The sequence below is a fragment of the Triturus cristatus genome, chromosome 2_2 (assembly GCF_964204655.1).
Source record: "Triturus cristatus chromosome 2_2, aTriCri1.1, whole genome shotgun sequence".
NCBI classification, from domain to species: Eukaryota; Metazoa; Chordata; class Amphibia; order Caudata; family Salamandridae; genus Triturus; species Triturus cristatus.
The window spans coordinates 1,083,737,180-1,083,809,268 of record NC_140582.1 but is presented as its reverse complement, the minus strand read 5'-3'; positions in this window follow the sequence as shown (position 1 = coordinate 1,083,809,268).

Below are 72,089 nucleotides of genomic sequence, written 5' to 3'. Positions count from 1 at the left end.
GAAGAGACTTCCGCTTACCGTTTTGTTTTTTAGCCCTGTCCGTGTGGAGGACTTGCATACTCACTAGAAGTGGCGAGGTGAGTGGCCTTTCGCCTACTCTGGCTCTGTCTCCCGTGAAGTGACGAGCCGGAAGCAGACTGATATGGCATGTTCTTGGCGTCGCATCTGGAAAAAGCTAAACCGCTGATCTCGGTGGCCATCTTGGGAGGGGAACAGACGCGTGATACTAGGTGTATCGATTATTCAGCCTATTACTAGTGTTCTTTTACTAAGTCACAGAGGGGGGAGAAATGCCTGTGCTTTTATTCTATACTTGGTTTACTACAAGTGGAGGGGTCCATGCTGTTTATGCATAAATGGGACCCAAGTGCCATGGGTGGTTGTTTTGTGGATGTGTACCCAATGGGGGGACAATCAGTTCACTAGGGCATGTTAGGGGGCCCACTGGGATGCTGTGCAGGGCTAGTTAGATGAATATTCACTCTGGTGAACCCTTTCCTTGAGTAGTTAGCGGTATGGTAACTATAGTGGATGCAGCTAAGGGGTCTATGTTATCCCTCATGGTGACAACCTCATGGGTTCAGTGCGTCGTCATCCATTTAGTTCACTTCATGGGATATCATCATTTAACCCTATAGTCAGCCTTACTCAATTTAAAGTTAAAAAAGCTTAATTACTAATTTAAGGAGTATTGGGGCATATGTATCAAGCCCTTTTCCCGTTCGCAAATGGGCCGATTCTCAGAATCGGCCCGTTTGCGAACGGGAAAAGGCCTTTTGGGATGTATCATCCCAAAACGGCATCGCAAATTAGAGAATCGCAAAAATTGCGATTCTCTACTTTGCGATTGCATGTAAAGAATCGCAAATTGCGATTCCTTAAATGCGATGTAGAAAGCACCTAAGTTGTGCGAATTTGGCATAAGAAATCGCAAATTACCACCAACTGACAGTTGGTGGTAATTTGCGAATTCTTTGAAAAAAGCACTTTTTTCAAAGTGCCATGTGGCACACATACATGCCCTTACGGCATGCATGTGCTCCACATGTGCACACATGCTCATTTCAGGGGTGCATCAGGGTGTCTTTATGACACCCTTGCCACCTTGAAATCGCATTCTCAATTTGCGATTCTCTAATTGGTAATCGCAAAATGAGAATGTCTTCCCATTCATTCCTATGGGCCTCTACGCCCATAGGAATGAATGGGAAGGTATTCCTTAATTGCGAATTGTGATTTGCGATTCGCAATTAAGGAATACGAAGGAATCGCAATTATTATTGCGATTCCTACATACATAGCATTTTGCGATTCCTTAATAGCAATTTGCTAAAAATCTCTATTAAGGAATCGCAAAAGGGCTTGTTCATACATATGCCCCATTGACCTTTGTGTTCTGGTCTAATGCCTCTAAACATAAAAGACCTCTTAACGTGTTCAAGTGTTCTAATTAATGTGCAGTAGCCAATATTCCCACTGTAAAACTAAAGCCCACCCCTGTACAAATGTACTTGAAAGGCCCATTTCAAAACGTAGCGCTTCAATCGGGGCCAGTGTATTGATTGAAACACATCTGCTCCTTTTGCAGACTCCACACTCTGAGCTTAGAATTTTTAAGAAATGAAAAGTGGAGTAGAAATATATGAGGTGATAAAGCAGGCTTCCAGAAAGGGCTGTCACCTGACAATGCACAGAAGGGCCCTGTAGGATCCTACCTTGTTTACTACAGAACACCTTTGACTCATTGTAAACCATTTCACATTTTTCACTAGTTTTCTAACTACCATACTGGTGCATCCTCGTGTATGTAGTCTTTTCCTTTCTCAAGTTATGCAAGATCACAGTCTGAATGTGGAATTGCATTGTGTCTCCTGTTTCCTTATCCTTCCTGTATAAATGGACTTAAATGTCTATACACAGAGACTTCTGTGCCTTTTCTAAGAAACTAATTCCATCTGTACCAATTTCCTTTCATATGCCTTCTGAGTTCTGTATTCGTTTCCTCTTCCAGTCCTAACTCTGACTTTACTCTCCAGTCAGGCATGTTCTCCAAGTGCCTGTTTCATTGCTCACACCTAGTTCTCTACCAGCACATGTGTTGCTCCTCTGAGATGCCAGATAAATAATCTGAATTATAGCACTACTCCTTGTCCTTGCAAGCACCTCCCTACCACGGCCCTCATTATGAGTGGGTCAATAATAGGTGCAATATTTATCACATAAGATTAAATCTAGCTCCAGTAAGTAAGAATTTATCATGTATGATAAATACCTCCCAATTACATGTTTTTCCTGGACGCTGGGGAATGAATCTGTCAATGAGAGTATCAGAAAAAGTTCCATAGCAATCAAAAGATTCTTGTTACATTGGGATTTATGATCAGCAGTCTGACATTGGGCACTCTATAAGTTTGTTGAACGTAACCAGATCATCATTGATTGCCCAGGTGGCATAATACCAAAGAGATATAGCAATTAATCTTCAGTATCGAACTGATGTATAACCACCACCACCCATTTGAGTCTCAGGCCAGGACAGAGGCATCAGGCTCAGTTGGATTTATGAATAACCATGTTGGGACACACCAGGACAAAGATAAAAGCAGCTCTTTACCATATTGGTTGGAAATATAAGGGCTGCAGATCTTGCAGTAGAATGAATAATGATCACATTGCTGACAGTGGAATTTGTGTCCAAGTACATATTTTCTACTCTTCAGGTTTTGTGTGATCACTGCTGCTGAGTAAGCCCTGCATCCATATGAGTGCTTGACTTTTTTTTACCTGATTAGGACTCGCCTATGACAGAGCATGTGCTCTTTCTTGCTAGGAGTATTGTTTACAGTAAAGGCATTGGAGCCTGTCCATTGCTTACCATTCACTGGCTTCATTGTCACTCACCATTGCTGTCCCCTAATTGGCCAGTGTTGCGAGGCATCACTTCTTTTTCTTTCTGTGGAGCATGGAACAAATTCAGACTGATTTAAATTAAGTAGCGTCCATCTACTGAATGGGCTGTGATTGAGGTACGCATTGCAGGACATTTTCTCTGTTTCCAGTTATCAAGCTGCTTTCTCCTTTCGCTCTATTTTTAAACACATGATATGACATTGTTTATCTATGCCTTCATGTATTGGCTTACTCATACAACTTAAATAAAATTAAATGTTACGTGGGTTGGATTACGCCGTTATTATGTATAAATACTACACTAACGACACATTGACACCTTCATGATGCTTGCTGCCCTACGCCTTTCAGCCGTTCATCCCCTTTATGTCTCAGACCTTTGCGTTGATTTTAACTTTGGTTCCTTGTTGAAGTTACTTACACCCAAGACTGTACTACTCTATGCCACTTCACTCTACCCAAGTACACTCTACACCACACCACTCCTCTCTACACCACTGTATGCCACTCCACTTCACGCCACTCTACTCTACACCACTTCACTCTACTCTATGCCACTCTACACCACTCTGCACCACTCTCTACATCACTCTATGCAATGCCAATCCACTCTATGCCACACTGCTCTACTCTACGCCACTTTATGCCACTCAATGCCACTTCATGCCACTCTACTGTATGCCACTGCATGTTTCTCTAGGCTCCTCTACTCTACACCACTTCACTCTATTCAACACTACTCCACTCTGCTCTATTGCACGTCTGTCAGGGTTCACCTTCAGCTTCTCGCTGGTTTCTGTAGTCTGGCACAGGAACAGAAGTCGCAAACTTCCCGACTCCCACTACCAACCACTCAGCCCCAAGAGAAATTACTTTGCGCTAACTGATCAATGAGGGGGAAGGGGGAAAAGTGGATAAAATAATAAACAATAAGAAGAGACTGGTCCTGGACCTTCTAGTTTTCTGTCTGGGATCTTCTTCAGCTTTTGATCTGCCTACCGAAGCCTCCTAAGGAAAACTAAACACACAACAATTATATGTTTTCCCTTCTCTACTCTATCCTACTTCTTATTCCTATAATTTCTTGTGATTAGCTACCTACCCAAGGTCCTAAAACACCTTGCCTCTCTTCTTGGCCCAATGTTCCCTTTTCCTCTTCTTTGTTAGAGTGGGTCTTTATCATCTGTAAAACATTTTTCATTGATTAATCACCTAACTTATTCTTTTGCTCTTATTATGTTACTCCTCTACTCTTTACCTACCGGGTATGTTTTATTCGGGCTTTTTCTTTAAACCTCGTCGTTTATTCTTTTCTTTTTACATTAGCTATTGTCAGTTTGGGTTGTTTCTTCGCCTTCTCTCCACAGGATAACTCAGCGCGGATTCGACTCTGGCAAGTTTTTCTCCACAGATGTTTTTTTTTTTTTTCTCTATCCTTTTAACTGTCTTTAATGCCTTGTGATTTACACCTCTTTTATCTTGTTCTCAAAATTAATTTATCTTCTCTTATTTTCCTTACAGGGTCCAGAGTCTTTAAATAACCGCTGTCAACGGTAAGTTTAATTGCTCTCTCAAATTGGTATTCTTTTACATTTACGAGACAACATTTACTACTCCTTTAAACACTCTCTCATTAATCACTTAGCTTTTCTTTTGTTTTCTTTTCCGGTATAACAGAATCACTGCTCGGCTCCGACGTGAAGAAAAAACGAAACTCCGTGTTCCGCTCCGGAATTTACTTCAACACGGAAACTCCGTGTGCATCTTCTTTCTTCAAGGTAAATATTATTTTCAGTTCTATGACTAGAGATGGGTCACTAAGGTTCAGACTATACTTCGAAAAATCTAGGATTTTAAACTTCAAAACTACGGTCGCTAGAATATCTACCTTCTCTGAGGAAACGCATTAGTGAAGTGTGCAATCCTGCAGGTGTGCGCGCGTCACATCAGCCCTCTCTGGATTTGCTAATCAACTAGACCGCACACCCCAGCACCTTAGCGGCCATCTTGGAATTGCAGACATGCCACCAACTCGACCACTGATGTCTGGTTTTCGACCCTGTGGTACCACTAGAGTTTAACCGATTGCGAATCTCTTTGGGACTTAAACTAGGGATCCTGACAACGTCACTCTGCTCCACTCTTCACCGTTCCACTCCACTCTGCGCCTCTCTACTCTATGCTAATCCTCTCTATGACACTCTACATCACTCCACTCTACTCTATAATGCCACTCTATGGTACTTTACTCTATGCCACTCTATGCCACTCCATGCCACTGTACTTTACGCCACTCTACTCCATGCCACTCCATATAATCTACTACATGCCACACCACTCCAATGCATGCCACTCAACCCCAAGCCACCCCACTCTTTGCCACTCCATGATGCTTTACAATACTGCACTCCACTCTATGTCACTGTACTCTACACCACTTTACACTATATCACTCCATTCTACCCTATACAACTCCACTCTAGTCCATGCTACTACCTTCTTTATGCCACTCCACTTTAGGCAACTTCACTCTATGTCACTCTACTCAATGCCACTCTATTCTACTCTACACCACTCCACATCACTCTTCACCACTCTACTCTATGCCTCATTACTCTACGCCACTCCATGCCACTCCACTCTACGCCACTCAGTGCCACTCTATGTCACGCCACTCCATGCAACTCTATGCCACTCCCCACTCAAATCTAGGCCGTTCTACGTCACTCCACTCTACACTATCCCACACAGTCTAAGCCACTGCACACCACTCTACACCACACCCCTCAATGCCACTCCATTCCACTGTATACCACTCCACTCTATGCCACTCCACACCACCCTATGCCACTCGCTCCATGTCACTTCCCTTTAAGCCAATCTACTGCATGCTGCTCTACACCACTCCACGTTATGTCAGTCTGTTGTACGCCACTCTACACCACTCCACTCTGCTCTAAATGACTCAACTTTATGCTGCTCTCTTCTACTCTACACCAATCAACTCTAGGCAATGTCACTCTACTCTATTCAGCACTATTCCACTCTGCACCACTCCACACCTCTCTACACAAATCTACTCTATGTCAATCTACTCTATGTCACTCCAGACCACTCTACTCTACCCTATACCTCTCTATGCCTCTCTACTCCACCCAACTCTACTCTACACGACACTACGCTATGCCACTCCATGACACTCTGTGCCTCTCAATACCACTCCGTGCCACTCCATGCCTGTCCACAGCTCTTTACTCTATGCCTCTCCACTCTACTCTACTCTACTGTATGCCACTCTACTCTACACCACTCCACTTTATGCCACTCCACGCCACTCCACTCTACTCTACACCAGTCCACACCACACCCCTCAATGCCACTCCATTCCACTGTATACCACTCCACTCTATGCCACTCCACACCACCCCATGCCACTCGCTCCATGTCACTTCCCTCTAAGCCAATCCACTCCATGCTGCTCTACACCACTTCACTTTATGTCAGTCTGTCATATGCCACTCTACACCACTCCACTCTGCTCTAAACTACTCAACTTTATGCTGCTCTCTTCTACTCTACACCACTAAACTCTAGGCAATGTCACTCTACTCTATGCAACACTCTTCCACACTGCACCACTCCACACCTCTCTACACAAATCTACTCTATGTCAATCTACTCTATGTCACTCCAGACCACTCTACTCTACCCTATACCACTCTACTCCACCCAACACTACTCTACACAATACTACGCTATGCCACTCCATGGCACTCTGTGCCTCTCAATACCACTCCGTGCCACTCCATGCCTGTCCACAGCTTTTTACTCTATGCCTCTCCACTCTACTCTACTCTACTCTACTGTATGCCACTCTACGCCACTCCACTTTATGCCACTCCACGCCATTCCACTCTACTCTACACCAGTCCACACCACTCTACTCAATGCCATTCTTCTCTACACCACTCTGCTCCACTATGTGTAACTCTATGCCACTATACATAACTCTACGCAACTCCACACCACGTTACGCCACTCTACTTCAGGCCACTCTACTCTATGCCACTCCACACCAATCTACATTCCCCCACTCTACACCACTCCGCTCTATACCACTCCATTCCATTCCACGCTATGTAATGCCACTCCATGCCACATTTTTTTCATGCATTTTGTGATGGTTCTCAGTCATACTACTTTGATTTTAGAAGGTTTGGGTTGATGGGCTGAGTTGATGTCTTAGTTTGTACAGCTACTACCCTGAAGTATGCAATTTTGTATGTATTAATTGTATTTCGGGCAAGTTTGGCACTGTACTCAAGTCAACCTTGGGTACAAAAATTCTTTTGACTGTTAAAGTTGACCGTTGTTATCATTTGCATCCCTTAGCATGAGGTGAATGCCCATGAAAATATTACTAGAACAATATTATCATTTTCCTGACATAACACACAATGAACTCAGGGCTCTTGGTTAAAGTTATGTAAATTATAGAATGATATGCTGCATGCAGTAAACTGTGCTATGTGGCAACATCTTTTATATGTTTAAATAACAGTGTGGCTGACCACAAGTTAGTTGTTAGTTATCTTGATGACTGTTTAGGCTTCTATCTCTGCAGGATACCCTTCAGTGTAGCATGATCACAGAACAGTGGAATTGAAGCAATACATTTTATCTTCCCTGAATCTCAGCTGAATGTTCATAGGATTATTCTATTGAAATCCAGAATTGTTCCTATTGTTTGATTTTAATTGTATTTTATATTGTAACATGTGTTTGTGTGTACAAGGCCAAAGGAATTTGAGAGTGTTACTAGAAAAACAATGATTTCTGATAAAAAGTTAACCATTCATAAGACCTTTTCTGCGCTATCTTATCGTAAAAAGCCTCCGAAGAACCGACACAGCGAAACGCGTTAGGCACTATAAAAGGCTGCCTTAACCAACCTGCTACTTTAAAGCTGTTCATACCCGTGACTGAGGCTGGTAACCTCCGTCGTCTCCTCGAGTGCTGCTCAAGAAGGACTACCACATATCGGCACCTAAAGACGGCGGTCCGGCCGTCGAGAAAGCACCACGCCATGATGAAGGGGGCCGTGAGGTCGGATACACCGGCCTAAATATGGAGGAGCAGTGCCGGATTGAGGACGGTTTTCTGTTGTGGGGGTTCACTAAGGACTTTATCTTTGGCAGTAATTGTGCATACAATAATTTTTGAAGGTGAAATAAATTGCACTACATCCCCCACAATGCCTACAGCAGCATTCTATTGGGTAGCTCCATCCAGGGGCGTGTCATTGTGGGCCAATGAATGGGGGAGCAGGTTCACCACTGCACATTTTCCTTTCGCAAAAAGCCTCCGAAGAAACAACACAGTGAAATGTGTTAGGCACTATGAAAGGCTGCCTTAACCAACCTGCTACTTTAAAGCTGTTCATACCCGTGACTGAGGCTAGTAATCTCCATCGTCTCCTCGAGTGCTGCTCAAGAAGGACTACCACATATCGGCATCTGAAGACGGCGGTCCGGCCGTCGAGAAAGCACCACCCCATGATGAAGGGGTCCGTTAGGTCGGATACACCGGCCTTAATACGGAGGAGCGGCGTGGGATTGAGGACGTTTTTCTGTGGTGGAGGTTCACTAAGGACTTTATCTTTGGCAGTAATTGTGCATACAATAATTTTTTAAGGTGAAATAAATTGCACTACATCCCCCACAATGCCTACAGCAGCATTCTATTGGGTAGCTCCATCCAGGGGTGTGTCATTGTGGGCCAATGACTGGGGGAGCAGGCACACCACTGCACATTTTCCTTTCGTAAAAAGCCTCCGAAGAAGCGACACAGTGAAACGCGTTAGGCACCATGAAAGGCTGCCTTAACCAACCTGCTACTTTAAAGCTGTTCATACCCGTGACTGAGGCTGGTATCCTCAAGAAGGACTACCGCATATCGGCATATATATATATATATATATATATACATATATATGTATATATATATACATATATATTACCTACTGGCGGTCGCCAGTAGGTAGTTATAGTTAGGACCCTGTTTCCATAGGAAATCCGCAACATTCTATTTGGAATAACTTTGGCGCCGGTCGACGAATCCTCGCGAAATTTTCAAAATAGGTGGGGCGCTACGCTCCGCTCCTACCCTGAAAGTCTCGGGGGGATTCGTCAAGCGGGGGCTGAGAAAAAAGGGGGGTCCCAAAACGCGTTTTCCCCATGCATTTTTCCATAGGACCTTTAGACACAGCTACAGCCCGAATGGCTGAACAGAATTACTTGAAATTTGGCAGAGAGGTAGCCATAAGGTCAAGGAAGTGCCTTTTGCAGGTCTGGTGTAAATCTGTTCAGTAGGTCCTGAGAAAATAGCATTTAAATCAATATATATATCTATGGGCGCGCTCCGTGCGCTTACCGTAAGCTTACCGTACGCGCACGGTGCCGTGCGCGAGCGCGATTCTGATTGGTTGTTAGATCTTAGTAAACATTCGAATCGGTGGAAATCAGGAAGTGTCGGCCGCCATTTTGTCTCTCGCAGTCTGAGGGGGTGTAAAACAAAGGTGGATAACGTGAAAAGGGGGCAGGCTGGACAGTTCCTGACCCCCTAGCCTTTGTCAGGGGGTCTTAGAAGGACCCCCAAGGGAAAAAAATGAATTAAATTTTTTTTTTTTTAAAACGCCGAATGCGCGCAGGGTACGCGCACGGCGTAAACGGAGAAATTCCGCGAAATACGCGAAATTACGCGTACCATGCGCGCACGGTAAAAAAAAAATTTCAAAAAGGAAAGCTTAAAAAAAAATAAAAAAAAAATTGTGAGGTAAGGTTGGCTCTTAAAAGAGCCGTTGGGTTCATAGAGGGATGGAGGAAAGAAAGAATGGGAATATTATGAGCGTCTACAAACGTGCTGGTCTATCTTATTGTTAATAAGGGAAACACTGGTCTCCCCAAAAACAATAAGACCACAACACGTTGTACACCTCATTGCAACCCTCCCAAATCGAGGGTTAACATCCAGAGGAGCAGAAGAAGGTGATGCTCCCACCTCAGGGGAAGGGCTCAGCTGAGCTGCCGATGATGTACTCGGCTGAGCTTCTGAGGCTGGGCTCTGGTGACTTACTGAAGAGTTTTCTCCAGTATGTCGAGCAAAAGTCCTGGGATGTCTATCCCTAAGGTGTCTCATCATAGAGTGATTTCCAAAGGAATACTTTTTCCTAGGATTTCCTCTTGATAAAACACGGTCACAAAGTGTGCAAGTGACCAGTGGAGCATTGACCTTTTTCTCCCCCTCTGGAAAAGTAAAATACTCCCATATAAAAGAATTCTTCTGTTTCCTCCTTCTCTGGAAGATGGTGGTGCTGCTAGCCTCACTCTCAGAAGAGGTCTGCTGTTCTGCCATTGTATCCCAAAGACAATTCAGCTCCTGCTCCTAGAGAATCACAAGCAGTAATGAGGGGAATGGGTGTGGTGTGGGAAGTTTCTGGAACTGAAAGTAGTTTCAACCAATGAAAAGTGTTCTTTCAAGCAGTAATGAGGGGAATGGGTGTGTTGTGGGAAGTTTCTGGAACTGAAAGTAATTTCAACCAATGAAAAGTGTTCTTTGTGGATCACATGACCTACCGTGCGCGCTCCGTAAACTTACGGTACGCGCTCGGAAACAAGTGCGCATGCGCGAACGTGACGCTTACGGAGCGCTTACGGAGCGCGTACGTAAGACGCACTCGCGCATGCGCATTACACGCCCCTGCGTAACCGCGACGTTGCTTCCGCGTGTACGCGTACATCGCGCAAATATCACGTAAGCGCGCTGTACTTATGACGTGCGGAGCGCGTAGCGTCAGCTTACCGTACGCGTACCGTACTTATGACGTACGGAGCGCGTACCGTCATCTTACCGTACACGCACGGAAAAAAATGCAAAAAAAAAAAAAAAAACCTTTCCATAATGCAGGATATAGTACATATATTATTTTATACATAGGTTTACAAAAAAACACAAAAAAAAATTGGCATTTAAAAAACCGTACAAATTCACTGAAAAAACCATAGGTTTCACACATGTTATAGTTAGCGGACATTTTACTGATAAAAAACCATTGAAATTCCCCCGTTATAGTTAGTGCAGGCAACTATAACTCACGCGACCGCAATCCTCTGCTGATGACATATGTGTCTTTATGAAAAAAAAATATTTGTAATATATGTATAGCTAAAATTTAATGGAAGAAGACATGGGCAAATAAGTGTCTAAATACAGTATTAGCATCAGCAGAGGATTGCGGTCGCGTGAGTTATAGTTGCCTGCACTAACTATAACGGGGGAATTTCAATGGTTTTTTATCAGTAAAATGTCCGCTAACTATAACATGTGTGAAACCTATGGTTTTTTCAGTGAATATATATATATATATTCACTTAAAAAACCATAGGTTTCACACATGTTATAGTTAGCTGGACATTTCCCTCGTAAAAAACCAATGAAATTCCCCCGTTATAGTTAGTAAAGGGAACTATAACTCACGCGACCGCAATCCACTGCTGATGACGTCAGATATTACATCACTGTATTTATTCACTTATTTACCCATTTTTCTTTCCTTTAACCTTTAGCTATACATATTTAATAAATATTTATTTTACAGAAAGACACATATGTCATCAGTGATGTAATATCTGACGTCATCAGCAGTGGATTGCGGTCGCGTGAGTTATAGTTCCCTTTACTAACTATAACAGGGGAATTTCATTGGTTTTTTACGAGGGAAATGTCCAGCTAACTATAACATGTGTGAAACCTATGGTTTTTTAAGTGAATATATATATATGTATATATATATATATACATATATATATATATATATATGTATATATATATATATATATATATATATATTTATCTCAATCAGGGGAATTGTAGGCATGCTACTCACCCATGAGGTTCTCAAGGCGCTGAGTGGGGGAGGGGTCTGCCAATCTGTTCAGCCGAAGATCCACATCTTGAGAGTCTTCCTGAAGGTGTTAAGGGAGAGGACGCGTCTGCCCGTCCGTGCGTGGACCACGCCCAGCACCAGACCCCCTGGCCCCCGCAAGCACCATGACGCCAGATGCCGCTACGACGCTGCTATGATGCCAACCTCCTCCACGCACTCAACACCGGCCGATCGACCGCCTGCTTCCAGGCCACCCTGAAGCACACCCACGGACCATTCACCTGCCGAAACTGCAGCTTCACCAGCGTACACCAGCACGTCCTGCCCCCCCCACCAAGGCAGGCAACAGCCACCTCAGATGCATACTGCTCAACACCCGCTCTGTCCACAGGCACGCCATCGAACTCTGGGACCTGCTCAACTCATCCTCCCCAGACGTCGCTTTCCTGACAGAGACCTAGATGAACACCTCATCGGCACCAGACGTTGCCATAGCCATCCCGGATGGCTACAAGATCACCCGCAGGGACCGCACCAACAGACCGGGAGGAGGAATCACCATTGTCCACAGAAATACCCTCAGAATCTCAACCAACACCGAAGACACCCCAGCACCGCTGAACACCTACACTTCCAGATCCACATCGATCCCAACACCACCCTCAGAGGAACCCTCGTGTACAGACCCCCTGGACCCCGGCCACGGTTCATCGACTCCATCACAGATGGCGTCAGCTCGCACGCCCTAGTCTCCACAGACTACATCCTCCTCTGAGACCTGAACTTCCACCTCAAGAACACTAACAACAGCAACTTCACCACACTACTGGACAACCTCACCAACCTAGGCCTCAAACAGCTCGTCACAACACCCACCCACTCCGCCGGACACACGCTCGACCCTATTTTCTCTGCCAGCATCCACGTCTCCGTCAGCCACACCACCACTGCATCCACTTCTCCTTCATGAAAACCACTGCACACAACCACCAGCAAAGAATTACCCCACCGCAGCTGGAACAAGGTCAACGAAGACCAGCTAATCACCACCCTCACCCGAGACCGACCATACCGACACCGACACAGCCGCCTGCAACCACAGGTAATGGATCGACGACTGCGCCAACACTCTCGCCTGATCAAGAAACCCTCAAACAGACGCACCGACAGAAGAGCTATCTGGTTCACCACCGACCTCCAGACATCCAAGCAGACTTGCCGAAGACTAGAGAAGAAATGGCGCCATGAGCAAACACCGGACAACCATGCAGCCCTCAAGAACGCCAGCCGCAGACCCCACCAACTCATCTGAATGGCCAAAAGGACCTCCTTCAAGGAACGCATCGACAACAACGCACACAACAGCAAAGAACTCTTCAACATCATGAAGGAACTCGCCAACCCCAGCTCAAGGTCCAACGACATCCCGCCATCACAAGACCTCTGCGACTCTCTAGCAACCTTCTTCCACCACAAGAACGCAGACATCCGCCACAGCTTCAACTCCCAGGCCTCTCCAATAGCCACCGACACCCCAGACTCACCGCCCCCCAGTCACACCGGCCGCCTGATCTCCTGGAACCACGTCAATGATGAAGACTCCATCAAGACCATGAACACCATCCACTCCGGCTCACCATCAGACCCCTGCCCCATCACATCTTCAACAAAGCGAGCCCCATCATTGCACCCCAACTCCGTAACATTTTCAACAGCTCATTCGAGACTGCCACCTTCCCAGAAAGCTGGAAACACACAGAGATCAACGCCCTACTCAAGAAACCCAAGGCAGAACCAAAGGACCTCAAGAACTTTCGGCCCATCTCCCTGCTCCCGTTCCTGGTGAAAGTCATCAAGAAGATCGTCAACAGAAAACTGACCCAGTTCCTCAAAGAGAACAACATCCTGGACTCGTCCCAATCTGGATTCCACAGCAGCCACAGCACCGAAACTGCCCTCATCGCCACCACAGACGACATCAGGGCCCTGCTGGACAATGGCAAAACCGCGGCCTTCCTCCTCCTGGACCTTTCAGCCGCCGTCGACACCGTCTGCCAACACCCTTCGCACATACCTCTACAATGCAGGGATCCATGACAAAGCCCTGGACTGGATCACCTCCTTCCTCACCAACAGAACCCAGAGAGTCCGCCTCCCTCCATTCCGATCCGAAGCCACCAAGATCACCTGCTGCGTACCCCAAGGATCATCTCTCAGCCTGACCCTCTTCAACGTCTACATGACACTGCTCACCAACATCGTCTGATCACACAACCTCAACATAGTCTCATACGCCGACGACACACAGCTGATCCTCTCCCTCACCAAAGACCCCGCCACTGCCAAAACCAACTTCCACGAAGGGATGAAGGCCGTCGCCGAATGGATGAAGAGCAGTCGCCGGAAACTGAACTCGGACAAGACAGAGGTCCTCATCCTCGGCTCCACCCCCTCCGCCTGGGACGACTCCTGGTGGTCGGCCTCACTGGGAATCGCGACGACACCCACCGACCACGCACACAACCTGAGGTTCATCCTGGACTCCGTTCTGTCAATGACCCAACAAGTCAACACTGTCTCTTCCTCCTGCTTTAACACGCTCTGTATGCTTTGCAAAATCTACAGATGGATCCTCACTGGAACCAGAAAAACGGTCACCCAGGCCCTCGTCACCAGCAGGCTGGACTACGGCAACGCCCTCTACGCGGGAACCACGAACTCCAGAAGAGACTCCAACGCATACAGAATGCCTCCGTACGCCTCATCCTCGACATCCCCCACCACAGCCACATCACCGCCCACCTGAGGGACCTGCTCTGGCTCCCCATCAACAAGAGGATCACCTTCAAGCTCTTCACCCACGCTCACAAAGCACTCCACGACTCAGGACCAGCATACCTCAACAAGCGACTCACCTTCTACACACCCAACAGCCAGCTCCGCTCAGCTCACCTCGCCCTTGCCACCGTCCCGCGCATCCACCGAACAACAACCGGCAGCAGATCCTTCTCCCACCTCATCGCCAAGACATGGAACACCCTCCCCATCCACCTACGACAGACCCAGGACGTGCTGACCTTCAGGAGACTCCTCAAAACCTGGCTGTTTGATCAGTTGCTGCTCCCTCCCCTCAGCACCTTGAGACCCTCACAGGTGAGTAGCGCTCTTTACAAATGCTGACATGGTCAGTGACATCACTGATGACATCTCAAATTACATCACTGATGACATCATCCAGTGAGTATGTGTTTCTGTACAGTTTTAATATGTTTAATATATATATAGGGAAAGGCCTGTTGAAGAATGAGTGGGTGTACAAGTGTGTGAATGGATGATTTTCTAGGTGCGTAACTGACTCTATAAGTGAGTCATTAAATGTATCTTACTGCAGACTAGTGACTAAACTGTGTGAATGTCTGTATCTGTCTGTCTGTTGGTGTATAAGTGGCTGCATGGTTTTGTGAATAGCTATATGAGTGTCTATATGGGTTATTGATTGGTTGTCTGAGTATCTGTATGGGTGCCTGAGTGTTTGTGTGGGTAGGGCGTGTGTGACTCTGTGCATAGATGTGTGAGTGGGTGATTCTATGGGTGCATGGTTTTACGAGTGCAACTGTGATGGACTGTATGGTTGGGTGAGTGTATGTATGGGTGTGTTAGTGATTGAATGTATATCTCAGTTGTACATGTGTCAGTAACTACATATGTGAAACGCAGTGTAGATGTGTGTAAGAGTATATAACTATCTATATGTGAGAGTGTGTGATTGCGGGAGTGGCTGTATGGATGAGTGTGTGCTTGTATTAGTAATTGTATAAGAGCGTCAGAATTTGTTAGTATTTTTATGAGTAAGTGAACTTGAGTGTGTTTAACTGTATAGGTGAGTAAATTGGACTGTGTTTAATTATTTGCATGACTGACTAGGTGTGTCAGTACCTCAATGGATGATTGGCGGTGTGTGAGTGTCTATATAGGTGTATAAATGCATATGATAGTCTTGTACGGAGTGACTGTACAGGTGAGTGAGTGGAGATGTATGTAGACCTAAGAGTTAATGAGTGGGTATGTAGTTATTGGTATTGGAGTATCTATGGTTTTCAAAATGGCCGTCTGAAATTTTGAGCCGGTGTATCAAAGGTTATATTAGGGTGTGAGAAGATGCACTAATTTATCACATGGATGACGTCATCAGTGATGTCATCAGTGATGACATTTGAGATGTCAACAGTGATGTCATCAGTGATGTCACTGACCATGTCATGAGTGATGTAATATGTGACGTCATCAGCAGTGCATTGCGGGGACGCGAGTTATAGTTAGCTGAACTAACTATAACAGGGGAATTTCTAGGGTTTTTTACGAGGGATATGTCCAGCTAACAATAACGCCACTGAAACCTATGGTTTTTTCAGTGAATTTCTAAGGTTTTTTAAATGCTAATTCCTAACTATAACGCCCCTGAAACCTTTGGTTTTTTCAGTGAATTTCAAAGGTTTTTTAAATGGCAATTCCTAACTATAACGTGCATGAAACCTATGGTTTTTTCAGTGAATTTCAAAGGTTTTTTAAATGCTAATTCCTATCTATAACTTATCTATGAAGATATCATGTTTAATGATTTTCATTGGATTTCTACATTTTTCAAATTCAGTGTTCATTAATTATGTTTTTTATCACCATTTTTTAAACTTATTTTTTCAATTAATTCTTTTAAAAATTAAAAAATATTATTTGTTTTTATTGGGTTTTTCAAACATATTTTTTTATATTTTAAAAAATATTTTTTAACTATATGTTCAAAACTTTATTTTATATATTTTTTTCCATGTTTTTTGGATCCGCGCACCCTATGCGCACCGTTCTCGATCCCTACGCAGTAGCATCCGCGCATGGTATGCGTTGGGTACGTGTTTAGTGCGCGATATATTTTTACATCTAATCCTATATTTTTTTTTTATTCAATTTCACGGATGCGCGCTGGGTGCGTGATGCGTAAGCGCAGGGTGCGCGGATCCCATGAGACCTGCAAAAAAAGAGATTTGATTGGTTCATTACACCTCCTGTTCTAACTATTGAAAGACTCCATCCAATTCAATCATTCTTCTTTCACCTTCTTTGGAGGAGCATCTCTTTGCAGAGAAGAAGATTTTTGGGACTAAGATTTCACTTAGCGCTAACTTTTTTCAACCAAAAATGGCTTCAGGGCAGCAGGAATCACCTGCATCTCCTCATACATCTGAGGATGAATTTTTGGAGAAGACACACCACGCACACCACGTTTTTCATCTGTGGTGTGGAAATTTTTTACTTTTCCCGAGGGGCAAACGAAGACCACTGCCACCTTGGTCACGTGCAAGATTTGCAAAAGAGTGCTGTCGCGACGGGTTCCTAACAAGAAATACTCGTGCGGCACGGCAAGTATGATGAAGCACCTGAGGACCCTTCATCCGAACAATCTTGCACGAGAAGAATGCCGACAGATGAGAGACACTCCTGCTCCTGCGCCTTCCACCTCATCGCAGCCGAGCACTTCAAGAGTGCATCCATCAGCCCAAAATTTGGACATCCGTCATCAATTTCAATTTTTAAAAGTGCTCTGCACTAAGTGCAATGCGACTTTGTGCTACGGTGAGCAGTCGATCGATCTGATCTGCTGCCGGCAAGAAAGTCACAATTGCTAGTTTTTATTTTTTGTTTTTTTTGTTCCATGAAGTTCATTGTTTGGGACCTATATTTCAGGACTGCACTTTTGTGTCAAAGCCTGACTCATTTAATCAAACCATAAGCAAAAACTGCCTTCTAATGCTACTAAAACTTGACAACAAGACAGGTTTTAAAACAGTTATCTCTTAGCAAATACACGATGTTATCAAATGCTTCTCTCACAGTGGTTCCCAAATGCACACAGACTCACAGTGTGATTCTAGACAAGCAACACTATCCCTAGCAGCTTACCAAAACTCATTCACTACTGTGCAAGGGGTAAGGAGACTACACACAATCTACATATTAAAGTACAGCACATTAGTGTCAAAGCATGACTCATTTTATCAATGCATAAGCAAAGACTGGCTTCTAATGCTACTAAAACTTGACAACATGACAGGTTTTAAAACAGTTATCTGTCAGCAAATTCACGATGTTACCAAATGCTTCTCTCACAGTGGTTCCCAAATGCACACAGACTCACAGTGTGATTCTAGACAACAACCACTATCCCTAGGAGTTTACCAAAACTCATTCACTACTGTGGAAGTGGTAAGGGAACTGCACACAATCTACATATTTCAGGACTGCACTTTCGTGTCAAAGCCTAACTCATTTAATCAACGCATAAGCAAAGACTGGCTTCTAATGCTACTAAAACTTGACAACATGACAGGTTTTAAAAAAGTTATCTGTCAGAAAATAAACGATGTTACCAAATACTTCTCTCACAGTGGTTCCCAAATGCACACAGACTCACAGTGTGATTCTAGACAAGCACCACTATCCCTAGGAGTTTACCAAAACTCATTCACTACAGTGGAAGTGGTAAGGGAACTGCACACAATCTACATATTTCAGGACTGCACTTTTGTGTCAAAGCCTGACTCATTTAATCAGAGCATAAGCAAAAACTGCCTTCTAATGCTACTAAAACTTTACAACAAGACAGGTTTTAAAACAGTTATCTGTCAGCAAATACACAATGTTACCAAATACTTCTCTCACAGTGGTTCCCAAATGCGCACAGACTCACTGTGTGAGTCTAGACAAACAACACTATCCCTTGCACTGTACCAAAACACATTTCATAATCTAGGAGTACTGAATTTTAGTGTAGAAACGTAACTCATTTTACAAATACATAAACAATGACTGGTTTCTAATTCTACCAAAACATGAAAACAGCACAGTTATCTGTCTGCAAACACATGAAAAACACAAATGCTTATCACAGAATGGTTTCTAAATGCACACACACTGAAAATAAGATTCTAGACCAAAAAAAGTACTCCCTGCACTTTAGCAGGAGAAGCACATTAGTCTGATTAAAATCAAAATAGACCACATACATCCCCTCACAATTAAAAAACTCACCTTTCAAGTTGTTTTGTAGATTAAGAAGTATGTCAGTCACACACCAGATTTTCTTATACAGAATCTCTGCACTGTGTACCTCTCAGCAGAACCAAAGAATGGCAAAGTTTCGCTCTCATTTCCCACACATATACATGTAAACATCAAATCACATTCCTTCCCACATAAATTCAAAAGCAAACACACATTTCTATTGGTTAAACATTTCAACCCTTTCCAAATGACATAAATTTCAACCCTTCCCCCAATCTGCCTTCTGCCCGTTACCATAGAAACAGGTGGTACTGAGCACACAGGTCACAAGTTCAGCACACAATGTTGCTAATCAAGACAGCAAGTGTGCTTGACTTTTCAACATATCAGCTTATCATATATAATGTTCCTTACAATCAGTATTTGTTAACCAATAAGAATCATACGTTTAAAAAAAAAGAAATATACACCCTACCTTTCAGTGTAGAAGGTTGTCAAACAACCAATGATTTCTTGTCTTTTTTCAAAACTGCATCTTAGCCACCATTTTATTAACATCTTACTTTCCAAACTGCCATTTAATTTACAGAGACCATCTGAGTGCATCCAGACCTCCTTTCAAGATGCTTAGAGTGTGGATTGTGGGACACAGCTATATTTTCTGGAGCCAAAGGTATGCAGAAAACAAAGGCATTCACAAAGACCTAGGTTTGCCAAATGTAGACATTAAATGGATTGGACAGAGAGGGTTAAAGTGGCACCAATTGATGCCATTGGTGAAATCCTTCATGCATATCCAACACCCTGACCTCATAATAGTGCACTGTGGTGGCAATGACCTAGGCACCTTGACTGCGGTAGGTCTGGAAATCCTTATGAAGGCCACCTTTGCAGAACTGATTTCACTTTTCCCCAAAACTGCCTTTGTGTATTCTAACTTATGCCAAAGGCAGAAATGGAACTGGTCCGATCATTTTTGTCCACAAATTTAGAAAGCTAGGAAACATGTGAATAAATCTGTTTCTGCTTTTCTCCGAGACTATAGAATGGGGTCCATTTACAATAACAATCTGCGCTTTCATATGCAAGAGATGTATAGGAGAGAGTACACTTTACTGTTGAAGGAAACAGCGTCTTCCTCAACAACTTTAGACTCTGTATAGGTACTCACTTATAAGTACCAAAAACTCTCAATGAACACAACAGCTCTTTTTAGAGCCACTCAAGAACAAAACACTTAAGCTTGATCTTTATCTCCCAAAAATGTCAATTTTTTTTTTCCTTGGATCCGCGCAGCCAACGTGAGAGAATCCGTGCACCCAACGCGTTAGGATGCGCGCACCCTGCGCGCATTTCGCCGTTAAAAAAAAAAAAAGGGGGCCCCAGGGGGTCCTTCTGGGACCCCCTAAGCACCGCTAGAGGGTCAGAGTATTTCCACTCTGCCCCCTTTACATGTTTTACATACTTATTCCCCTTGCTTCTTCAGCCTCGCTTCTACCGAGGCAGAAAATGGCCGCCAACAGTTCCTGGTTTCGAATGTAGACAGACACTCGACAGCCAATTAGCATTCAGCACGCGATCGGGAGGGTGCGCACTCAGTTCGGGGAGGATGCGCTTACGGTGCGGGTAGGGTGCGCGGATCCTCCCCGGCCATAGATACCACTAACTTTTTTACCCTAATTTTCCCAGGAACTACTGAACAGATTCACACCATTTATGCAAAAGCCACGAGTCTGAACTGAGGACTACCACTTTGCCAAATTTGGTGTCATTCCGTTCAGCGGTTCGGGCTGTAGCTGCGACAACAGATCCTATGGGAAATTGCATGGGGAAAACGTGTTTTGGGACCCCCCTTTATTCTCGGCCCCCGCTTGACGAATCACCACAAAACTTTCAGGGTAGGAGCACAGCGGAGCTGGCCATAAGTTTGAAAAATTTTGCGAAGATTCGTCAACTGGCGCCAGACTTATTGGGAATAGAATGTTGCGGATTTCCTAAGGAAAATAGGTCCTAACTATAACTATCTACTGGCGACCGCCAGTAGATAATATATATTTATATAAATATATATATATATATATATATATATATATATATATATATATATATATATATATATATATATATATTATCTACTGGCGGTCGCCAGTAGATAGTTATAGTTACAACCTAGTTTCCATAGGAAATCTCAAAATTCTATTTTGAATAACTTTGGCGCCGGTTGACGAATCCTCGCGAAATTTTCAAAACTAATGGGGCGCTCCGTTCAGCTCCTACCCTGAAAGTCTCGGGGTGATTCGTCAAGTGGGGGCCGAGAAAAAAGGGGGGTCCCAAAACGCGTTTTCCCCATGCATTTTTCCATAGGACCTTTAGACGCAGCTATAGCCCGAACGGCTGAACAGAATTACTTGAAATTTGGCAGAGAGGTAGCCATAAGGTCAAGGAAGTGCCTTTTGCAGGTCTGGTGTAAATCTATTCAGTATTTCCTGAGAAAATAGCATTTAAAAGCATATCAATATCTATACGCACGCACCGTGCGCGCACTGTGCGCGCACCCTGCCGTGCGCGAGCACAATTCTGATTGGTTGTTAGATGTCGGTAAACATTAGAATCTGTGGAAACCAGGAAGTGTCGGCCGCCATTTTGTCTCTCGCAGTCTGAGGGGGTGAAAAACAAAGGTGGAGAACGTGAAAAGGGGGCAGAGTGGACAGTTCCTGACCCCCTAGCCTTGGTCAGGGGGTCACACAAGGACCCCCAAGGGAGAAAAAAACATTTTTTTTTTAATGAAAATCGCGAGGTGCGCGCACCCTGCGCGCACTTGGAACCGTGGGCGCTCGGTGCGCGTAGCGCACCGAGTGCCCACAGAGCGTGCACGGTGCGCGAAGCGCACGGTGGGCGCAATCCTCTGCTGATGACGTCAGATATTACTGATGACATATGTGTCTTTCTTAAAAATAAATATTTGTAATATATGTATAGCTAAAGATTAATGGAAGAAGACATGGGTAAAAAAGTGTCTAAATACAGTGATGTAATATCTGACGTCATCAGCAGAGGATTGCGGTCGCGTGAGTTATAGTTGCCTGCAGTAACTATAACGGGGGAATTTCATTGGTTTTTTATGAGTGAAATGTCCAGCTAACTATAACATGTGTGAAACCTATGGTTTTTTAAGTGAATTTGCAAGGTTTTTTAAATGCTAATTCGTAACTATAACGTGTGTGAAACCTATGGTTTTTTCAGTCAATATATATATATATATTATATATATCCAGCTCAGAGGTTGCCCATCAGTTAAAAAGCACTCGAGTTGCAGAGTTCGCATACATAATTTATTGAGTACAAACGGAGTCCAAATGCCAATCACAATTAACCAGCTGCACTTAGCAGCTCCCCTTCCCACGGTGTCGGTGTCAGCTAATGGCGACAGTAGCCGTTAAATTTCTTTGACAGTTTCCAAAGCGACATCTTCCAAATTGAAGAAAACAAGGAAGCGGCACACCAGGAGACTGCAAAATACCTTTATTGAGCACAAACATGACGCGTTTTGGCGTTTAGCCTTTATCGAGTGATTTGTGCCAGCAATTTCCATTCAAAATAAGGGGAATACTTTATGAACATAGAAGAAATTCTGCGCATGATAAATATCTGTATGCTTTTGACATAAGGAAATCGTATTTACCGAAATCAGGTTAGGATATAACTGATTAATATAGTCATCTGAAATTTCATTCATTTCAAAATTAAAAACATTGCATTGCATTGCAGACAACATCGCTCACGATCTTCGCAAGAAACCTCAAAACTGGCTCTTCGACCGACCCCCCCCTTGATGGACTGAAGCCTGCTAACCACCCCCCCCCCCCCAGCGCCTTGAGACCCTTACGGGTGAGTAGTCACGCTTAACAAACGGCTGATTGATATATTGTGACTTTGTAGGTTGACCGATTCTCAATAAAGTTAATTCAAAACAGTCGTTCAAAAAATATTCAACATGGAACCACTATAATTTAGGATACCAATACGTGATTGTTTCAATGTAATTCTCATGGAATAAAACCTCAATAGCTGAGTGATCATGCGTCAAACACTTTACAGACCATTCATATCTTGACAACCAAATCAATTCATTATGATACACTAATGATTAAACATAAACAATTTCACAATTGGTCATTCGGCAGTGGGCTGCGGTTGCCTACACACATGATTGCATTGCCAGTCTTGCCAAATACTTTACTCATTACTGTAACCTTTGTCTCACCAAACGGTGAGATTTCACCCAATCCTGAGTCATGTACTCATATGTGAGAGTATTGTAAGATTATACCAGATGCTATATCTAATATTTCGGCAATGATCCCCCCATTGAGGTGAAAATTCCACCCAGTCCTGAGTCGTACTCATGCGGCGACAGCCCCTGCACTAATTACCACGTCCCCTCCAATCTGAAGGAAAAAGCTATTTGTTGGTGCCCTTGCTATGTGAAAGTGAATGGGAAGACCAGTACCTGTGTTTAATCTAAGTGAAAATTATCGTGAGAATTATTGGGAACAGATGGGATCTACCCGATCATATACTGTGAATAACAGGGATGATACTCCTACCAGAAATTGGATTTTAATATGTGCCTTCTCCTGTAACATTACTGTAAATGCTGTTTATGCAGGCCTAAAAGAGGTGGGGTTACGCGGGGTTAGCCATCTGTTCTACTCAAAAACTTGTGATAATAGAGAAAGAAATGTAATTAAAATAATGATAATAATGAGGGAAACGGCTGCTGCTGAGTAGTAAAAGTCTACGGCTGCTGCTGAGTAGTAAAAGTCTGGATTTATTGTCCTATATGGGTTGCCAATTCTTCTCCACTATTAAGCCCATTGGGAGTTTTGGTATCAAGATCGATTATGTATCTGGACTCTAGCACGCAGAGATACTTCTCCCTGTTATCTCCTTGTATTTGTGGTAAGACCCTATCTATTCCATACAATTTTAATAGCTGAAATCGTGGTTGATCACTGCACGAAAATGTTGCAGTAGCTTTTCTTAGGTTATTGGCACCCTTACTGTAAGTTGTAATCATTTTGAGTGCTTTGTTTGAACTGTCATTGGACCTTGGGTCTATATACTATATATACTATATATATGTGTGTGTGTATATATATATAGTGTAATTAAAAACGCTTTAACCAACTGTGATGACCTGATTCCTCTATCCTGAGAGCGCATTTATTTTGGATTTGCAGTATTGTATATTGGACTTGCCGGTTTGCTCTACCAGCGTGTGCGCCACCTCTCGTGGGTCGTAGTGGTACTGGAAGGAGCTGCTTGTGTCTCGGATATATATTATCTATTGGCAGTCGCCAGTAGGTAGTTATAGTTAGGACCTATTTTCCATAGGAACTCTGCAACATTCTATTCTCAATAAGTCTGGCGCCAGTTGACGAATCTTCGCGAAATTTTTCAAACTTTTGGCCAGCTCCGGTCTGCTCCTATCCTGAAAGTTTCGTGGTGATTCATCAATCGGGGGCTGAGAAAAAAGGGGGGCCCCAAAACGCGTTTTCCCCATGCAATTTCCCATAGGACCTGTTGACGCAGCTACAGCCCGAACTGCTGAACGGAATTACACCAAATTTGGCAAAGAGGTAGTGTACAGCTTAGACTCGTGCCTTTTGCATACATTGTGTAAATCAGTTCTGTAGTTCCTGAGAAAATTAGAGTAAAAAGATAGATATATCTATGGCCTCAGAGGATCCGCATACCCCATGCGCACCCTAAGCGCACCCTCTGCGAACCGAGCGCGCACCCTCCCGATCACGCGCTGAATGCTAGTTGGCTGTCAAGTGTCTGTCAACATTCGAAAGCAGGAACTGTTGGCGGCCATTTTGTGCCTTGGTAGAAGCGAGGCTGATTAAGTAAGGGAAATAAGTGTGTGAAAGATGTAAAGGGGGCAGGGTAGAAATACTCTGACTCTCTAGTGTTGCTTAGGGGGTCCCAGAAGGACCCCCCGGGGCCTCCTCTTTTTTTTTGTTTTAAACGACAAAATGCACACAGGGTGCGCTGATCCGGCTGAAAAAAACCCCCCAAAGCACGGGCTTCCGCGCTTCGTTAATAATTATCCCCCAGGGGGGCCAAATCCCGGGGGCAAAATCTTTAAAAATGAATGGGGAAGGGGGCTGCGTGGTCCCCCTCCTGGAGCCCTTGAGGGCCCTGGGGACCGCCTCCCCCCAGGGCCGGCTCCTACAGTGTCCTGGGGTGCCCACCCCCAGGACACTGTTGTTTGCTATGAGAGGGCGGGAGTTTCCCGCCCTCCCATAGCAAACTTCATTTGGATTTTGAAAGAGAGAGCAGGGAAACCTGCTCTCTCTTTCAAAATCCAAACGATATTGCTTTTCCACACGGGGAGCTGCATGTCAGCAGCTCCCCATGTGGAAAAGCAATGCTGGCTCCCGAAGGACGCAGGGAGCGGCTGGGACCGTAGGGGCGTTGCGGCTCTCCCCACGGTCCCCAACGTTTTTTAATAAACCCCGGGGGATGGGGTCCCCGGGGATAATAAAAATTAGTGATGGGGCTATTTTCTTTTTTCGGGAAAATTAGGAGTCGCGCATCCTAAAGCGTTGGGTGCATGATTTCTCTCGCGTTGTGTGCGCGGTTCCTAACGCGTTGGGTGCGCGGATCCAAGGAAAAAAACCAGAATTTTTGGGGGAGATAAACATCAAGCTTGGAGTCGCGTACCGGTCGCATTACAATCGCGCACCAAAATATGTACCCAACGCATACCGTACGCGAATGCTTTCGCACAGGGATCGAGAAAGGTGCCCATAGGGTGCGCGAATCCCCAAAAAATGGAAAAAAATAATAATAAAGTATTGAAAATATAGTTTAAAAAATATTTTAAAATATATTTCAATATTTTTTTTAAATTTACAATTTTTTAAAAAAAACATTAAAAACAAATAATGTTTTTTTATTTTTAAAATAATTAATTGTAAAAATACGTTTAAAAAATGGTGATACATTTTTTGTTTTTAAAACATAATTAAAGGAATTGACAGACTGAAATAGAAAAATTTAGAAATCCAATGAAATTCATTAAACATCATAGCTTTAGAGATAAGTTATAGATAGGAATTAGCATTTAAAAAACCTTTGAAATACACTGAAAAAACCATAGGTTTCATGCACTTTATAGTTAGGAATTGGCATTTAAAAAACCTTAGAAATTCACTGAAAAAAACATAGGTTTCAGGGGCGTTATAGTTAGCTGGACATTTCCCTCGTACAAAACCCTAGAAATTCCCCCATTATAGTTAGTTCAGCTAACTATAACTCGCGCCCCCGCAATGCACTGCTGATGACGTCACATATTACATCACTCATGACATGGTCAGTGACATCACTGATGACATCACTGATGACATCTCAAATGACATCACTGATGACATCAATGATGATGTCATTCATGTAATCATTTGATGCTTCTTGTCACACCCTAATATAACCTTTACTACACCCACTCTAAATTACATACTGCCACTCTCAAAACCATAGACAATCCAACACCAATAAGTAGATACCCCATCACTGACTCTTATGTCTAAACACTCATCCACTCACTCACCCGTACAGTCACTGAAACTTATGGCCCCTCAGTACAGGACTATCATATGCACTCATACACCTATATAGACACTCCCACACCGCAACTCATCCATAGAGTAACTCACACATATACTCAGTCATGCAAGTAATTAATCACACTACCATTTACTTACCTATACAATTATACATGCACAAGCTCAATTACTCATACAAATACTAGCAAATTAGTATGGTCTTATACAATCAATGATACAAGCATACACTTATCCATACAACCAATCACACTATCACACACTCTCACTTATAGTTATTTCTGTACTCCAACAAACATATATACTGCTGTTCACATATGTACTAAATTACACATGTACTAATGAAATATATATTCACTCACTAACACAACCATACATACACTCACCCACCCATACAGTCCATCACAGATGCACTCTTAAAACCATGCACCCACTGAATCACCCAAACACACATCTAAAAAACAGAGTCACACACACTCCACACACACAAACACTCAGGCACCCATACAGATACTTAGACAACCAATCAATAACCCATATAGACACTCATGTAGCTGTTCACAAACCCATGCAGCTGCTTACACACCAACAGACAGACAGATACAGACATTCACACAGTTTAGTCACTAGTCTGCACTTTCATAGATTTAATCACTCACTTATAGAGTCAGTCACACATCTACTAAATCATCCACTCACACACTTATACACCCACTCATTCTTCCATAGGCCTTTCACTGTAAATATATAAAACATATTTAAACTTAACAGAAACACACATTCACTGGATGACATCATCAGTGAGGTCATCAGTGATGTCATTTGAGATGTCATCAGTGATGTCATGAGTGATGTCACTGACCATGTCATGAGTGATGTAATATGTGACGTCATCAGCAGTGCATTGTGGGGGCGCGAGTTATAGTTAGCTGAACTAACTATAACGGGGGAATTTCTAGGGTTTGTATGAGGGAAATGTCCAGCTAACTATAACACCCCTGAAACCTATGGTTTTTTCAGTGAATTTCTAAGGTTTTTTTAAATGCCAATTCCTAACTATAACATGCATGAAACCTATGGTATTTTCAGTGAATATATATATATATATATATATATATATATATATATATATATACATACATACATATACATGTGTTTATATATATAATAAATATATATAGTTTTTTAAAAACTTTACAATTCTCTGAAAAACCAAAGGTTACTGGGATGTTATAGTTAGGAAATTGAATGGAAAAAAAACTTTGAAATTCACTGAAAAAAACAAAGGTTATAAGAGGCTCTAAGGGGATGTGAGTGGTTGTGTGAGTGGTTCTGTGGATGATGTCATCAGTAATGTCATTTGAGATGTCATCAGTGATGTCACTGACCATGGCAGGACTGATGGAAAATGTGAGGTCATAAACAGTGAATTGCGGAGGCATAAGTTATAGTTAGCTCAGGTAACTATGATTGCTGCATATTCATGGTTTTGTACGAGTAAAATCTGAGCCTAACTATAACGTGCCTTTAACCTTTGGCTTTTGCAGTGAATTTTTAAGTTTAAAAAAAATCTATTTCCTAACTTTAACGTCTCTTTAACCTTTTTTTTTTTCATTTGAAAATGTTTTTTGTTTTGCCAATAACTTTCGCGCCACTTGACGAAGCTTCACAAAAGTTTCACAAAACTTCCCCTTTTTGGTTCAGCTGCTGTACTGAAAGTTTCGGGGTGTTGTGTCAAGCAGGGCCTAGAAAAAAGGGGGCCCCAAAGCGCATTTCCCCAATGTTATGTCTATTGGGATTTTTCAATTTTTGAACACTACTACAGCCCGGACCGTAGAACAGAATTCCTCAAAACTTGGCAGAAAGCTAGATGTTGGTCCAGAAAGTGTGCTTTCTGTGATTTGGTGAAAATCGGTTTGGTAGTCTCAGAGATATTTAAGTTTAAAAAATATAGATATCTGGAAACAAAAGAGCCTACTGAAACCCTTCTGAAATTTGATTGGCTGCCCACACTTCAACCCGGGAGGTTGGGCAGCCATCTTGGGACTCGGTTATCTGGGGCCCAAAACGGTTATGGAATGGGAGCCACGCAGCCCCCTTACTTAAAAAATAGAAATAAATAAATAAAAAAGTCAAATACTCGCCAGCGGCCCCGCCTCCTTTCTCGTCCATTCTGCAAATGTACCTACTGGTGCACTGCTGGTTGGGGAATGAATTCCACTATACTCCTTAGGGCCTAAGGACTAAAGTGAACTTCTTCCCCCAATCAGAAGGGCACCAGGAGGCGTGTTTGCAGAGTGTTGGAGAAAGGGAGTGTGGCCTCTGACTACCTCTCAGCAATCCAGCTGTGCCAGTCTTACTGGAGGTAACACGAGGGGTAGTTGGCCTCCAAGCACCCTCAAGAGTCAAAGGTACTTCATTCCTCAACTAGTAGTGCATCAGGATGAGCGTTTGCACAGTTATGGATAAAGGGGGTGTGGCCACCTAAAGCCCCTCAGGAAACCTACTGTGTGGGACTTACTGAAGGTAACAGGAGGGGTAGGTGGCCCTCAAGGACCCTCAATAGCCTAGCGGACTTCATCCCCCTACTAGTAGTGTGCAAGGAGGCGCTTTTGCAGAGTGGTGGAGAAAGGGGGCATGGCCTCCTACAAACTCTCAGCAAAACTGCTGCGTGGGACTTAATAAAAGGTAACCGGAGAGGTAGCTGGCCCCCAAGGAGACCTTGGGGTCAACTACCCTTCCTGTTGCCTCCAGTAAGTCCCACACAGTGGGATTGCTATGAGGTCTTTGGAGGTCACGCCCCCTTTCTCCACCACTCTACAAATGCACCTCCTGGCGCATTACTGGTTGGGGTATGAAGTCCACTTTACTCCTGAGGGACTTTGGTGACCAAGAAGCCCTCCTGGTACCTCCTGTAAGTCATATGTAGCTGGATTCCTGAGAGCTAACTACAACTCGTGCGCTGCAATGCACTGCTTATGACCTCACATATTGCATCACACATGACATTGTCACTAACATCACTGATTACATCACTGATGACATCTCAAATAACATCACTGATGGCATAACTGATGATATCATCCACAAAATCACTAACACACTCACTCACACCCCATGGTGCCTTTCTTATACCCACTCCCACACAACCATTCACAAACCCATTTACAGACCCATCCAATTACTTACACACCCACTCACAGATTCATAGATCTACACACAAATCACTCACTCAACCATTCATGCACTCATACACCCACTCGCTCACTAATACATCCACTCATACACCCATACAGCCACTCACACCCTGAGTCAGTCACCCATAGAGCTACTCACACAACCAAACACTCACCTATACAGTGAATCTCAAAGCTACGTATTCACCCATACAGTTACACACACCCCACTTACGTACTCATACATACACTAACGTGTATTCATTCACCTGTACAGTCACTGACACAAGCACACACTCACCCATATAGCCAATCTCATATCTCACTCACCATACAGTCACTCATATACACCATCACTCACCTATACTGCCTTTCACATCCCCAGTTACTCACCCATATACCACTGATACATCCACTTGCTCACCCACACAGCCATGAACACACTCACTCACCCATGCAGCCACTGACTCACCCATTCACTCATCGAACAGGCAGTTACACGACCCCTCACCCACACACACAGACACAACAAATCAATCACCCATACAGCTATCCGAATACCCATTCACACACCCATACAGCCACTTAGACACTAACTGATACAAACATTCACACAACCAGTCACTCATCCATACATTCACTGAGACACCTAATCACTCACTTATACTGTCAGTCACGCACCCGCTGAATAATCCATACAGGCACTCATACACCCATTGATTCACCAATACATCTTGGTATATATATTTAACACTCATACACTTATTTAAAATACTCACAGTCACTGGATAATGTCATCAGTGATGTCATTTGAGATGTCATCAGTGATTTCAGCAGTAATGTCACTAACCATGTCTTGAGTGATGTAAGTAATATGTGAGGTCATAAGCAGTGCAATGTGGGGGCATGAGTTATAACTGCTAAATTTCACTGGTTTTGTATGCGTGAAACCTGAGCCTAACTATAACGTCCCTGTAACCTTAGTTTTTTGGGTGAATATATATTATATGTATATGTATATGTATATTTTCACTAAAAAAACAAAGGTCAAAGGGTTGTTAGGAAATAGAATTTAAAAACCTTAGAAATTCACTGCAAAAATCAAAGGTGTGTATGTGTATATAAGTAGGTATTCATAGTTAGGACCTAGTTTTCTAGTTTCGATAGGAAGAACATTTTCTCATTTGCCAATAACTTTGCCATCGTTTGAACAATCCTCACCCAATTAATCTAACATCAGTGCCAGTACATGCTCTTGCAGCCTCGATCCTAAAAAGTGGCCCACATTTGCAAATCAGGATTGGTTAGAACTTGTAAAGACACATTGTAACGCTGTTTATGAATATATGGAGGACTGCATGCATTTGTTCTTGCTGTTGGCAATGTTTGTGGTAATATCATGGAAATCAAATTTAAAAACCAGCCACAAGACCATAAAACAGGCCCAAACTGCCAAAAACACAACCCACACAATGACCTCTCAAACCAGGCCTTCTGGCAGTGCCAGTCAGACCCTGAACACTTTGTGGAAATATGCTCAAGATGGTGTGTGCTGGGAACAATTCTACATTCTGTAAGTATGCACAAACCTTACAGCATCCTTGCTTGTAACAGGATCAAACTTCAGGATCAAATTATTGCAATGATTATTTCTTACTCGATTCGCTAACATAGTATGTGGAATGTGGCAGCAATTGCAAACAACATGTAAACCAGGAAGTGTGACAAAAGAGACATGAAAAGAGTGGTTTTAAAGAAGAAAATATCATTAAAATGAACATGCTGTTTTCTGATCACTTCCAATACAATTGGAATCAGGGGCAATTTTCTGGGCATCTGTGTTTAGATGTCTAAATCTGGGCAAATGGGACAAAATGTCAAAACCGAAGCAGAGATATAAAAAAGAGTGTGGGAAAGCCATGGTTACAGATTCATGTATGTGGAACACAACAAGCGGAAAGTAATTGCAAATCTCCCAAATAATGAAAAAGGCTATTATATGTCAGATCTCATCATATCAGCAGGGGGAGATGTATTAGTGTTTGTGACAATTTGAGTCAGTTAATTAACGTCTCTAAAATAAGCAACTGATGAGTCAACATCCATGTGACTGGATCCAAAAGAGTTTTGTTCATTCCTCTACAATCACGGCTTCGGGTCTTCACTGTCTTCTCTCCTAGTGCAGGCCCTCAAGCTGTTTTCTTTTCTATTGATGCTTTTTGAGGAAGTTTACGCACTGAAGGGTGAGCACATTGTAGGCATGCACACAGACTAGACTAGGCAGATGCCAGGAACGACAGACCATTTCTGCTCATCGGAGAGGCTTTTGCTCTCTAGGTTTGTATTGAGAATAGCTGAAACTTCAGAATCTCTTTCTCATGAATACAATATATTTAAATAGTCTGATCCAGCAAGCTGAAAAATTGTTGTGGAACATCTGCTATCTGCTCTAAAGAGATGTCACAAGACTGAGATTAGCAAAACAGGAAAGAGACATATGAAGTTGTCTGTGTGATCTACGTATCAAGATTACAAAAAAAACAACAAAGTCACAACCGTTACAGGTTCATAACACAGCAACATTTGCACAGGTGCTCCAAAGGAGCCTGCTGCCGGTAGTTGTTGTTCAGCAAGTGATTTAGGGCCTTATTATGACAACGGTCGCGGTGCAGGCACTACCGCTCTGGCATTCCGACCGCCCTATTATGACTTGGGCCGCCAGATTGGATTCGCACCACTGCAACCGTCAGGGATCAGAGATACCTGGCGGTGTTATGGTGGTCTTGAGGCTGCAATATGCTTGGTGGGGCCGCTGCGGCCCCACCAAGCATATTATGAGTTTCCCCTCCATCATGGTTTCCAGGGTGGTGAGCCTGCTATGAAAAGGGTTTTGGAGAGGAAACAAAGGAGGCTCTACAGGGGCCCCATGTTTCCTCTCCACCAGCGGATGCCTGCAGGGGCGCAATTCCCCCTGTTTGCATGCACCACCAGTTCCTGCAGGGCATGGACTTAACAATCCATGCCCTGCTGGAACCTGCGATAGCGTTCCTATTGTGGTGCCAGTTACAGCTCTCCTATGAGCCTTTAAAGCGGCACCGCCATGGGACAGCTGCTGCAGGACCGCCTGACCTGGATTCTAGTCGGAATATGAATACATACTCATCGGAGACCTAAACTTCCACCTCAACAACTGCAGCGACCCAGACTCCGCCGCCCTCCTGGATGGCCTCGCCAACCTTGGACTGAAGCAGCTTGTCACCACCCCCACCCACAAGGCCAGACTCATCCTGGACCCCCATCTTTGCAGGAGGAACTAACATCCACTTCAGCCACACCTCGAAGCCCCTCTGGACGGACCACCACTGTGTACACTTCTCTTTCAGCACCTCCATTGCACACAAACCCGCCCCGTGCCTGCCACAAAGGAACTTTAGCAAAATCACAGATGGGGACCTCAACTCTACCCTCATCCATGACCTTCCCCAACCACGACCGACGCCAACTCTGCAGCCACGAAACTACACCGCTGGATCTCTAGCTGCGCAGACTAGCTCGCCCCCTTGGCACCTTGACAGACAACGCCCTCTGAAGGCCGCCTGATTCTCCACCGACCTCCAAGAAGCGAGACGCTCATGCAGAAGGCTCGAGAAATGATGAAGAAACAGCAAAACAACCGAAGACATGTCCACCTACAAGCACGCCCTTACAGAATACCACCAACTCATTAGAACCACCAAGAGGACCTTCATCAGGAACAAAATCCTCACCAATGCCAGCAACTCGAAGGACCTATTCAACATCATCCAGCAGTTCAGCAAACCCCCTAGCAAAGCCACAGACATCACACTGTCCCAGGACCTCTGCAACAAACTTGGCTCCTTCCTCCACCTAAAGATCAAGGCCCTCTACGACAATTTCAGTAAACAGACTCCAGAAACAACAGCAAACCCCAGCAACGACAGCCAGTCCACCATCACCACCTGGACTCCCGTTGCCACCGAAGACACCACAGCGGCCATGAAAAAACACCCACACCGACCCCTGCCCGCCTCACATCCTTCACAGAGCCGCCACTGCCATTGCGCCCGAACTTCGCTGGACCATAAACGCCACCTTCGAGTCCAGCATCTGTCAGAACCAGCTCTTCTCTCGCTGGTGGTTGACACAGGAGCAGGATGACGCAAGCTCCCAATTCCTCCTCTGAACTCCCCGGCCTCCACAATTTCTAAATGCGTAGCCAGAAGAGCCCCAAGGGGGAAAGGGGAATTGGACAGAGAAGAGAATGCACACACTGGTGGTCTTCTTTTCTGCTTCTTCTTATGTAGTCTATCTTTTCTCAGGCTCTTGCTGTTGTTCGTGAGCTGTAATAAACAATTACATGTAAATCACTTTCTACTTCCCTTTTCTTCTTTCCTGTGTCTTTCCTTATTCTCTATTGTACCCACCCTGATTGCTGTGTGCCTTTGCTTCTCTTCTATGCTACTCGTTCTTCTGTTCTTATGTTTTTTCGCTGTAAGATAAAAATCTGGTGTTATTATATTTCCTTCTCCCTTCCTGATCTCTCTCTAGCCCCTTTTTCTCTAGACTCACTTACTGGACAGAGAACGGAAGCCTTGGTTTATTTTCTTATTCTTCTTCACCTCTTATTGGTTGTTCTAACTACTGTTGCTTCTCTGTAGTTTTGTTCTTACTTTTCTGTGTCATTTGTATTCTGCCCTCAAGAGTATCCACTCCCTATGTTTTCTTATTGACAGGAATCGGAACTCACTCGGAACTACTCAGTGTACCTGAAAACCTGTTATATTCTTTGACTTGAGCTAACTCAACTCGAACCCAAAAAACTATGCTACGTCAGAACTTGTGTTGTCTTTTGAACGCTGTAATTTCATTCACATGAACCGGTGCTTCAGTTAAACTTCCGCTGCTGCGAAGTTCGGAACGTTTTCTGTGGTAGAAAATATGGAACAGTCTTACTTGGGGTTGTTGGCTGCTTCCAATCTCTAATTCTCCTCAGAATTCTCGCGACGCGTATCTTCTTTTCCCTGACTAAACGCGACGCGTTGAAGGTACCTCCTACTCCTCTCACGGTTCAGGTGAAGTGCGCAGCTCTCCGCGCGCCTCACCGGTATCACGCAATTCTGCCCGATCAACTAGAGCGCTAACCCGTTTCGGATTATGGAACGCTCTGCCGCCATGTTGCATTCGACCTCGCACCAAATGCTGTTTGCACAGTCTTGACAACACAGCCACCATCATTCCTTTCTTGACATGTGACCTCTTGGTTGGGGACCTGACAGTACCCTCCCTCAAAGATCTTCCTTCCTTCCGGACCTTGCTTGGAAATCTTCTGTGGAATTCTGCTACTAGTCGTGGAGCATTCACTTCAGACTCTGGCTCCCAGGATCTTTCCTCCGGACCGTAACCCTTCCAATCTAATAAGTAATACAACTTTCCATTCTGTAGTTTGGAATCTAAAATTTGTTGAACTTCAAACTCGCTTCCTTTCTCAGTCTGAATTGGCTTTGGGGTCTTACTCAATCTAACTTCTGGTTCTGCCTTCTTTAATAAAGAAACATGAAAAACTGGGTGTATCCGCAACCTCTTAGGTAATTTTAGCTGATAATTTAAGGTGCTAAGCTTTTTTGCAATTGGATAAGGTCCAATGTATCGTGGTTGGAACTTCCTAACCCCTTTTAATCTAATATTTTTTGTACTTAACCAAACCTTGTCTCCTACCAACAATTCTGGTTCTTTTCTTCTCTTTTTGTCTGCGTAGTGTTTATATTTTGCCTTCGCTACTGTCAGATTCTTGATAGCTCTACTATGGGCTTGTGTCAGTTGTTCTACCCAATTGGATACTGCTGGAACACCCACTTCTTGGAAGTTTAAGGAATGTTGTGGATGTCTACCTGTATTCAGAAAGAATGGAGTGTATCCAGTTGATGCATTTGTAGTGTTATTATGTGCAAATTCTGCTGCCCATAAATAATCAGGCCAATCTCCCTCCTGTTCTAAAAGACACAATCTCAGATATTGCTCCAGTTCCTGATTTGTGCGTTCTGTTTGCCCATCTGACTCTGGGTGGAAGCTAGTGGAGTATCGATTCTCTATGTTTAAACGCTTGGTGAATGCCTTCCAAAAATGTGACAGAAACTGAGAGCCCCTATCTGACACCAAAACCTTAGGTATACCATGTGCACGAACTACATGCTGACTGAAAGCATCTGCTAACTCCTGGGCAGAAGGTACCCCCTTCAAGGGCACAAAATGCGCCATCTTTGTAAAGGCGTCCACACACACTAGAATGGAATCATAACCATGACTAGAGGGTAAATCTACTATGAGATCTAAGGTCACAGTGTGCCAGGGAAACGGAGGGGTGGGCAAGGGCTGTAACAGGCCTTGTGGACGTTTCCTTTCTGATTTTCCTCTTGCACAAGTCTCACAAGTCGCCACATACTGATGTATATCCTTGATCATGTTTGGCCACCAGAATCGTCTGCGTACCAATTCTTTAGTCTTGTTAATTCCCTTGTGTCCTGATAAGATGCTATCATGACATTCTTTTAAAGCCTTTAACTGCATCTCTGGAGTGGGCAAGTATAATGCTCCATGGTGATAGGGTAGTCCTTCTCGAATTTCTCTTTTGGAATCTTCTTTTAACCAACTCCTCATCTCTTCGCAACTCAAAGGATCTTCTTTCTCTTGATTTTCTACGGTTTCTTGCAAGACGGCATTGATCACCTTTTCCGCTGGAATTATTGCCTGATCCAGAACCTTTTCCGTGACTCCTTCCGTCTCTAATCTAGATAGGGCATCCGCTTTTCCATTCTGGGCTCCAGGTCGAAAGGTGATTACAAAATCATATTCAGAGAAATACAAGGACCAGCGTAGCTGTCTGGGAGTTAAAGTTCGGGCTGATTTTAGGAACTTCAAATTTCGATGATCAGTATACACTGTTACTACATGTCGAGCTCCCATCAAATAATGCCTCCACTCCTTGAAAGCATCCTTTATGGCCAGTAATTCTTTTTCAGTGATTGTATAATTAATTTCTGGAGGTGTTAATTTTCGAGAGCGGAAGGCCACTGGATGGAGCTGACCTGTAGTTTTGTGTCTCTGCGATAACACTCCTCCCAAGGCCAGATTTGACGCATCCGTTTCAACAAAGAATGGTTCTGCAGGATCTGGATGCAACAAAATAGGCGCTGTGGTGAAATCCTTCTTTAATTGCTCAAATGCTGCCTCTGCTTCCGCATCCCACTGGAAAGGAACTCCTTTCTTCAATAAACGTGTGATTGGGATTAACTTTTTTGAGAAAGACTGAATAAACCTTCTATAGAAGTTGGCAAATCCTATGAAACTTTGGATTTCTTTAACTGAGGTAGGGGATTTCCACTCAGTCACAGCCTTTATCTTATGTTCATCCATGGTGATTCCTCCTGGAGCAAGTACAAATCCCAAGAACTCGACTGTGGTTACATCAAATGCACATTTGTCCAATTTGACAAATAACCCATTCTCACGAAATCTTTGTAGTACCTTCTTGACATGTTCTTCATGTGTCTCTACTTCTGTCGAGTAAATCAATATGTCGTCAATATACACAATTGCTATTTGGTCTATGCAATCCTTCAATACATCATTGATAAAATGTTGAAATGCAGCTGGCGCGTTGCATAGCCCATATGGCATCACCTGGTATTCGAATAGACCTTGCTTCGTTCTAAACGCCGTCTTCCACTCATCGCCTTCTCTGATTCGAACCAGGTGATAAGCCCCTCGCAGATCAAGCTTGGTATAGATTTTAGCTTCTTTCACCTGGTCCAGAAGAGTGGAAATCAGAGGTAAAGGGTAACGATTCTTGATTGTTATTCGATTTATTGCCCTGTAGTCTATGCACGTGCGTAATTCTCCATTTTTCTTTGGAATGAAAAACAAAGGGGAGGATACTGGAGACTGCGAAGGTCGGATGAACCCATTCTCTAAGTATTCCGCCAGATACTTCTTTAAATGTTTATCCTCTTGTTCGGTCAAAGCATAGATTCTACTGCAGGGTAAGTTCACTCCTGGTTCCAAGTCTATTTTACAATCATACTCCCTGTGAGGAGGTAATTTCTTTGCTTCAGCTTCATTAAAGACATCCTGATATTCTCCATATTTCTTTGGCAAGGTTACCGTGTCTATCAAACAAACTGAATTTTCGTTTACACTTAAATGATAAGCAGGTGATTCTTTTATTTCAATTTTGCAGTCTTTGAAGCAATTTTCCTTGCAGTAATCCGAGTTCAAGGTCATTGTTCTTGCGGCCCAATCTATGGTGGGGTTATGCTCCGTGAGCCATGGTAACCCTAAGATCAATTGAAATTGCGGAGCGTCTATTAGATTGAATTGTAATATTTCATGATGACCTTCTGTGGTTTCTAGATGCACTGGCTCTGTGTGACTCACAATGGGGCCTGATGACAGATTAGTACCGTCCACTGCTCTGACGGGCTCACTCTTCTCCTTTCGGATTGCTAGTAATCCAATTCTCCTTGCGAATTGTAAATCGCAGAAATTACCTGTCGCTCCCGAGTCTATCATCACAGCTATTTGATTTCTCTTTTGTTCTCGATAGCTCAGAGTGACAGATATCACCAAATGAGGAGTGTCTGCTTGTAACGTATTTGCCAAAGCATGATTCATTGGAGCTGACTTTGTTTCTGCAACCACCAGTCCAACTCCAGCTACTGGTGGCGCGTGGCGTTTTCCGCCGACTGCGTCTTGGGCTTCTTGGGGCAATCTCGAACAAAATGCCCACTTCCTCCACAATAGAGACACAACTTATTATTCCGCCTCTTCTCCTTCTCCTCCTTTGTAAGAGGTCCACGGATAGTTCCTATTTGCATAGGCTCGGTTCCGCGATTGGTATCTAGCTCCTTGTGAGGTTCATATCTGGCTCTATCAAAACGCGGTACACTGGGTCGATAATCTCGTTTCTTCTCGCCTCTTCTCTCGCTCTGGCGAAAATCGATCTCCAACACTAGATCCACCAAAGCAGAGATGTCTGTGGGACGATTGGGAACTTGTGCTAAGGCATCCTTTAACTCATCCTTTAGCCCCCGATAAAATACTGCGGCTCGTTTGTTCTCTGGCCATTCCGTTTCTAACACCAACTTGTTGAATTGGGCCAAGTATGCAACTAACTCTCTGTTTCCTTGTCGGATCTCTAAAAGTTCATTGTCGGTAGCTTGAGACACCTTCCGACGGTCAAAAATTCGCATGAACTCTTTCTTGAAGTCTTCTAAATTGAATAGCACAGGGTCGTTTCTGGTGACCAAAGGCATTGACCAAGCTGCGGCATCCCCACTTAAGTAGGAAAGGATAAATGCCACTCGAGACTGAGCATCAGGAAACAAGGCTGGTCTGCACATAAAGTGCAAGGAACATTGAGTTAAAAAGACTTGGGCCTTCTGGGGGTCTCCACTAAAGCGTTCTGGAGGTGCTAAGGGAATCACCGGGGATAAAGAATGTATTACTTGTGTGTTACCCCTTGACTGGGACGGAGTTGCTTCCTCAAATGAACCCAAAACTGGGGAAGATATCTTATACTCATCTCCCGCAACCAAACTCCCTATTCTTTGCGCCAATTCTGTGGTGTCCTTTTTGAGTTCCCTGTTTTCTTCTCTAACGGTAATTAATTCTCTTTGTATCTCATCCAAAATGTTTCCTAGCTTCTTCAAATCCAAACCTTCCGCCATTCTGCTCAGGTGCCAATACCTCGTGGGCACTTCACTCTGTCAGAACCAGCTCTTCTCTCGCTGGTGGTTGACACAGGAGCAGGATGACGCAAGCTCCCAATTCCTCCTCTGAACTCCCCGGCCTCCACAATTTCTAAATGCGTAGCCAGAAGAGCCCCAAGGGGGAAAGGGGAATTGGACAGAGAAGAGAATGCACACACTGGTGGTCTTCTTTTCTGCTTCTTCTTATGTAGTCTATCTTTTCTCAGGCTCTTGCTGTTGTTCGTGAGCTGTAATAAACAATTACATGTAAATCACTTTCTACTTCCCTTTTCTTCTTTCCTGTGTCTTTCCTTATTCTCTATTGTACCCACCCTGATTGCTGTGTGCCTTTGCTTCTCTTCTATGCTACTCGTTCTTCTGTTCTTATGTTTTTTCGCTGTAAGATAAAAATCTGGTGTTATTATATTTCCTTCTCCCTTCCTGATCTCTCTCTAGCCCCTTTTTCTCTAGACTCACTTACTGGACAGAGAACGGAAGCCTTGGTTTATTTTCTTATTCTTCTTCACCTCTTATTGGTTGTTCTAACTACTGTTGCTTCTCTGTAGTTTTGTTCTTACTTTTCTGTGTCATTTGTATTCTGCCCTCAAGAGTATCCACTCCCTATGTTTTCTTATTGACAGGAATCGGAACTCACTCGGAACTACTCAGTGTACCTGAAAACCTGTTATATTCTTTGACTTGAGCTAACTCAACTCGAACCCAAAAAACTATGCTACGTCAGAACTTGTGTTGTCTTTTGAACGCTGTAATTTCATTCACATGAACCGGTGCTTCAGTTAAACTTCCGCTGCTGCGAAGTTCGGAACGTTTTCTGTGGTAGAAAATATGGAACAGTCTTACTTGGGGTTGTTGGCTGCTTCCAATCTCTAATTCTCCTCAGAATTCTCGCGACGCGTATCTTCTTTTCCCTGACTAAACGCGACGCGTTGAAGGTACCTCCTACTCCTCTCACGGTTCAGGTGAAGTGCGCAGCTCTCCGCGCGCCTCACCGGTATCACGCAATTCTGCCCGATCAACTAGAGCGCTAACCCGTTTCGGATTATGGAACGCTCTGCCGCCATGTTGCATTCGACCTCGCACCAAATGCTGTTTGCACAGTCTTGACAACACAGCCACCATCATTCCTTTCTTGACATGTGACCTCTTGGTTGGGGACCTGACAGCATCTTCCCCGATGACTCGAAGCGGGCTGAGGTCAAGGCCCTCCTCAAGAAACCCTCGGCTGACCTGACAGACCTGAAAAACTACTGGCCCATCTCTCTCCTTCCCTTCGCTTCCAAAGTCACCAAGAAATTCATCAACACACAACTGACCACCTTCATCGAAGAGAACACCATTTTCGACTCCTCCCAGTCCGGATTCTGCAGCAACCACAGCACCGAGACCACCCTCCTCGCCGCCACCGACGACATCTGCATGCTACTCGACCTCATCCTGCTAGACCTCTCTACAGCCTTCCACACAGTTTCCCACCGCACTCTTGCAACCAGACTCCACAAAGCCGGCATACAAGGACTCACCCTCGACTGGATCTGCTCCTTCCTCACTGGCAGAACCAAATGGATCAGACTACCACCCTTCCTCCCTGAACCCACAGAAATTAACTGCGGAGTACCCCAAGGGTCATCGCTCGGCCCCATGCTCTTCAACATCTATATGGCCTCCCTCGCTGCCATCGTCAGACAGCATGGACTCAGCATTGTATCTTACGCCTATGTCACGCAGCTCATCCTTTCCCTCACTAAGAACCACAAAGACACCAGACTCAGCTTCCTAGAGGGAATGAAAGACGTCGCTGCCTGGATGAGTGACAGCTGCTTAAAACTTAACTGAGGCAAGACAGAGGTCTTCGTCCTTGGACACTCCCCCACCGTGTGGAACAGCACCTGGTGGCCCACTGCCCTCGGAAGCCCACCCATCCCGACAGACCACACCCGGCACCTCGGCATCATTCTAGACTCCTTCCTCACCATGACTTCCCAGGTCAATGCTGTCACCTCCATCTGTTCAACTCCCTCCACATCCTCCGCAAGACCTTCCAGTGGATCCCACCCAAAGCCAGAAAAACAGCACCCACGCACTCATTACCAGCATATTGGACTACGTAAACACCGTGTATGCGGGAATCAACAAATCCCTGCTACAGAAACTCCAGACCATCCAGAACACACCAGCCAGATTTGTCCTCGGCTCCCCACGACCCAAGCACATGACCGATCACCTGCGAGACCTACACTTGCTCCCCATCGAGAAGATAGTAACCTTCAAACTACTCACCCACGCATAGAAATCCCTTCATGACATTGGACTCAAATACCTAAACGAAAGAATCTCCTTCTACGCGCCCAACAGAAACCTCCGCTCCGCTGACCTCGCCCTACCAACTACCTCGCGCATCAGCAGAACCAGAGCCAGGAGGAGGGCCTTCTCCTACGTCTCAGCCAAAGCCTGGAACGAACTCCCAGTCAACATCAGACGCTCCCCCGCCCTGCACACCTTCAGGAGGAGCCTCAAGACCTGGCTCTTCGGCTGACCCAGAGCTGCACCCCCCCACGTCTTGAGACCCTCATGGGTGAGTAGCACACTTATAAACTCCTGATTGATTGATTGATTAATTTGACTTTGTGGATGGATTGGCATTTTTAATTGTAAGAATAACAAAAAATAGAATTCCTACTTGTGCATTATTGGCAGCAGAATAAGAATGGAGAAGACACTAATGGTACAAAATGTAAATATATTTTATATTCTAAATGTGTTTGGGGAGGGATATATTGATATATGCTATATTAAATATCTTATGCATATCTATTTATTTTAGAAGTATGAATTAAGTGTTAAGGAAACATGTTTATGAATTAAATGTTTCATTATATGTAAATGTAGTATATATACTTATTTTATAAGTTCCATTTTATATGTTCAATTGTTTTTATAGTATATTATATATTATTTTTAAATGTGTCTTTTGAGGTGCAGGTTTTTTATCAGGTTTTTTGGTGGATTGTGTTTTTTTAATTACAATTTTTTAATTACTTATTGGATTGTGTAGAATAAAAAAATAATTCAATCAGTAAAAGTAAAATTTGGTTATATCTGGAAGTACATTTTTAGATTCGGAAAGGTAATCTGAGCCAAAAGTCGAACTTTATGACTTTTGGTATTCACATAAGTCATTTACGCTTTTTGGTATTAACAGAAGTCATTTACGAGTCGTATCTTTGCGTCCGCACTCGGATGGAATCTCTGCACTTGGGGCGGAATCTACGACAGCCAGGCTGGAATCTCTGCACTTGGGCCGGAATCTCAAGCTCAGGCCGGATGGTCATTGTCTTCAATGTTAAATATTGTGTAAGTGCTTACCATCCCACCCGCTTTGGCAGGATGAAGTCTAATCACCTACACCTGCAGTCAATTGTCACCACCTGCACTACAAACCATATAAAAGCAGCACACAAACAAGGCCATGTTTGGCCAAATAGAGTTCTTGCTTGCCTGCTCTGCGCCTTACTTCACAAAATGCTTGACCAGAGGAGGAAGACAAATTATACAGAGGAGGAGACCACAATGACCTTGGAGTTCATAGTGAGGCACTGCAAACAGCTCCATGGTTTTCCCCCTTACAGCACCAGTGGCACACAGAAGAAAGCCCTATGTCAGCATTTAGCCACTGCAGTCACAGCATTGGGGGAGGATGTCCACACTGTCAATGACATAAAGAGAAGTGGCAGGATGAGAAGAGGCAGGTGAAGGAGAAGTACGCCAGAATAGAGGTGGCCATAGTTCTACCTAGTGTACAATCCGGACCCTGCCTTCAACTCACCTCACTAGTGGAGGATGGCCTTCACACCATACACCCCCACATGCTCCATGGTTGGGCTGCCTGTGAGTAATGTCTGCAATGTGGTACCAGCTAAATGTGATGACAAGAACATAGATATGAAATGTCTGTCTGTCTTGCACCACAATTGTGATTATGGAAGTTGTCCCAAGTATGTGTAAAAACCATAGTGAGTCAGAGCCTCATGTGCCACCTTCTGTACGTTGCACTACAAGTCTCATAATCCTTATGTGATGGAAATGGCAACTCCCATTTCCACTATCAAAAACAGGTGCCCAGCACAGCTGGTGTATATACCTAACACTGGTAAATAGCAATAGACAAAGTGCCCCTTCCACTTAGCCAGCCCAGGCATTTAAGAGCGGTGGATGCGCATGTAAGTGCGGTTGGGGGACAGGGCAGGAGGGGTAATCGACAGACAACAGAATAGGGAAAATAAAATAAAAAGGAATTAAGGAATTAAAGCCACTTACCTTGCGCTCGCCGCATCGCCGAGCGCAAGGTAAGTGGAAGTGGAAGAGGAAGTGTTTAAATTTCTTTTATTGAATTCCCAAAATCAAGTATAACAGGCCAGTAGGTGCCACACATTCATCGGATAGCAATCCGGCATCAATTTCACATAGCTGGCTGAGAAAGACAATGAAAAACAAAGGAACTCCCTTCCCCATTTCCCCCCTCAGAAATGTCATCCAGATGAAATGGGTCGCGTGTATGGGTCAGTGTTGGGCTGCGTCATTGTGGGCCCTTAAGTGGTGGTGGTGTCCGAGTCTGATATACGAGGCAGGTCTGCCAGACGTAGAAGCCTAAGATATTTAGGGCAGGTGAGCTGTGTGAATTCAGAGGTGAGCAGCGTGAGGAACGGCTTCCATAGATCACGGAAGGGAGCGTCAGGACGGGCCAGGGTAAGTGAGATTTTTTCCATCCCCAGGATCCCCCACATTCTATGAAGCCATCCGAGCCGTGTGGGTGTTGTCTTAGTACCCCAATTTGTTAGGATGTTCTGAACTGCAGCCCCTGGGGCCAGGCCCATCTGCTTGCCTCTCCGGGATTTAAGGGGGAATGTGAGATCATTCGGGAGGCCCAAAAGTACATATGCAGGGAATCGTGGAACTTGAGTATCGAAATGTGAATCAATCTCGTCCAGTGTCTGTCGCCAATAATCCCGTAATAGTGGGCAATTCTAGAGAATATGGGTGAGTGTGCCTTGTGAGCCGTAGGCCCTCCAGCACAGTGGGCTGCGGGATGGATTGGCGCGATGTAATCGTACGGAAGTCAAGTACCAATAGGTAGCCAGTTTAGTGGCTGTCTCAATGGAGGCCACGTTGCGGGCTGTATGTCGGGCCCCATAGTAAATCACTGTCCATTCCCTACACGTCAGCTCCCTGCCTAATTCTTTTTCCCATCGCAGCTGTCCCGGAGCCTTCTCATTTCCAGGAACAGGGCGTGCGAATTTATATAAGTCTGAGGTCAGGCGAGCATCTGAGTGGCGGGTGAGGAACCACTTTTCAAAAGAAGTGAGGCGTCTCTCCGCACCCGCGCGGGTTTCGCCCTGGAGAACCCAGTGCCGAATCTGTAGATATCTATACTATCAGCTTCTGGTACACCTTGATCTCTGCGCATGTCCGCGAAGGAACGGGGGCCCTCAAGGTCGAAGAAGTGACCAATGGAGTGGCAGGACTCCTCCCTCCAATGTCGGAATCTTGTCTCATCTAGTCCCGAAGTGAAGTCGGGATTGCACACAATGGGTGTGATCGGGGAGGGAAAGGTGGTTAATCCCCTGGTGGTGGCCACTTTGTCCCAGGCCAGAAGTGTGGGTCGGGTCACCTCCGAGTGGTACAGATTACGAGGCCCCCCGTTACGGGCAAGGAAAGGAACTCCCCACAGAGACTGGCCAGCTAAAGAGCGGTCCATAAAAAGCCAGTGCTTTTCTGACTCCGGGCGCGACCACTCCACAAGTGCCCTCAACTGGGCCGCTCGCCAGTAGGCCAACAGGTCCGGGATTCCCAGCCCCCCGTCGGCCGGGCTACGATATGCAAGTTCTTACTCATGCGAACCCGCTGATCGCGCCAGATAAAACATTCTATGGCATTCTGTAAGGAATGAATAACCCCGGTCGGGGGAACCAGTGAAAGTGGCAGAGTGTGAAATATGTAAAGGATTTCAGGTAGGATTACCATCTTTACGGCCGCTGTGCAGCCCAGCCAGGACAATGCATGTGGCTTCCATTTCCGGAGGCATTCCCGAACCTGCCGAAGCAGTGCCGTGTAATTGAGCATATTAGTGGAGTCTATAGCATCAGTGATTTGCACCCCCAAGTACGAAAGAGACTCCTTGGTCCATTGAACAGGATAAGAGTGCTGCAGCAGCTGCAGGGTGTCAGGAGCTAACGAAAGAGCGAGTGCCTGAGATTTGTGCACGTTAATTTTGAACCCGGACACCAAGGCAAATCTGTCCAATTCCGCCACGAGGGCCGGGAAGGACTCCCGGGGCTGTTCCAATGTGGCCACTACATCGTCCGCGTAGAGGCTAAGCTTCTGGTCGGTTCCCCCAAACCGTGCCCCCCTGATGACGGGGTCGGCGCGGACCCTCTGAGCCATAGGCTCCATACACAGAGCAAATAGGAGAGGCGACAGGGGGCAACCCTGCCGCGTCCCCGTGCAAATAGGGAAGGCGTTCGAAGCAAATCCATTCACTCGTACCATGGCGGCAGGACTCGCGTAGCTACAGAACACCCACCTTATAAAGTGGTCTGGGACACCGAAATGTGAGAGAGTCGCCCGGAGATAGGGCCCGTGGACCCTGTCAAACGCCTTCTCGGCATCGACGGAAAAGATCATACATTCCACTGGGAAGCGTGCAGAGCGGTCCACCAGGTGGAGTAGTCGCTTGGTATTATCCGGGCACTGGCAGCCGGGAACGAACCCAGACTGATCAGGGTCAATTAACCCAGGGAGATGAGAAGAGAGTCTCTGCGCTAAAATCCCAGTGAAGATATTTAAGTCCACGTTGAGAAGTGAGAAAGGGCGAAAGGAGGCACATTGGCGTCGGTCCTTGCCGGGCTTAGGTAGGACTGTGATCAGGGCCTCCAACATTGTGGAGGACAGTGCCGTCTCCGGGCCATTGCCTATGGAGTTAAAAAGACGCACCAGTAATGGGGCTAGTACCGGGCAAAATTTATTGTAAAAAACAGAAGAGAAGCCGTCAGGTCCCGGGGACTTGTGGAGTTTTAAGCGGGAAATGGCTGCAACGACCTCCTCAATTCTGATAGGAGCCTCAAGTTTCGCCGCCTGGCCTGGGCCTCCTCTAGGTACTGCACAGGGCCATCAGCGGGTAGCGACTGTGCCGAGTAGAGGTCCGCATAGAAGGAACGAAATGCATCCGCTATGTTGTGGTTGGTGACAAGTTCATGGCCCTGCCGGTCTAAGATGCCTGTGACACGGGACATTTGTCTTTGTGCCCGCAGCCTGTTGGCGAGGAGCTTCCTACATCGGTCCCCCCCCACATAGAAGGCATGCTTCAGGTGGAGGGCGGCAAACTCGGCCCTGTCTCCATCGTGCCTGCCAAGGTTTTCATTTTTTTATAATTTATCTTCCGTATTCTGTTGTCTGTTGAATTCCCGCCCAGCCATTCGCCCTCACCACCTCACTGCTCCTACCTGCCCCGGCCGCAGCTGCACTTAGCATTACTGTTAGCATCTAGATGCAGTGAGGAAGTTTGTGTCAAGTTGCACATGTACATTTTTAGTTTGCTGACTTATCTCTGTTCTCCTCTATTGACACATTCAGCTAGAGAACAGTCATCCACTGGGGGACGTTTGTACACGGGCTCGTGAGCTCTTTTCACCACTTGCCTCTTCTCCTGCCTGGGGGGGCCTCGCAGAGACCGCAGCCAGCAGCGCCGGAGAGGAGTCAGCACAGCCGGGGTGGGACTCGATCCCCCAGCTGTCTCCGGTGCATTTTCGGCGCGGGAGGTGACGTCACCCTCCCTGCGCCCTTAAAAGCCTGCCTGGAACTCCTGCAGCACGGGATGTTTGTACATGGGCTCATGAGCCCTTTTCACCACTTGCCTATTCTCCTGCTCGGGGGGGCCTTGCAGAGACAGCAGCGGCGGAGAGGAGACAGCACAGCCGGGGTGGGACTCGATCTCCCAGCTGTCTCTGGTGCATTTTTGGCATGGGAGGTGACGTCACCCTCCCTGCGCCCTTCAATGCCTTCCTGCAACTCCCGCAGCGTGGGACATTTGTACACGGGCTCGTGAGCCCTTTTCACCACTTGCCTCTTCTCCTGCCCGGTGGGGCCTCGCAGAGACAGCAGCCTGCAGCGCCGGAGAGGAGACAGCACAGCTGGGGTGGGACTCGATCACCCAGCTGTCTCCGGTGCATTTTTGGCGCAGGAGGTGATGTCACCCTCCCTGCGCCCTTCAAAGCCTGCCTGGAACTCCGGCAGCGCGGGACGCGCGCGGGCGTACCCGGACTGTGCCCAGGCAAAGCCCGGGCCAAGGGTGGGCCCCTTTGCGCCCGTTGGCGACTGGGGGAGACTGGGCTGGGTTTTGCTTTTGGATCTTGCAAACCATACTTTGGGCATTGGATGGAAATCATTCACAAACCTAAGGTACTGTTTATTCACCTCATTAGCCCTGACCAATATAGTATTGTATTGAGACGCAATTCGGGGACATTAAGTTTTGAGACTCAGCGTACGCAAATGGGCAAAAGGAAAACAACTGCTTCACAGGGGGGGGCCTCGGGGGTCTGTATAGCTGGAACTATTGATTCCTTCTTGATGAAAGCCGCACATGCATTTTACCCAGGAGATAGTTCTGACTGAAAGAAGGTTATCATTAGAGGACGGAAAATGTTCTCAGAATCACACTGATAGAGAGGAGGGGGTACAAGGAAGAATAGCAGCCGCTGCGGGTCATTCACACGGCACATTGAACGCATCAGCCTCCACACCACCAGGTCAAACACTCCTCCCGGACAACTTGGATATGTCATCAAATATTCTAGCTGACAAAATAATAGAGGGGTATGATGTGGCCTCAGACTTACCTCCGCCCAAAAGAAAACAAACTGTTTGCAATAAGTCTGCGAGGAAATCCCCAGGAGTACAGACACAAACAAAATCATCTCTACAATCGGGTCTGAATTTTGAACAAACAATCACTGGACATTTTATTTGTAAAATTGGAGTCAATGACAAAGGCTCTCTTAGCCCCAATAATGCTAAAAGTGGAAAAAATTGAGAAACCTGTTTGTGACCAAATTGTAAACTGTAATAAATGTGCTATGTTAAGACTAACGGAGGAAGGGGTGGTAAGCCCATCTCAGAACTTGAACCTAACTCAGTCTGGCTCATCCGGTCTACGTTTAAATGTAAATGTTGCAGGGACCGAGGGAATATATAGTGGCCCTAGTCAGTCAAGTATAACTGGGGTATTAGGATCTGTAGCTAAGAGCGCAGAGGATGCTCAGGTGAGCCGAACTCTGAGAGGGCTCCTCCACCTATACGTAGTCAATCTACTCATGCCACACCCAAAATCATGAACCAAAGTATACTTGATTTACCCCCTGCATCTGCCCCTTTAGTAGCAGTTTTTCTGGAGGTCCCCCCTCTTTCTCAAGAAACTAGGGAATCTGCTCAGGACCTAATACACAAAGTGTCTCATTGGTGTAATAAAAATGTCACAAACGGCCTGAATATATCATCTGACATTATTATGGCCAGAAGAGCTGGATGGGTAGGATGACAAACAAAAAAGACTGGTACAGGAGACTGTATTATTGTCAACTTTAGAAACCCGGTGAACGCGAGGAGGCTAATAGGCTGCGCATATCAGAGTAGTTCAAACTCCTCAATTAGACCAGTCTCACTACAATATTTTTATCCCCCTAGTCAGTTTAGACGTCCTATGCAAGGACAATGGCAGAGACCCCGAAATCCAGGTAGGCCTGTAAACAAAACTAATACAGACATTAACTTACCAATGAGCAATCGGTTCCAACCTCTAGCTACCCTCCAGAACTTGGATGAAAACGACTGACTCAAACCAGAGGATAAAATATACCAGGGTACATGTCCAGGGAAAATGCCTCAAAATGTCCATATATTACCAATCTTGAATCATGTTGAAATAAATATTATATCCCCAGGGATTTCATTCACTCTACCTCCCATTATAGCTACCTATGAAAGGATCCTTTCATGGAACATAGCGGGAATAAGATCAAAAAAAGGAAACCCGCTCTGGGAAAATTTGCTCTCTACGTATCATACTATTGCACTTCAGGAAACTTGGGAAACAATTGATTGTTTTTATTTAGACGGTTTTATTTCATTTAACAAAAATGCTGTTCCATCGACTATGGGTAGAGCTTTCCTGTAGGACACGTTTGGTTGACTGCAATTCTCAAAATGTTTTGGCTGTAGAATTGTCTTTTAAGAATCGTGGCACTATGTTAGTGATACATTTTTATAATTCTGCTTCCAGAGGGCATGAGTTGGAACATCTACATGACTTAAAGGAGCCCTTGGAATGTTATGAGGAGACAAAACAATCTTATTATGAAGTTAAAGTCCTAGGGGATTTTAATATCCCTCAATGCCACTTAAATTGTTCTATAAATCAGGATCAGGGTGAGTTCCCCTCTTCACTTAGTCATTTTGAGCATACAACCTCAGGTATTTTGCTTGAAGGCATCCTTGCAAATCAAAATGTATGTTGCCTTCAGCAAACAGATAGTTCTGCGCTAGTACCAACTTATATGGGGAATGGAAGGGAAAGTACGATTGACTATATTTTACTATCGGCACCGCTAGCTTTGTTTACTGAGGACTTAATTGTCCCCTGGTCAGTTTTTAGTGACCATAACCTCCTTACTGTCGCTATATCACTCTCTATTATAGAAACTGGAGAACCTATCATCTGCTTGACTAATAAAGATATTAGCACCAAAGATCAGGCCCGTAGGCTAAAGTGGGAAAAAATAGTACCAGATAACTTTTTGGAAAATCTGTACACAGCCCATGCCCCGGAAATTGAGTCCTGTCTGGACCCAAATACACAGGGCAGTTCTATTCTGAAAGACCTTGGCAAACTAACAAAAAAATACAATCTGACCTCACGGTTGTGGGTGGGGTCAGACGACTGAAGGCTGAAAGGTGGTTTGATAGAGCATGTTCAACGACCCATAAGGAGCTTGTACAGGCTCTAAAATCTACCCCCAGAGACAAAGCAGGAATCAGGGACAAAAGAAAGGCCTATAAGCTAGCTGTTCAGAATAGGAAGAAGGAGTTAAAAGATCAGGCATGGGATGCCTAACAGGCTAGTATATTGAAAACTAGTTCCCAATTTTAGTTGGTAGTTAATAGTCCTTTCCTCTCCGAAACTCCTAATCCCAACACTGATTGTTTAATCCCAGCAGATTAAGGGGTAGCACATTTTGGAAATATTTTTAGCGATGCAAACGTGGGCGAAGCGAATGGGTATAGAAAAGGTGGACAAACCAGCATGCAATTGCACTTTAGTGTAGAGGAGGTCCATGGCAAATGTTTTTAATGCTGCGTGTTTACAGGAATACCCAGAATCCTGGGGAAAGGCAGTTATTGTTCCCATCTTCAAAAAGGGTGCAAGAGATGACACTACTTGTTATAGGCCGATCTCACTCCTAGACTCCGCTGCCAAAAAAATGGGTAAAGTCGTATTAAACTGCTTCACAACATGGCTGGACCACCGAAATGTCATTTACAATATGGTTTCAGGTCAGGTAAAGGGACCCTGGACCAATGTTTAAATTTACATTTAACAATAGGGAAGTATACCATAGCCAAAAAGGGTATAATACATTTGGCATTTATGGATCTGACACAAGCTTTTGACTGTGTCAATAGATCAAAACTTTGGTCAATCTTAAGTGATATGGGCCTGGAACCAGAGCTTGTGAACTTCTTATATGCTATCCATGAGAATAATACAGCTGCTGTTAGATATAATGGTAATGGTGATCTGACAGCCCCCTGGGATGTTAAGAGAGGGGTACGTCAAGGGTGTATCTTGGCCACCCTCTTATTCACACTATATATAAACAAGCTGGGGGATTTTTTGATAACTAGTTGTAAAGATATGCCTAGGTTTGGTGATAAAATGATACCCGCACTTTTATACGCGGATGACACAGTCATATTAGCTATAACTGCAGTGGACCTTCAATCACTTTTAGATGCTTTTATAGTTTTTATGGTCTCCCTAGATCTTTCAACAAATTTTAAGAAATCCCATACTATGTCAAAAAAATATTAAATTTGACTGTAAAGGGGTTGAGTTAACAAGGATCCCAACTTTGCCCTATTTGGGAGTACTTTTTGATGACCGTGCGTCATGGTGTCTTCAAATTATGTAAAAAAAGAAAACTCTCATTAGGGCGACGGGGCAACATTACATTTTGCAAAAAGATTAGGATCTAAACCGATTACGGCCCTGATGAAGATATGTAAGGAAAAATGCATCCCGATGGTAACCTATGGCAGTGATATCTGGGGACTTAAGGATGGAAAAGACATATAGCATGAGGAAGACACGTTTTAACACAAAATCTTGGCAGTTTATGCATTCTACCTCTGCATACATATTACATGAGGAAATAGGGGTTGGATACATATCAGACCAGTTAGCAGTAGCACCTTTAATGCGCTGGCTGAGAATCTGGCCAAGTCCTATCACAAATCTAAACCAAACAATAATTACTGATTGGCTAGCGCTAGACAGGGCTGATTGTATCCCCTGGCTAAAGTACCTAAGGGAACTAACAAAATGGTTAGGTTGCCCTATTTCTAAACCCTAAACCCCTGGACAAACTCAAAATTAGAAACATTAGATAGCAGTTTATGATTAAGCGCCACGGACTAAGGGAAGAAAAGGAGTTGTCAAAATCAACGGTGAGAGGTTATGTCACATTATCTACACATAACCAAGTCCAACCTTATCTATTAACTGTTAGCAACCCCTTTCATCGTTTTGTTGTAACGAGATTCCGCCTGCAAATGGCTTCCTGGCTCTTGTCGGTTCCCCAAGGTTTTGCAAAACCTGGCACTTTAAAACCTTGCCCTTGTGACAATCTCTCTGAACAGGATACCCTTCATTTTATATTCTTCTGTGAGTATTACATTTTATTACGTAAGAAGTTTATCCTGCCACTTTTCAGAGACCGCCATTTTTCCCAAGCAAGGCCGGCCTTATTGTATCTTCAAATGTTATCTTCACTCTTGTTTTGTTTTGAGGTTGCAAGTTTTTAGCCGGAGCCATCAGGTGTAGGAAAAAGTTGGCTTTTTAACAGTTATTATGTCTTGATTTTGATGTTTTTATTTCCAGGCCCACTATGAGTCATAAAACGGGACCATAATATCTGACCGAGTTTACTCTCTTGTACTCTGCACTTTATATAATGCCTTTGCACTATATGCACTTTAGATCGCGGTCACCCAGCCCGATATCAGGAATGCCATCAATGGGGATTTTTTTTATCTGTCTGAGTTGCTCTTTTGCACCTTGCACTTTAGAAAATGTTTTGTACCGTATTATATATTAGGTCTCGGTTTACTGGTTTGATATCAGGAATATTACAAACAGGGATCCTTTTGGTATTTGACTGAGCAGGCTTTCTTGCATTTGGTTTTTATACAATATTTATGGTGGATATTAGGAAAAAAATAAGGACTATTTGTACTTGAATGGACTTGCTCATTTGCACATTGTATTTTATATAATGTTTCTGTATTATATTGTATCTTAAGGTCACGGTCACAGGGTTTGACACCAGGAATGCTTTAGCTCTTTTTAAACTGTGTAAATGAAACGTACTGTTGTACGATATGATCACTTTCATGGCATTAAGTTGTCGAATAAAGCATTCTTGACTGACTGACAGTCATCCACTGTAGCAGAGATCCCTGCATCTGCTGGGAGGAAACAAGATCATCCACAGCAATCCATACTACAATCACAAACTGGTGGGTAAAAGTGGTCAGGAGAGGGTCCAATAGCCTACATTGTTAGCAGACAACACACGGACATATTACATGTATTCCATCAACAGTGCCAGAACTGTGAAGTGAGCTCTGAAATCAAGTGCATCACATGTGGCAAATAGAATGTTAACTGGCAAACACAATATCTTTTTAGCTTCAATTATATCTTCCCAGATTCCAGTCCCCACAGTGCTACAAGCATGGATGTGACATCTGGTCAGGAACCACACACTGGGCAGATTTGGGACCCTGGTAAGTAAACCCCAGAATGATATACCTGAATGCTCATGCTCATTAAATGTGGAATTCATGTTCACAGTATGTTATATGTGTTCAACATCACTGTTGTCCCTCATCTCAATGTGCCAACATATCACATTTTACAGCCTGCCATATCACACCATGGTGGCTAGTGAAAGGATGACACTAAATGTATGGCAAGTGAGTGCATTATGTAGATAATAGACTATATCAGGTGTCTCCAACCGGTCGATCGCGAGCTACCGGTAGCTCGCAGAGACCCTGTGAGTAGCTCGCGCTGCTTCCTGCTCAATTTAGTAGCCCTTCAGTGTTGTTTGGGCTCTTTAGGCTGTTTTGAGGCTCCATTGCCCGCCCTCACCCAAACCAGCTGCTCAGATTGGCTTTGAGCTTAGCTGGGGCGGGGCAGGCCGACGAGGATGACGTTGTTGATCATGTGATTGTCTTGTGACCCTCTGCGCCCCCTGCTTTTCCCTCACTAGCACCGCGCTGTGCGTCACGAGTGCGAAGGCAGGGTGCTAGTGCGTCGTAGATGCAGCAGGCGTGGCAGGGCAGAGCAGGTGGTTTGCCGGTCGCGCAAGCTGCGCATGCAGTATAGAACTGCCGGGACCCGCGCCATCTGCCGTTTTCAGCAGCACAGCCTGCCACCTAATTTCCATCGATACCAGAGCAGCAGGTAAGCCATGGGCGCACACCCGGCCTGGAGCCTGGAAATACGACACTAAAGGCCAGGCCTGCTAAAGACCCTGCAATAGTGCATACCGTCGTGTGTAAGCCTCCGTCCAGCATGCAGGGTCCTGTAATCAGGGACAGAGTCTTCTCGCCAAGAAGCGGTTGGTCATCTTTTTTCCAAGTCCTGTGATGTACCGTGGCTAAGACACACCAGTTTGCACTATTCGGGTAACTGAGCCGATATGATCCGATATGTACATATGCATTGTGGTTTTGTGCCTGTACCTGGAGATCTGGGCCTGTATTGACTGTCACTGGTGCGTTCCAGCCACCTATTGGCCGGTCCTAGGTTAATGAGCCCACCGCGAATCTCTGTTAGCGACGACCTAAGGCTGTCTTAATAATTAATAATCTTCTTAAAAAAAAAAAAAATACATTCTGGGACTGGGTAATACAACAAAGCAACCCATATACGCTCGAATCCTGCCTCGTCACTCAACCTCGCAAACCTAATCTAATCCACCCGCCTGCAGTCCGAGCATCCGAGGTCACAGAACCTGTCCTAGGGATATGTTTGTGTTTGTTCAGGCCAGGGTGAGACGCTGTACGAGTATATGAATATATTAGGATTGTCCGACCTACTTCTGCGCTTCCGGTCCCTCGCTCAACGTCCCCCCTGCTCCTTGAAACGGGCGTCAGAGCACTGGGCAGAAATGGAAGAGCTTTGATAGCGGCAGACTTTCTGACGTTCCTTGGGAGGGCACTGAAGAGCTGTGTAACTGTACCCTCACCGTTGTGCTCTGGTAGCAGGGGTTGACCAAACTCTCCGAAGTGGGCATTGAAGTCGATGCGAATGTTAGTGGCCTGAGCACCTGCTGCAGAGAGGCCTGTGTACTCATGAGTCACATGCTTCTATCCGGGCTGGGCACATGCACCTTTCTACTTTACGAAATCCTGTGATTCTGGGAAAATCACTTAATCTCCCTGTACCTTAAATGGAAAAAAAAGAAAACAAAAAAAGCCATAAATGAAAGTGTCCTTGTGTGTCGTGACTTCTAATTATCATAATTGTTTCAGAATTCAGATCATCTTACAACGTGGGGCTTTGTACAGTGTCATTTTTTCATGTTTTGTATACGTTCACCGTTTGAGCACTGTGCCATCTGCATTATCAATATATATTGCACTGTGTTCCGACCTACAAAGTAAGTTAGTTATTTGTGGAAACCAAGAGAGAAGTGTTCTGTACTCATTTGTGGAATTATTTGTTAAGAGATCAATGATTCCATTACGTTGTGTACACCGAAAGTATGAGATGTACTGTGATAAGTGGGTCTCATGGGACAATTGTTGCATTCTATTATGGTTACCCTGGGTCTCGTGGGGAGATAGGGCTGTCCTTCTATTGCTCACATGTGTTCAATAGAGCCTGTCCTAACACCTTTTCTCACCATCTCATACTTTACACACCTACACTTTCTACACAGGCTAGGTCGGATTATGCCTCAGACGTGCACACAGAACATCCATTTCAAGGCTTCCTAGAGCTGGTGCAAAACAAACCTTCATCTTTTTAACTATGCACAGAGAAAGCTTTGCTAATTATCTGAGCAATAGCAAAGCACTTTGCGGCCTTGACAGTTATGAATCCCTATAACAGACTCACCAGTGCCTTGGTGATGGAAATGTGCAGGACTTAAGTTACTGCACAGTTCTGCAAACCGTTGCAGATGAACTAAGAAAATTCCCTTACAAAAACTGCTAAAAAAAGACTGCGAAAAAAGACGATTTGGTATCTTTCCCTTTCTGCGCCCTTTCTACTGCCACAATGTGCCTCTCGCACAAAGCCTCGGCCTTCCTACCACAATGATTATTTCAGTGACAGCTATTGAAAGGTCCTGTTTTTGAAGCTATTAATTGAAAGGTCGTAAAGCGGTTTGACAACACAAATCCAAAGTCATTCCTTTCAGTGTTTCTAGGGAACTCTTAAGTATTGTGTTCAAACCACAGTACGGGCTCTGAAGAAATTAGGCTTAACGTCAATGAAACTGGGCGTGGGAGGTCTCTCGGAAAAATGCGCGAGTTGCTTGGGGTTTAGTAGTAGCTCACAAAGATTTTCACTGACCAGAAGTAGCTCTCACTACACAAAAGGTTGGAGACCCCTGATTTAGAAGGTGTTCTCCTCTTTGTAAGGTAGGGAAAGTGGATTCGTTATATAAATTGGGACCTCTATGTCATTCAAAAGTATTAAAATGGGGTTTAGTGTAATTTTGTGCATGGTATTTAACTTAATCTACATTATTGCTTATGTAGATCCACTTTTCTTATGTGTTACATTTACCAGGTAGTTTGTTATTTGGTTGTGGAGTTTTGAAGGGTGTGCTCTCCTACTTTTTTTCTTCCTTGGAAAAAGTTCCCTTGTAGTTTCCGTAGTGAAGGTATGAAAAAGGATGGATAAGATATATTTAGGTTACTTTTTAAAATTTGTAAAATTGCACTTTTGTTGGTCTAGTATTTTATATGGTTGTACATACTATTTTGAAACTTATGTTCTTTTATCTTCTTTGCTCAGGGTGCAGGCATCGTAATAGCTTGGTGTTTCTTGCATTTAATCTACTATAATTGGAAGTTGGCTCTGATTTATTAGCGGTCTTTATTTGAATGTAATTAAATTCCCGTTTTTTTAAACTTTATTTTAAATGGAAAACTTTAATTAAGGTGAACAGTTTTTTTTGGTGGTTATATTTTAAGATGCTTAACACAATTTGGATGGGATTATTACATGAAATGTATTTTTTTCATTGTCACTATTATACTTCTTCATATTTTAATTTGTCATGTTTTTCTATGTTTTTATAATGTAGATAGCGGGTTGATATTAAGTTTCTCAATATTTTGTATTTCAAAATGTAATTATTCTTGAGTTTTAAAATATTGATATTTGAGATGTTGATATTTTTGCAATTGTCACAGATAAAATTTACCTCAATATTTTGGAAATCAATATTTTTGAGGGAATATTTGGGAAGTTGATGTTCTGTAAGACAATGGCTTCATCCTCAGCCACCTCTAATGTGAAAAAAATATACAGGAAGCAAAAAAATGGACCTCAGATTCCTGAGAATTCAAGAATGCCCAATACTGGGTAATCAGGACATGTGCCAAGATGAAATGTAATATGTAAAGTTTTATCCATGGACATTGCAGCGTCCAAATAAGGAAAGGTGGAGATGATTCAGCCTTTCTAACTTGTTGTGAAGCAAATCAATAACAGGAGAGTAATTCAGATCCGGAATCAGTTCAACTTCAGCCGAAATCTGAACGCCCAGATATGTTGCCTGTGAGCTAATAGGAGCCTGGGAAGTTGGCATAGCCGATGTTTGGACAATTTGTGTTTTTGCAATATTTAGCTCATAGCCCGAAATTGAGCCAAATTAAACTGCTAGAGTCTCCACTGCCGGGAAGGAACCAGCAACATTATCTGTTAGTATTTCTATGTCGTCGGCATATGCCAATGCCTTATATTCAATACCGTGAGCTGAAATTGGAGAAATATTTTGTGATTTTTCTATCAGAGACAGAAAGGGATCAATGAATAGGGCAAAAAGTAGAGGAGAGCAGGGGCATCCTTGTCTGGTGCCCCTACTGATAGAAAAAAAACCTGACTCATTCCCTGAGATACGTATTTTGGCAATTGGAGAGATGTATAAGGTTTGTAAAGCCTTAATAAATTCCGGCGACATACCCTTCCAGTGTAGGACAGCCCATAAATACCCCCAGGAGACCCTGTCGAACGCCTTCTCGGCGTCCAACAGGATCAACCCGAGGGGGGAGTTTGACACTTTGGCCCAATCTAGAAGGGCAATAACCCGCCTGATATGATCGGTCGTGTCCCTACCAGAAATGAACCCGTGCTGGCGGATAGAGACTAAAGGAGAAATTATTTGTGCTAACCGGGAAGCTAAAATCCTCGAGTAGATTTTGCTATCTGTGTTTGTGAGTGCTATGGGCCGATATGATGCGGGGTTTAGTTCATCCTTACCCTTTTTCTTGAATAATACTATTGTAGATTGTCGCCAGGAGTCGGGGATAACCCCCATCTGGGCAAGTTGAAAAACTTCTAGTAGCTGGCGCTTAAATAGATATGAGAACATCTTATAAAATTCAAGATGAAAAAGATCAGGGCCGGCTGCTTTACCATTGGAAAGAGATTTTATAGCAGCCGCAACTTCTTCCCAGCTAATGGGTTCTGCGAGAGTTAGGTTCTGATCGGTAGTAACCTTCTGGGTATCGAGGGATTCAAAAAATCGCGGTAAAGAGGTTTGTTGCTGCTCAACTATATTTAACTCCTCGGTATATAAATTCGAATAAAAATCGGCAAAAATATTTAGGACAACTCTAGGTGAATCCTGAGTTATACCAAAGTGGTCGTTAACCCTAAGAATTTGTGTGCTCCCATTCCCCTTCTGTTTCAAAAAGGCTCCCTTGAGCCACTGGGCTGACGAGCTCATGGGAGGCACCTGTGCGCCAGGGAGAGGTACAGAGACCTGAGAGGATTGTGGCATCTTTCTCAGCAAACCCCAGAAGAATTTCGTTTTATCTCTACTGAAGAAGGATGAAATCCAGAAACACGTGTCTAGAGATTAACAGCACTAACCTGCACCAACATTGGTGAGACACTCTGCAAAATTTCAAGTAAGCATTTAAATTGAACTGCATGTACCAGGATGCAAAGGGGCGAACTGTGCTGGGAGGTAGCAGTGTGCTTCCATCCCCCTTCCGTTATCTTTCAACTTTCCTTTTTAGGACTGTCAGTGGCTCTGAATTCAGAACACAACACAGGCATCAATTCACATAAGAATGGAATTTGGAAAAACAAGATATAATTATTAAGGGCAATATACTAATGCCACATTCTTCTGAAAAAGTGTGTATGGATTATCATCTGAGTAATGCTTTAGCAGCAGGAAGACCTGTTTGTATATGATAGGTAAAACAACTATTTAGAGAATAGGATTTCTGTTAAGCTTTTTGTTTATTATCTGGTACTTGAAATGTCACAAACCATTTGAAACTTTTCTGGAGACAAAAACAGCAGATTCGCTACAATCAATACCAGAGACTCAGTGCTGCCTTTGGCTTGTCTAGAAACTCAATATCTAACAAGAAGTGCAAGTCAGGCTGTTTCAACATTATATAATCAATACAGCTATGGTGAGTGAGCGGAGCAGCAGGGCAGGAAGAGCTGTGCGCCGCATCGCGGGAGAACATTTTGAGAGGAAATCGCCAAAGAACACCGGCCCTGGGAGCTAAAGCTGTGAGGAAGAGGGGGTCGCAGTGCCCTCTGCCTGGGTGAGTGCGTACGGAAAGCGGACAAAACCTGCGGAGCCATTACTGCAAAACACTAACCGCTATCCGTCAACTGCTCCTCCCCCTCCCCCTTCTCTCCTGCTCCATCTACCAGCTTTGCCTTCCAGCTCTAGCTCTATCTCGCTCAAAACTTGCGCTAATCTCCCGCTAATCAGTTGCCGATCCCTTGCCACCACCTGCCAAAATACCACCTCACCACCTCACCCACTGCAGAGGTAAAAGATTTGGGACTGTGGACTTTGGACCTCGGTCTTTGGATTTTGTGGGAAAAAAAATAATCTCCAGCTGGAAAAGAAATCGGAAAAGACCTGTTGTGATCGTGACCGTAGGAGGCAAGGGCGGCTGCCCTTTAGCAGGCGGCCGCAGCAAGTGCGTGCCCCTGGCACAGGCGGCCTGAATTGTTCAGGTGCAGCCAGCAACTCAGCCTCGAGAGCCCCGCTTGCCCCCACCCTTGTTCCATCCATCACCGCTTTTGCTCCAGCTCGCCACCACCTCACCGCTTCACAGCAAACATCTTTACACCACCTTAGTTGAAGTCCTAAAGCAGGTCTGACAATGACTCCAATGATCCCAACGACAGCACCCCGACTCATACTTGCTATAGACTCACTCCAGGTTAAATTTGCTGTGTTTAGCCAACAGACTACTATCATCAGCAACCCTACCAATAAACAGAAAGAAACGGGAAGCCAGGGTGCAGGATTGGAGATATCAAGACCGTTCCTCAGCTGCTCCACGCAGTCCCAGTTACCTGGCCAACCAACCCATCATCCATCACTCATCAGTTCCCCAGTGGGACAGTTAACCGGCAAAACAGCAATACAGTAAAACAATTATCAAAGCAAGCACCCTTCTTACAAATGAATAAGCCCTAAAGACAACAAACCACTAAGAAGATGTAGGAAGACATAGGGTCGGTTTCAGTAGTAAAAACCCCCTTATAATGAGATCGAGGTGCGCTTCGTAGGCTCCAACAAAGCCTACGAAGCGCAAGGACGAAGGCAGCATCCTCAATGGCCCTCATGCAAACTCAATCACCTGCAAACTTAAATTTAAAATCATTTTTCGACCTCGGATATGATCATCTGACCACAGACAAGCCGGAACCAGGCCAGGCAGAGCCCACAAACTCGACGATAAAAAAGGTCTCATTAAGATATTACTTCAGGATTTCAGCACTAGCGATAGCCTTGAGGAAAAAATCCAGTCCCTCCAATAAGCTTCAAGCTCCCCTTCTTACGAGCATAGAAGCTGCACCTCACCAAATTCTGCTTCAGCCCACGATTCATGCAGCAGCTGGAGGGCTTCGGAGCATGACACCAACTAGCCCACCAGCAACAACAGAGTCTTTTCTAACTGACCCTTCAGACTCTCCAGTTGACAGTCAATTACATGAGGCCCCTGATCCACAGATAGCTCAAACTGAGCGGGCTCCTCTTCAAGTTATCATCTCCCAAGATGCACCTCAGCCAATTCACAGCCTGCCTCGAACTCGAGTCAGTTCTCCCCAATAGCACTAAAATTCCCAAACTTAACCTTAACGGACAATCAAACAAGGAGCACTAGAGTCCTGTCACCACAGTTCATGACCTACCCACGTGCCCACCTTAGCAATCCCAACCAGTCATACTCAGAAAGTTATCTAAATAACGCTGACCAAGGGGATCAAATGGCCAACCAAGAGTGGCCTAACGAGAATGTAATCCTCACTTCTTTAGATCTATCATTCTTCACCAATGAGCCTAACAAGTCCACCATGCATGAAAAGCCTCCATCAATCGACCTTAATGACCTATGGTCTCAATTACTGCAAACTCTTCAAACAACGGCCGCAGCACTGACCTACCATTCAGATAAGATGGACCTGCAGGTGCACCTTCTAAACACACTAGCGGTATACACTGCAGGGATTGATCAAAAACTGGAGCCTCTTAACTCCCTCATTATAAAAGCCCAATCCCAAGCCCAACTGGTCCAATCAGTATGCTGCTGCTCTCCCATAATTGACTCTTTATCGTCTTTACCTCAAATTCTTTCCTCAGTATTAACAGAAATCAAGAAGCGACCAGACCCAGGGCTCCATGATTCCCCGCTCCAGGACTCGAGTTCTGCCCACGGCCCTACTCCTACTGAAGCGCAATCTCAACCCCTCCCTCCGCACCTTGTGGAGCTAGCTGATGGCAATGTAATTCACACAGAATCAACCAACCCTCATAATCCACACCAACTGTCAAAACGTGAAAAAAAAGACAGCGGAAGAGCCGGAAAAAACAAACAATGGAAACCAAAAGCTCAAGAGTTAGTTACCTCCCAAAGACCAACTCAGAGTCACTACGGGAAGAGCAAGCTATGCCAGCTATGACAGGAGCAAATACGTACCCGCAGCCAACGGCACCTGAACCGGTTATCCAGAAAGAACTCTCATGACAGAACAGTCAATCGGTAGGGCCAGTCCAAGACCTACGGCTCCCCCGCAGTTACTCATTCAAGTAAAACCTGGTTTTAGTCAACCTCCAACAGAGGTGCCAGTACCCAATACAGGGTAACAAGGGTCCGTTTACCATCAGACACCACCATCTATGGTGGAGGACAACATCCTGGGTCCACAGTGCACAGCCAAAGAGGAAGCTCACTTGAATCCCTTACATTTATCAAATCGTCACCAGTTAGTGGCCACAAGTAATAGACCCTCTGTTTTAGTTCCTATCACCCATTACCGAGAACTGTCCCCTCAACCACCTGCCATAGTCAAAACAATTCTGCCAACTGAAGAAAACTCAAAACAAACAAAGCCGGCAACGACTGACGAGGTTTTCACGCAAGCAATCAACAGCTGAGACACTAAACTACTGCTAACCCCAGAATACGTCTCAAGAGGCCCTCATGATATCCTCAATCGAGGGAACATCCTCAGGCTCTACAAATCATCGCTGAACTTAAGTACCCTGCAATCGAAAGACATAGTTGCGATTGAATTTTTACCAACCACAGGATTCAAGGGTGAAGCAACCCAACTCACATTAGCATCTCTAGCAATTCGAGAATTGGTTCAGTCAAAAACCGAATAATTTAAAAACTGGGGCATACAAATCACAATGCCAAGTGTCTCTTGCTATGCATCAATATTAGAAAACAACCAGGCTCATTCCCTTAGTACAACTTTGGCCCCTTTTTCAGTTCTAAAGTCAGCAAGAAGTCATTCGCCAACAGTAACTCCAGAGCGCACATTCAACCAGCAAATCCCCGAGAGGGTGGATTGGTCATGGTTGCCCGGGGCTCTATCAAGAACACGGAACGATTGACATCATCCTCTTACAGGAAATCTGGGCAGTAGAGAGCATCCCCATAGAAGGCTACCTGGAATTTAAGTCATTCGCCTCAAGACAGTCGAAGTTTGGTAGGCTGAGCGGCGGCCTTTCAATTTATGTATCAACTAAATTATCCCAACGCATCACAGAGAGAAAATTTGAGGAAAACTGGCTCTCTGGCATAGTGTTAGGAAGTTCACCCATTGATAGGCAGTTGCTTCTCCTTAATGTTTACATCTCCCCATCTACCGTCGATAAAAAACCCAAAATGGACTATCTAACCAACATCGTCTGCAATCTACTAAGTAAGCACGGCAGCATACCAAACATAATATCAGGAGACTTCAACACCAATCTCCATTGCACCTCTTTAGAGGACATAGGGATCAATCCCCCAACGGTTACCGCACAGTTTGCTCCACAGTCGACTCCTACTGGTAACAGACCATCAAAACTGGGGGAGTACGCAGTTATACAGCTAAGCAGTGTAGGATTCACTGTGCTGAATGGGTGTTTTCATACCGACATTACCCCTGCATGGACTCGTTCAGACAGTCGAACACACTCTTTTTTGGACTTCACCTTAGGGAGCAGAGAGGTACTTCCCCTGATCGAGAGATACTACATCGCATCACAAGCTGAGAGCGACCATCGGCCACAAATCATAACACTATCAGCCAATATCCCATGTCATCAGGAACTCGCTCATACCAATTCAGATTGTCAAATATAAAATCTAAAGAGAATGAAATGGACGGATGCTATGGCTCTACCCATGATGGAAAAATGTAGAGTTCTATTACATTCTTCACAGGAGGCAGATACTTCAGTTATTAGCAGCTGGGCTAGCTTCATAAATCAACTATTCGAAGACTCGCCATCAAAGCGGAGCATAAGGCAACAAGCATCTCAATTTCGCATCTCTCCTGCTACTAAGCAATTAAAAGTCCAAAGAAATCGAGCATTATGCCTATCTAGGAAGAGCCCAGACGACAAAACCAAATGTATAACCTATAAGTAAGCCCAGGTAGCCTTCAAGATCGCATTACGCAGGGAAAAACAAGCGGCTTCAGATCAATTTTGGCTGAAGCTTATCGACGAAAGCAAGAATCCCAATTCAAAGCAATACTGCTCTCTTGTAAACCGGCGGCTATGAGGTAGAAGTGGTGACGGTAATGCGAACATCAGCATAGACGAATGGAGCCTTTTTTTATCAATGCATTTTAAACACCAAAACACAAATGATGACCATTCCGAAGCCCACAGTTCAGCCAACCCGGTGATTCTATGTTTAGAGCCCAGGAGCTCAAGACAATCAGACCTCAGTTACTCATCTATTAATGTGCCAGAAGTGCCAATAATCAAGGGCCCGGCAAAAAACAAGGGGGTATATTCACAGGAAAGTGTGATAACTACCGCAAGAGTAGCTTAACGCAACTCTCAACATTGCAGCCTATCGCGGGAAACTTGCCAACCAAGTATTCACAATGCGGTGGTAGCATGTTATAGTCACCAGATAACGCGTCAAATGGCCGTGCAAAAACTCAAAACCACGCCGCAAAAATGCGAAACACAAACGCAAAAAATCATGCGATGAGGCCAATCGCGGTACAAAAAGTAGCGAAAACTAGCCACAGGCTTGCAAATCCCACGCATCTGGTGGGAAAATGCACCATAAAAACCACAGAAATAACACACCTGAAACAAGCCAAATCACGTAGCAACATGGATGCACCCTGACAGAGCGCAGAGGCCAACGCGAACCCCACAACCCCCAGAGACCACCAGCAAGGACCAACGGGGACAGTCGAGGAGAAGAGAGAGAGGAAGACGGGTGCAGTCCGCAGCAAAACCAGATCAGCGTCACAGAGGTGACAGAACACTACCATCAACTGACCCACAAGGATCATGTCCCTCACCCCCTTGGCACACTGCAGTGCACACACATAGCAAGAACAGCACACCCACATTGACGGCAACGTGTTACTATGCGCAAAGCCGACACTGCAGAACAGAGGACACAATTGGCTCCGCACATGCACAGAACCAGGCCTACTACATCTGACAGAGCAGGAAACTGTGAAATGGAAATGTACGTGTACGACCTCACATCTGTCATGTAGTCCAAATGTACACTGTCCCGCAGCAGTATTCAGCACCTCCCAAACAGTCACAATGTACATTGTCATACAGTCTGCATGTCAACCAGAACAATGCGCCAACATACATGTCAACACAATGTCAACATGCATCTCCCCTTCACATTGCAGAGGGGCACGCAACACCTCCAGCAGAGCACAGAAGACAACACATCTGTGATGCCGGAGAGGACCACAACACCTTCAACACTGATGCCCTACAACAGCCCATGGACACTCCATGCAACCCACCACTAGGACCCGGGTAGCCAAGCTACTTAGAGGAGAACACAGAGCCTGCAACAGACCACACAGCAGGAAGCACCCGCAAGCACAGCTAGCTCACTACACTTCACCCACCAACACATGGCACCCCAATGCCATGTGTCAGCACGCCAAAAGGAGGTGGCCGAACAGGTGTGGGTGGGGTCCGAACCCATCACAGATGTGCTGTCTTCTGTGCTCGGCTGGAGGTGTTGCGTGAACCCATGGAAGGTGAACTAGATCACAAACGTTGGTGTCTCTTACCATTCAGGGACCACCTACACCCCACATAGGAGACCCACACTTCCATAGAGACTCATGCAAATGCACATTCACAGTACAGAACCACGCCCAGGGGCACGCAAATAGCAGTCATACATCCACGTTGGCTCTGCGTACGATGGCCCAGGCCACTCCCCTTACGAATTGAGTGGGTGATGACAAAGCTACATGTCCAAGCTCTAACCCGCTGCCTACGGTGACATGTCTGCATCCGCTGTACACAGCACATTGTAATGTCGTAGGGCCCTGATGCATACCACAAGATCACAGGGACACATGCAGATATTACGTTGAACTGGCTATGGGCAACTGCGCTCGGCCCCTTTATTGGCAGAGCCACATGTACAGTGACGCCTGTGCTGGATGTGTGCGGGGTGAGTGTAAGCTTGGTGCTGGCAACCACTTGAACAGTGGACACCAGTGCAACGGAAACTGAACACACCTGCATAACAGAGTTAACTGTTGAGCAACATGGAGGGAGCCGGAGAAGGTCCAGAGGACCCCCAACATGCAAACAGAAGTGTTCGTGAGTTGCAGTGCACTGAGCGCGCCCATATGAAGAAAAAGTCTCAGATTGTGTCCCTTCGAGATATTCCTGATGCAGATGCAGTGGGGTGTGTTAGACCTGCATCATTTTACTTATCAACGTCCCAGGTCTCCCACACTGCTTGAGGTGACATTGCTGCGCAACCTCTCCACAGCACAAAACTCAATCAGTAACGGACGATGGCTTGCCGTGCACTGAGTCAGTTACAACAAACAAATGATGGACGGAATGCTGACAATGCAGACATTCTCCCCCAGTCAAGAGATCTGGGTTAAATCCATTGTTCTTTTGCCCACTACGCCACCCCAGTTTAGACATGGCCATATGCAAATCAGTCTTGACCCTGTGCCTCATGGGAACAGTCCAGCCCGAACTGCCAAGCCATGTCTTCCCTGGACCGGAATCAAGCATCCTAGGACCGGTTTCTGGCTATCAGCCGTTATCAGCCAGGATAGCTTGACTCCAGTGGCGTAGTGAGCACGGGTCCCACGTCTGGGAATACCCATCCCACTTAGGGCGAAAAGCGTTACAACAAACAAATGATGGACGGAATGCTGACAATGCAGACATTCTCCCCCAGTCAAGAGATCTGGGTTAAATCCATCGTTCTTTTGCCCACTACGCCACCCCAGTTTAGACATTGCCATATGCAAATCAGTCTTGACCCTGTGCCTCATGGGAACAGTCCAGCCCGAACTGCCAAGCCATGTCTTCCCTGGACCGGAATCAAGCATCCTAGGACCGGTTTCTGGCTATCAGCCGTCATCAGCCAGGATAGCTTGACTCCAGTGGCGTAGTGAGCACGGGTCCCACGTCTGGGAATACCCATCCCACTTAGGCTGAAAAGCGTTACAACAAACAAATGATGGACGGAATGCTGACAATGCAGACATTCTCCCCCAGTCAAGAGATCTGGGTTAAATCCATCGTTCTTTTGCCCACTACGCCACCCCAGTTTAGACATGGCCATATGCAAATCAGTCTTGACCCTGTGCCTCATGGGAACAGTCCAGCCCGAACTGCCAAGCCATGTCTTCCCTGGACCGGAATCAAGCATCCTAGGACCGGTTTCTGGCTATCAGCCGTCATCAGCCAGGATAGCTTGACTCCAGTGGCGTAGTGAGCACGGGTCCCACGTCTGGGAATACCCATCCCACTTAGGGCGAAAAGCGTTACAACAAACAAATGATGGACGGAATGCTGACAATGCAGACATTCTCCCCCAGTCAAGAGATCTGGGTTAAATCACACCTGGAGTGCCAAGCAGGGTTTCAGTCTGATGAAGGCATCCACGACAGGTGTGAGCAACTTCGTAAGTCTGTCAGGACCACCGTTTCGACTCTGGCAGATGGCGGTTGGAGGTGGTCCTGGCGGTGGTGGCATGTGCCTCCTGCGGTGATGCGACGTCCGGACCGGTCAAGACTCGATTTGATGTGTGAACCCTGGTGGACCGCAGTTGAGGCCGGAGGCAGCGGACAGCGCAGGGCCACAGACACATGGCGTTGATGACCCTAAGGCCATCGCCTCAGAGGCCATCCAATATCTCAGAAGAAGGGGACCCGGACCTGACCAGCACAAAGTTAGTGGCCCCGGATGCACAGCGGCCAGCACAGGCATCCTGCCACGGGACGGTAACTTGCGGTGCACTGACGTAGGTCCACGTGCAGTGAGTGGGTCCTCATCGATGTCAAAGGTGAATGTGGCAGAGGCTTGTGGGGGACAGAGGAAGATGTCCTCCAGGGCATGATGCGGAAGGTCTGATGTTATCTGGAAGCAGCAAATGGTGGAGTGGAAAGCGACAGCCTCATTTTCACCACCAATTCGGTATCAGCTACATGAGGATGAAAACTAGCCCCTAGTCCATAGACTCAGACACCACCAATGTACGACCAGAGAGTGTCCATGAATGTCAGGGAACAGACTTAGTGGCACCGGTGCTGAGAGGGGATGCAGTCTGCGCTGATGCCGGTACACTGATATAAACTCTGCCATCGCTAAATCAAGACTCAGTGACATACTGGACCACAATGTAGGCTGGAGGCAGCGGTCAGCAGTGGCCCACACCCACCTGTCATTGGCTCACGATGCACAGTTAGTGATACCAGGGCAGTTGTCGGTAGTGTTCGATCACCTCCGTAACGATGATCCTATTCCCTCCGGACTGCAACGCGTCATCCTCTTACGCCTCTCCTTGCGTGCGATGATATGTATTCTGCCTTTGAATAATAGATGTACAGTTTCAATTCTGTGACCTACTCGTGCGCAGTGTAGGCCGAGGGCAGTAGTCCGCGTAGGCCCACAGATACGTGTGGTTGTAATGCTATGGCACCACATCGAAGGGAGCATAGTGACATGAACTCTGCCTTAAATAATGTGCACTGCCATGGTGTAATCAAGACTCAGTTCCAAATATGTGACCTACTTGACCGTGGTGTAGGCCGGGGGCAGCGGTCAGCAAGGGCCCACAGCCACGTGTCGTTGGGATGCTATTCACATGGTTGCTGCCACCTGACCGAAGGGAGTACAGTGAAGTAGAATCTTCCTTATTGTGCATACACGGACAATGTATGATCAAGACTCAGTTCCAAATGTGTGACCTACTTGACTGTGGTGTAGGCCGGAGGCGGCAGTAGAGTACGTCAACGAGAAAGGACTAAAGCGGACCTGTGTCGTGGAGGCCGTGATGGTCTGTGGAGAAGTGTAGCTCACTGGTTAGAGGAGGCATACCCTGAAGCAGAGATCAGGCCTGGGACCTGGGTTCGATTCCCGACGCGGCAGGGTCCAGAACCCAATTATCCACGGACTCGATAATTCTCGCTTCGGTGCCCACTCTAAGCATGAGTTCACACTATGCAGCTCTGGGCAACAAGCCTGCTTAATCTCCACAACGGCCCCCCGCGGCGGGATGCCTGGCTTTCACCTTGGGGATACCCAGTATGGGTTATCTTACAGGGAAAAACCAGGACGGGTTCCCAATGCAAGCGCCAAGATGCCCGTAGGGTGATAGTTGCGCTCTATAAGTACCCCAATCAATCAATCAATCAATCTGAGGAGGCTGCCAAGATCGCGGGCCTCGGGTTTGGAGCTTGCACAGGCACGTGGTGGGCCCTCCTTGACACACGCCGGTGTCGGAAGGTGATCAGTGTGGCCTGGCTGTGCAGGGGCGGGCCTGACGGGTTCGGGGTCCAGCGGGCCGGGGTACGTCAGGCACACAGGATAGCAGGCAACTCCGCTCACGAGGACGGCGTCAGCCTCGTGGCATGGTGAGAGGTGCCGCACTGGCAGAGATGTTGGACTTTCCAGAAGAGGACCATTTTTATTTTATTCACACCCCTACGCTGGCCTGGCATACGCCGGGCCATCCCATTCCGCTCACGCTTAAGGGTGGGATGTAACCGGCAACATTTTCGCAAACTCTCCCACTGGCTGGGGTGACATGGTTGCGTCCACTGTCCACTACACTCCATTCACCAGAGGTGAAAGTCACCATGGACATGGGTGGGTTCTGCATACTGCAGTCTGTCCAGTACATCTCTGCCACTCTTGGCATTGTGTACTTTCCCAATCATGGTTCTCCTGCATCCTTCACACATGCCTGGTTGCCACCTCTCCCCACATTCGGCTAGAGTGTGGATGAGGTGCCATGCCGTTGATGGCTCATGTTCACGGCTTGCCCAGGTTACTATTGTGATTTGTTCTGTCTTGTCTGGTGGGTGGGCATGTTGTTTTGCATGTTGGTTGTGATTTTGTGACATGTGCATTGCCAGAGTTGTGAGTTACATGGTTGTGGAAGTGAGGTGAGTGGGGTGTTCATTTGGAACTTGCCAAGGGGTTGTGCATTTCCATCAGTGCCATCCTGGGGACGCTGGTTGCTGATGGACTGTCGGAGGATGAAGGAATCATGCACACTGGCTGGGTATTTGGAGGCGACATTGGTGGAGGTCCCACGGTGTTCGGATGTTGCCTGCACATTGATGTGAGACATGTGCTTTCTGTTGCGGTGATTGTGTGCTGTGTCACCAGGGGACACAGGTAGGATATGTGTGCTGTGGATTGCCCCCAACACGTGCGTGCATCCAGCTATGGCGTATGGTCCTTGCTTGGTCTCCAGCAGACCGCAGACCCTGCGCATTGTGTTGGACATATAGGGACTGGGGTACCAGGCTGATGGTGATGTCCAGGACAGGTGTGAGGGACTTGGATGTGGCTGGCTGTGAGACTCCTCTGACTCTGGCGGGTATTGGTTGGGGGGCACCAGGGGTCAACAGGTGCAGCACAGCCAGCAGCTTTGTGTGGGGTGGGATGTTGGTTGTCCGCTGTGTTTGTGCCATCGGCCTGTTGGGCAATGATGGTCAGGATGTGTAGGTTGGTTGTCCTTTTGAGCCTGTAGTGAGCAATTACATTATCAGATGTTGGGTCTGTGAGGCTGGTGCGTTTCCTGGGGGTCTGTTGTCTTTGTCTGCGCTGCTTCTGTGGTGGTCCAGGGGGGTGGTTCCGGGTGGGGGTTGGGGTCCTGGGGTGGTGGCGGTGGGTGTTGTGGCCCCCTTGGGTGTCCGGGCCCCATGACCAGTGGCTCCATGGCATCTGTTTCCCTTCCGATGTGGCTGTGGGCTGGGCTCCCTTTTGTGGTGCAGGCTGTCATATGACTTTGCACCAGGTCTGAGCAGGTGTTAGTTTCCGGGTGCTAACGCGCCTTATCGCCTGTTTTGTGTTCTTATCGCTGATCTGGCTGGTCGTTGAGAATGTTGAGGTGTGGTGTTGTTGCTGCTTTTCTCACGGGAATGCCTACTCTGCATCTCATTAACGATAGTTGCGGGGGTCATCTGTGGCGATGTTTTTTGCGGCTGCTATTGCGGGTATACTGGTGCTGTGGGCTGTTAACACCAGCTTGTGATTGGGGCGATACGTTTATCGCAACTTTGGCTGCGATAAAGTGCCGTTAACTCGGCGCTAGATCCTTGTGAATATGCCCCAATGACTTACCGTCGGAGTTCATAGTGTCATCGGATGAGTTAAAAAACAGGATCTCATGTTCCATAAGGAAAGCCAGGGCCAAAGGAGCTCCAGGGCCAAACGGTCTTCCTCAGGCCATGTTTAAATTCGACGTACGCTTATGGCCAGCTTACCTGACCCCCCGGTTTCTCCATTGCTGGCTATACAACACCGTCCCAGAGTCCTGGCGAGGTGCTATCATTCACCCAATTTAAAAAGGCGGGAAGAAAAATGACCCCAACAATTACCGAATGATAGCACTCCTGGATGTTGAGTCCAAACATTACGCCAGAATTTTATTAGAAGAGTTGCAGGCCTGGGCCAATACAACAATGTGCCTCCCTTTTAACCAGACTGGATTTGGGGCTAACTCTGGCACAACAACTAATTTATTCACCTTAACTGTCCTGATGGAGAAAGCGGCAACTCAACATACCCAGTTGTATTGCTGTTTTGTTGATTTTGAAGCGGCCTTTGACCGTGTACCCCGGGCCCTACTGTGGCAAAAATTAGAGTCCGGGGGCATACCTTCGACCCTTTTTCATGCTATTGTCCAACTCCATTCAGAAACATGGATCAGAATCAAGCTGGGCAAAGGCTCCCACGTGTCCAGGAAAATCAGAACTAAATCTGGCGTAAAACAAGGCTGTGTGCTGGCTCCACTCCTTTTTAACTCGTTTATATCAGACCTATCTCCGTCACTAGATAATGTCAACTGCCATCCCCCCCAACTAGACGGAACCCGCATCAGCAATCTGCTTTATGCCGACGACTTGGTGTTGCTAAGTCATACAAATGTGGGCTTACAGAGGCTCCTCGGGGAACTGCTTCCTTACACTATAAGAAATTCCTTAGAACTGAACCTGTCCAAAACTAAAACAATATATTTCGGG